Here is a 60,948-nt window from a genome sequence, read left to right as displayed (position 1 = left end):
CCAGGCAACCTTGGGCCACTCTCAGCCCTCTGAAGCAGGCAATGGCAAATCATTTCTGAAAATCTTATTAAGAAAAACTGCAGGGACCAATCCAGGCAGTCACCAAGGGTCAACACAAGCCTGAAGGCTACTTCCCTCTAATAATCTGCAATGAATTGAATCCCCTTGAGTTTGTACCTGCTGTGTCACCCAACAGATAGAACCTGGGTTGTGCATATCTAAATATAATCTATTGAAGTTAGTGGGTATCAGTACAATGCGCTATCTTGACTATGATCTGATTCTGCAAGGGACTGGCTTGTTGATATGGGTAGAAGTAGGGAATGTATTTATCAGTTACGGTAAGCTTTTTTTTAAAAAATCATTTCAGACTTGAATAAGTGTTGGTTATCACTTTAAAACTTGGGATCTGGGTGCTTGAAAGCTACCTTTCTCCTATTGAAATTTCTCCTATTGAAATTTCTCCTGTCTTTTCCAGAGAAGATAATAGAGGAACTGTTCTTCACTGTGATACACTGACTAATATTTTTTTTATCCCCGTGGAGGGGTTGCCATTGCAACTTTACACAAAGGGTGTTTTATTCTCTCAGGAATTTAAAATTCTGATTCCATTGGTTTTATTTGTAGTTAAATTTTAGGACCACTATTTCTATTTTATTTCTGTAGTTCTGATTGGTTATAGGTATTAGAATATTATTTAAAATATTATTTTTGTACAGCTGGTCCTTGACTTATCACCATAACTGAGCCCGGACTTACACTGGAAACTAGAAAAAATGTCTCAAGTTGTGGTTATATGATTGGGACACTGCAAACATCTGAAGTGGTGAGATGGTTGCCAAGCACCCAAAATGCAATCACATGACTGTGTATGGGTTGTTAATTTTGAAAATGGGCAGTAAGTAGGTTTTTTTTGGAGGAGGGAATGCATCATAAATTGAGGGCTACCTGTAGTGAAACATGACCAATGAAGCACTTTTTGTGAAACTCTATTTTGCTGTTGTTGAAGATCATTGTTATAATCATCCTGATTTTTGTGGCAGCTGAAAAACTGCTTAAAGCTTACAGGAGGAAAATGGTCTTGCTTTAAAATGTTAAAAATGCCAGCAGAACATTTTAATAGCTTAATTTAATGATTAACCATAACATATGGAACACAGATCACGGTCACATAACTATTTTGTTACATAAACATGCGAGACAAAAGTGCATCAAAATTTGATAAGTTTTTAGTATTTTACTATTTACATTCTAGAATGAATAAAGATGATATTGCATTTTTTTTTCCTTTTGTAATTCCAGTTGTATTGGTCAAAATACATCATGATACAGTTAGACATAGGATTGAATAATGTGGACTGAGTGTGGTAACATTCTTGTATACATATTCAGAAGAATGTAAAACTATGTAAACTATTGAAACAAAATTAAATGTTGTACGCCATCTTTCAAAGTGTCATTTAATGACTTAGGAAATAATGGGTTCATCTATTCTTGCATTTTTTTGAAAGACTGAAAGCATGAAAAATACATAGAAACCTACAATGCATCGAGTTTAGATCAACATTTTTTTAATCCTGTGCCTATCAGATGTTTAGAACTACAAACCCCTCCTCAAACCAGTAGTGAAAAGGCCAGATACTTTTTTCCAAGGTCTATCGCAGACGAATTAAACTGAATGCATGAACAACAGTGAATACTGATTAAGATAATGAATTAGCTAATGATAATTTCAACAGTGAGATGCAGTTGCATGCACTTATTTTAAGCTAACCCCTGGAACTATCACAAGATTTTTCTGAAAATGTAAACTTCTAATTTACCTGTAGTTCTCCTTGAATATTTACTTTGCCAATGTTCTACCAGAAAAAAACAAATACTTACTAGCAGAGTAAGTGATCAGAGCTTCAAGTGTGGCTGTACAACTTCTAGAATTCCTTACTCCTGGGTATCACTAGTAAATTTTTTGGAGTTAGTGTTCGACTTAGAGAGCTACAAGTCTACCACCTCTTGTTATTTTCAATATTCTCCATTTATTGATTTGTGAATGAAGAACACCACATATAGTTGTACAGTAGCTTCAAATACTGAACTATTTGATTTCTTAATTCTAGGTGAGCATAACCATGACCTGAAACTATTTAATCTGAGATAAAATGTATTCTTAACATCAAGTTATTTAGCATTTACTTTAGGATTATTCCATATATTGTTAAAAGGAAGGAAGCTTTCTCTTCTACCTCCTCCCTCCCCCAATCAAGTTATGCTTTGATAGCTTTCTCAATGTGAAATAGTACATCATTTTAGAAAAAAAAGCAGGTTCAGAGATCTAGGGAACCACAACATCCAGAGATTGACAGAGACTGCCTTGTTCATTTCCTTAACAGGAAAAGTTTAAAACTCACAAGATGTAAAGGTTAGTGGGGAAAACTTTTTATAAAACATTAAGTATTCATTTCAGTCATCACTGATAAATTGATGAAGAAAAATGACTAAGATTCCATGAGAGCACCAGTTCATATATGGAATGCTGAAAACAGCATTAAACCTTGACAAGTGCATTTCCTAAATCATATTAAACACATACATATTGCACATAAATATATCCGCCTTTGGCATCTTCTCTTCACTATAATTAAATAATAAATGCACTGAAACATGTAACAGCAGACATTCAGATTTTTTACTTTATGAAACCTGCATAATAAAATCAATATAAATATTCAATACCATGCAGACACAAAGACGACATGTACAAAACAAGTGGAAGCTAATGTCATTTAAGAAAAAAAGCAGAATTTTGTTACCATCCATCAATTTATAAATATAGAATAAGCATATTTATTTGGCTTTCATTCAGAACACAAGAGAGTTACTTAAACCCGCTTTAGCAAAAGCTTAGCTTTTGTATTTGCTTTGTTCTCTACGTACAACTGTGGTCAGTCATTAAGCAGTGTGACATCTGTGCTAACATACCAGCAACAGAGAAGATTCGCTGAGCACTAGTATGATTGGTGATACTTTACTAATTTTAAAATACTCCCCAGGATCATGTCCAATTCCAACTAAGTGACTTTTCTAAGCACAATGTTTTATAGCTATATTTAAATAGATAATGCCACATACAAGTATAATAAACATCCAAACATCCAATTTCTAGGAGCTGTTGAAAAGTGTGACAGAAGGAAGTAAGTTGGTACTATCTAAAGCAGTGTCAGCATGTGTCACTTGTTTGTAGTTTAGTATCTCAAAATAGAGAAGGGATGACTGTCTCATTCTGCCCAATGCCAAAAGCAAGAACAAAAATGATAACGCTCTAACAAAAACTATCTTTGTGCTCTAACAAAAACTATTTTAAAACATTTCTGTTGCTTTATGGTTTTGAAAGCTCCAGTTAGCATTCTGACCGCACGTAATGATATTGTTTCTTACTATGAGCAAAATAGAGCCTCTGAGCCTGCCTAAGTTGAATAGATTTGAAAGCAAATTCTTTTCCCTCTTCATTCTACAGGCTGTAGTGTAAACTTACATTCACTTGCAGTGGAGAGCAGCATGTGATTACGAAAAAAAGCATTATTTTCCCTTTACAAAAACTTTTCAAATAGTATTATGTGGCTGCAACCAGCCCATATTGAAAGGTCTTCAAAATGACATTAGGACATCGTGTTCTTGCACACTGGTATAAAAAGGTTGACCAAAAAGAAACGAATGTAAACCAGGTTTGAGCTTTTCGGCAAAAGCCATTATTATGTTAAGATCGCCCTCTGCTGTTAAGTCCAGATCTATCTTCAAGTTACGAAGAGATTTAAAAGGCTTTTTTCCTTTTTGCCTGTAAGTTGAAGAATAAAGATGTGGTTAAGCAGAAAACTTTAAAACTATGTCAAGATGCAAACTAGCCAACCCCATTGTTTCCTTTGACTTTACAACTCACGTATCATCTTCGATGTATTTGATGAGAGTTAAGGCTTTTCTGTGAAGGACTAAGAGGAACTGTGCAAGGAACACACTCCTTAGAGACAATCCAGGTTTCAAATGAAAGACCTGTTAAGAATTGGCACATACACAAATTACATCCTGAAAAAATCTCCTTTAACTGGAGTGCTCTCCCATTTTCCTGCAAACACTACCTTTATTTATTTTTATTAAACTTATATGATTGCTGCAGACAATATTTTTTCAAAACTTATTTTGGACTACATCCCCAATAATTATGAAATTTTATTCCCAAATACCTGAAGAATTGCTCAGCCTTGCTTTATGTGCTCTAAATACATTACATATTTTCTAAAAAAAAATTAGTTTTCAAGAAAAACTATGCAAAATGAATATTTAATCATCAATGTGCCGTATTATTAGTTTTAAGTAAACTGAAACAGAGTTACCTGATCTAAGAAAGCTTTTACTAAAGTATCTTGGTGCTGAACATCTTGGAAAACATTCCTGCAGAAATACAGAGGAACAAAATAAAGCATAAAAAGAGAAAATCCTGGAACATTGGGGACTATTTTTAACTTGCAAAAAAAGGCAAACAAGAGAGGACACAATAAAAATGGTTTTAAAAAAACCATGCACAATATGGAGAAAGAGGGGAAGAAATAATAATCTCTCTCAAATTACCAGGACCAGGAAACAAAATGTAGGGAGATTTAGGACAGACAAGGAAAACTGTTGTTCACATAGCAGAGAATAAACAGTTGGAATCCATTACAAGAAAAAGTGACAGCTATTAATTTGGAAAGCTTTTTTTTTAAAGGATTAGATAAATTCACAGAGAACAGATCTATCAGGGATTATTAGTCTTGAGAATCAAATATTGTCTGAAAACTGGGGACAAGGTGTCTGCAGTTCCAGAGGAACATTAGTAGAAGAGGACTACGTCTCCATTTATTTCACAGGCATCTTGTAGCTCACTGTGAGAAGCAAGATATTGAACCCAGGTTTAGCTTGACCTGATCTAGCTATTAACATGCAGAAGGAAGACAGAAACTAGATTTACCCCACCCCTCACTTCACAAAATGATCCTGCCCTGCTATCTCATTGGGACAGGGAGGTTGTTCTTGGGAGGGATGAGTAAGAAGGTCAGAAGTGATTGCCACAAGTATATACGTCTAGCAGGCTCACCAAAGGCCTGAACGCAATCCCAGCTACCAACAGACAGAGGAAATATTGAAAGGTTTCTGGAAGTGAACAATCATCTTAGTGACACCGCAAAGCCACCTATCACACTGTGCAAGAGAAAGCAATGGGAAACCCCGTCTACATTTTACCCCAAACCCTGTGCACAAGGTACAGGGAGCCCTTGACTTACAGCAGTTCATTTCGTGACCATTCAAAGTTCCAAGGCCATTTTTCACACCTATGACCACTGCAGCATCCCCAATTGGTCATGTGATCAAAGTGGTCATGTGATCAAAATATGAGCCAGCTTGGCACCTGGTTCATATTTACGACAGTCGCGGTGTCTCAGGGCCATGTGATCCCCTTTTGTGACCTTCTGACATGCAAAGTCAACGGGGAAGCCAGATTTGTTTAACAACTGCATAACTAACTTAACAACTGCAGGGATTCACTTAAGAACTGCGGCACGAAAGGTTGTAAAATGGAGCAAAATTCATTTAACTGTCTCACTTAATAACAGAAAGTTTGGGCTCAATTGTGGTCGTAAGTCGAGGACTATCTGTATAGTGATTGAAACTATAGATTTAAATATAAAAAATGAATTATAACAAACACAGCAACCAGCATTAGAATTGAAATAAAGACAGCGAGATGATAGATAACTTCCTCCTTGATGATCAACTATTAACAGGATGGAGATAGGGAGGGAGAGAAGGAGGGAGACGGACAGACAGACCGACACAGGCATGTAAGCACACACACAAAAAGGATACAGATACTATATCTGAATGATGATGAACACCAACATAAAATGCACATCTATATTCAAATGTCTGCTCACTGTATTTACTCAAATGTATTAACTCACAACGGACAGTACCAAATAACATTTTGGTAAACTCCTCAAAAATACATACAAGTCAGGAGTAAAACTTTCATCCGTATAGATGATGGTATCTAGAGGCATTTCTTCATCCAAAGTAGCTCTCCAAAATGCTGTTAGTTCAGATCTCATGTACCGTCGTTGATTGTAAATATGTTCATGGCATGGAGGCATCTGTTTCACTGTGTTAACATCTACATCTATGTGCGTGGTAGGGTACGGGGCATACATCACTTGACGGAAAGGCAACACAAAGCTTCCAGTCACATCCTGCCACAATAAAATTTCAAAAATTAAAAATGCAAAATATCATTTTGAAACAATTGTCACTCTTTGTCAGTCTTAAAAGTAAGACTGTCCTTTAAAGTTTGACTTGTGTCCTGAAAATATTCAAGATTCTACTGTTTAAAATATGCATTGGTACTCAGAAATGAAATCTATTTCAATTCATTGGAATACGATTGCTAGTACTTGGTTTTAAATAGCTGTTTCCCTATACATTAGTGAACAAAAAACATGTGTCTTCTGAGTAAAGATTACAGTATTAAATATAGAAAAGTTGAGCCAACTGAACTTTGCTGTTATTAAACTCCACCGACAGTCCCTTAGAAACCTTAGCTATCCTTAAATGACTGAAAATGTATGTGTCAAACTGGAAGTGACTTCATAGAAACTCACAATGTATAGATCACAATGAAACGTTGGAATTTCTTTCCAAGGATACACAGATCATGACTCTCCAATTGAATTCTTTGTGTGTCTACCTCAATAATGTTGGGCAGCTTTTCAGTTACAACCATTACACAGTCCCTTGAGGCAATGATACAATCAGCCCTTCTTACCTCAGTCAGAAACATGGTTAGAATGGTAGTTTTACATTTCATTCATGCAATTATCTGGTTTATTCTGTTTATTTTTAATGTTACAACTTTTAGAAATGAAGCATAAGAGGTCAGAATCTAAAGTAAATGAATCTAAAGTAGCTTTGTTCTTTGTAAGATCAGGGTAATAATGTAAGTAAATAATTAAAAATAGAAATAATTCCATCAATAATATTCTAACCTGTAGAGAAAGTGTTCTGCATATGAGAAGGAAAGGCAAAGATGTCAATTTTTTCCCCTTTAATCAAACAAACTCTAATGTACATTAAACTAAGAAAGCAGCAGGCTTTACTAATTAAATAACTGAATAATTTATGTCATTGAAAACTACCTTTTCTTGACTTTAGAAATCTACTTAAAAGGAAAAAGCAAGATGGAAGAGATCATCTAGAAAATAGTGTAACTTACAGAATTGTTTTGATTAGAAAAGGCGATTTCTAATTGCTTGGTTTTTAACAATACACATAGGTTTTGATTAGTATGAGTGATTCAATACTCAATTTAAGTGTAGAATATAAACTGATACCAGGTCGCATTTAATGTGAGGGTAGCGCATACATGGTTGGGAATAGCACATGTATCCTTGCTTTTGGGGTTTTAGATGTTAATTGTTCCATGTGCAAAATGAAGAAAAGAAGGTTCAAGCTGAGGAAAGCTCAAAAAAGAAGAGGCTCATTTTGAAGAACTATACGAGAATATAGATGACCCTTTGATTATGAGTCTATTCTCCAGCTTTTCTCCTTTATTCACTTTATTTATTTTAAATATTTGTAAAATCTATCTAGAAGGCCTTGTGGCAGGTTATAATGAAGATTTAAAGAAAAAGACAACCAATCTGTCTCGGTTGATAAAAGTATTTTGACAACCCTTAAAGACATTTTGTCAGTGTAAGTTTACCTTTAGGAACGATATTTAGAATTTGGTTTTTTATTTTACTTTCTAAAACTATTCTGTGACTTCATTAAAATAAATTTAAATTGTAAGTATAGTTTTAATTTTTTATTATCATATTTAATTACCATATAAAATTTTACGTCTGGAAATTTTCATTACCCATATCGATCAAGCAGGAAACAATTAGCCTATTTTCCTCAGAAATATTGCCTCAGATAGTGTGAATTTGAATATTGCAACCATTTTGTGGGATTCATTATCCGCACTAATTGAGACCTTCCTGTATGCATGAAGAAAGAAAATATCTTACCTTCAGTAACCCTTGCACAAATAGACCTGACTCATACTTAAAAGATGTTTCATTTCTACAAAGGCGAGAACATTTTCGCTCTGCTGGCGTGAGAAAGAGGCACAGTGTCTGTACTATCTGTAAATAAATAAATATATATATGTATATATACTGAAATAATGTAGAAAAATTGTCAAGAGTGTTTGCAGCATGTACTATTAGGAGACAACCCAAGAGCAAAACACAGCACAGAGACTTAGACATTTAACAGTGGTTTAAATACAACATATACAGAAATATATGTGGTAATAATTACCTGATAAGTAATCAATCTTCTTAACTCTACACGGAGAACTTAACAATGGATACTGGACATAAGGAGAGAGATATACAAGGAGAGAGATACACACTCTCATGGACTCCTTTATATAGACAGCTTCTTAAAGTGGCAATAACCCGGCTTCTTAAGCGGCTATACCTCTGCTGACTGACTCATCCTCATTTCATCATTTTAGGTTACAGCCTTACATTGGCTGGTCAGCTTTAAATCATCATTACCTTGACAAAAATTTTGTAGATTGACAGTTCTGTTGTACTTTTTATATAGGGCAGAATTACAGAAGTACAGAAAACCCCTGGATTTCCTAGAAAATTCCCTGAGGGCTAAAACACGTTAGTTTTCTTGATCAAACTTTAAAGTGTGGTTATTATGGGATAAATGTTTGCCATATTGAGTTCTTGAATAAAAGCAAGATACAAATCAAACATATAAATAGTACTTGTATACAAATCTCATGCATGATTTTTCTGTATCCAGATCAGAAATTCTTGAATTTCAAACTTAAGACAAGATTTGGAAACGGCAGATGTTTATGGGTAAATTGAATAAATTGATATTAAAAATTTAGCTAAACAGATCTTTCCTTCACCCCCTAACTTCTTCCAAAGCACTAAATATTTCTGCAGACAAAATAAAATTATTGCTTCTATGATTTTAATTAAATCACCCTATTTGGGAAATAGTTTCCATCACTGTATAGAAGACACATACCTTATTAACTTTTTCTGCACTGCTTCCTATAACAACTGAGCAACCACAGGTTTGCAGATGTGAACTTATGGCCCTGAATATTAAGCAGAGGTTAAAAAAGTGATTTTTTAAAAAATTTACAAGTTGGAGCCAAGTTTACATATTTCAGAATCTTATTTTTTAAGTTTTTAAAAATAGTGCCCTTAATCTAAAATCTGAAAGTTCACACATGCCCTATTCATATGCAAAACAAAACTTGAAAATACAATTTCAAGAGTACATATAAAGGTAGTCCTTGACTTACAACCGTCATTTAGTGACCATTTGAAATTACAATGGCATTGAAAAAAATGACACGACTGTTTTTCACACTTACAAACATTGCAGCATTCCCATGGTCATGTGACCAAAATTCAGGTACTTGGCAACTGACTCATATTTATGATGGTCATGTGATCCCGTTTTGCAACCTCCTGACAAGCAAAGGCAATGGGGAAGCCAGACTCACTTAACAAACATGATAGTAACTTGACTATTGCAGTGATTCACTTAACAATTGTGTCAAGGAAGATTGTAAAATGGGTCAAAACTCACTTAACAAATGCTTCACTTAGTAGTAAAAATTTAAGTCAAGGACTATCTATATAGAGCAGTGGTTTCCAACGTGGGGTCCATGCCTACAGGGGGGCAATTTGATTTTTAATGGGGGCAATTTGAACCTTGTTTAAACCAAGTTAATGGCATTTTAAGCTTCCTTTTTGTGAGTAGAGTTCACTTTTTGAGTAAAGTAAGAATTATATGTCACGGGTTGGGGGGGAATCAGGATTTTAGAGATGCTTAGATGGGGCAGGGCCAAAAAAAAGGATGGGAACCATTGATATAGAGGAAAGTTTGGATAAGAAAAAGAATGGCTAGCCATATTTTTAAAGAAGACCCATATTTCATTGAATACACTTCAGGTTCATAATATCCATGATCAAATCTCATTTTTTTAAAAAAGAAATCCTTTCATAAAGTTATCAATTCCAACTATATTTTATAGTTATAATTTGAAGTAAGAATTCTAAAAACAAAAAGTATGAAAAATAAAATATCTTCTGAGCTCCTGCTTGAAGCTTTATCAGAAGTACATTAGAAGTTAACCTGAAGCTTTTCATTTCTGGGGAGTGGTGGGGGTTCCCCCAGAGAAAGCAAGTGTGAAAGAAGAAAACTGCAAACCCACTTTAGTTGTTATTCCTTCTCTTCACAAATGGCATTTAGTGTATCCCCTTTAAATTTCATCATACCTAAGTTTCCATGCATATAGTCCTCAACTTATGACTTATCACTTAGTGAAGTTCGAAGTTCTGACAGATCTACCTGGAGGTTACTTATATCCCAGATTCGAAAGTCTTATGGTCTTGCCCCATCCCCCTGGTCACAGGACTGCTCTTAGAAGCTTGGCAACAGGGTCACATGACATTTTGATATTTTTGACCAAAACCAACATTTACTTCTGTTTTTTGGCAAAATACACCCATAGCAATTTATTCACTCACTTACTGACTGTGGCAATTCACTTAATGACCTCCACAAAAAGGTTGTAAAAATGTCATGAGTTACAACCATAATAGGCAGGCTTCATTATGGTCATAACTCAAGAACTACCTGTATTTGTAAGGCTTTTGTGCTTTAAAAAATTATCAATTTTTAAACTGAAGTTTTCAAAAGAATTTAGGCTCTCTTTAAAAACCTGCTTTAACTTTCTGTAACAAAAACTAATCAATTTCTATCCCAACAAGTCCCCTATCTACGGGATCCACCATTAAATCTCCACTTTCAATGTGTTTCACAAAAGTGTAATAAAAACAGAACATACTTAAGTAGGAAACTTTCGTGACAACTGTCACCAATGTCATCATCACTAAGCACAGTATCACGTATCTGGAATACAATGAAAAGAAGAATAAGGTTCAGTTATTATGAAAATCAGAGATATGAACATATCAAAACTGATTTTTATTTTTGAAAAAGCAAAGTCAGAGTTATTGACAGTATGAAATTATTATCCTTCCATCTCCAACACTATCCAATACAACTGATGAGGCTTCCAAGATAGGAAGCAAAATGTCTTTTTCTTCTTAAAAAAAAAATTACTCCAGTTGCCTTTTCAAAAATAAAAACCACTTCTGATACAACCTAGATGCCTGAAAATATTCATAAACACCTATATAAAGATATTTGATACAATGAAAAATTTAAAGATCCCAACATCTTCCAAAAAATTCTCATAGCAATAGCAATAACATTTACACTTATCTATAGTGCTTTACAGCCCTCTCTAAATGATTTACAGAGTCAGCCTACTGCCCCCAACAATCTGTGTCATTTTACTGACCTCGGAAGGATGGAAGGCTGAGTCAGCCTTGAGCCAGTCAGGATTGAACTCCAGGCAGTGAGCAGAGTTAGCCTGCAATACTGCATTCTAACCAATGTGCCATCACGGCTCATAGAAAGTTAAAAAAATAATATACTGCAGTCAGCCTCAATAAGTATTTCTGCCAGCGTTAAGGAGCGTACAAATTTCTTATTCAAGGCAATTTTTAGTTTCTGTCTATCAAATGTGATGTTTTAACCCAGGTTGTCAAACTTGATTTCATTGAGCGCCATATCAGTGTTGTTTGACCTGGGGGGGGGGGGCAAGAGGACCAGGGACAGCTCAACGTCACTCATGTCAGGGGCATCTGTGGTGGCCAAGTGCTAAGGCAGGACTTCCCTCAGATCCTCCCTACCTCTCATTATAATATTTCCCTTCCTTCCCTTCTTTTTCTTCCCCTCTTCATTCTCCTTTCTTCTTCCTTCCCTTCTTTCTTCTTCCTTACTCTCTTCCTAGCTTTGTCTTTCCTTTTTCCCTTTCTCCTTTCCTGTCCTCCCTTTGATGCTCAAATGCAAAAGGGAAAACATTTCTCCTTTTGTTTTGTTTTTAGTTTGTTTGGCTAGCCCTCCGAAAGCAAAAACGGAGCTCAGGACAGCCACAATGGCCTTCTGCAGCTTTCTGCCAGAAAAAAAACGGATCTCCCCGAGCTCTGTTTTCACTGGCAGAGGGCTGCAGGAGGCCATTGCGGCCAAAAACGGGACCCCGGGGTTGCTGCACAAATGGCCTCCCCATTTTTGCTGGCAGAAGCACCACGGGCCAGCCCCGCATGCCAGGTCTAAGAACCCTGCAGGCTCCATCTGGCCCGTGGGCCTTGAATTTGACACCTCTGTTCTAACCCTTTCTCACCAACACATGATAAAACTGGACATCTGTGGTCAAATGTAGATTGATTGCCAGGAGGGAGGTGCTGCATTCCAGGAAACCAAGAAACAGCAAAGTTTAATTTGGTTGTGAGGAAGAGAATCAAGACAGCTTCTCTTTAGGAGTTCTTAAGAGTATATCTTTAATGATGCAGATAGCTTTAGTTTGGCTAGATTTCTCTCTACGGGTGTGGAATAACGAAAGAAACTGCTTAGAAGAAATTCAGGATGTTTTACTTAGTTTTTTGGAGTCTGACATGATATTCACATGTTCAAAGGCAGACTAAAAGTGGCAGCTACCGTGTTTCCCCGAAAATAAGACAGGGTCTTATTTTCTTTTGACCTCTAAAATAAGCGCTTGGCCTTATTTTTGGGGAGGTCTTATTATTTTTGAGGTGCAGAAGGCGGCGACCGTGGTTACCTCATAGCTGCTGCTGTGTTGCAATATTTTCAGGAAGGGTTTATTTTCGGGGAAACAGGGTAGTTATATTCAAAAAGACAAAAAACAAAGCGGTGGAGATTGCATCAATGCACTCTTCTTGGCAGAGTAAAGTGTCTGCTGTTGCCTTTTTTCAATGTTTTAAAATTTCCAATATAGTTAATATACTTGGAATTCTCAAGAGGTCCACCACCAAAGGATTAACCAGGTTTGACCTGGCCTAGTTTCAGAGATAGTCAGCCACCTGCTGGGACTTTAAAGTACATGCTTCGGCTTTACATCTGTACATCTTACATTTCTAAGCAGCCAAAGGAATAAATTGTTCACCACACATTAATATTTGCCTAAATGGAATTCAAAATACAGGTAGTTCTTGACTTACAACCGATCAGTTAACGACCATTCAAAGTTACAATGACACTGAAAAAGGTGACTTATGACTGTTTTTCACACTTACAACTTAGCCGCCCAGAGTCCCAATGGGAGTGAGCGGCATACAAATTTCATTAAACTAAACTAAACTAAACAACTGTTGCATCCCTGTGGTCATATGATCAAAATTCATATGCTTGGCAACTGGCATGTATTTTTGACAATTGCAGTGTCCTGGGATCAGGTGATTATCTTTTGTGACCTTCTGACAAGCAAAATTAATGGGGAAGACAAATTCATTTAACAACTGTTAATAATTGCAACGAACTGTGGCAAGAAAGGTTATAAAATGAGGCAAAATTCACTTAAGAAATGTTTTGCTTAATTGGGCTCAATTGTGGTCATTAGTCAAGGACTACCTGTAGTTAAAAAAAACCTAAGGAAGTCAGGTACTTCCTTTCATGCTCTGTGCACACGCATGTGTGTTGTCAAGTACATTTTTGACTCCTAGTGACTGCCTGGATTAGTTCCTGCAGGTTTTTTGGCTTTGCCTTCTTACCCTTGCCTTCTTCCTAGGTCTGAAAGGGAATGACTGGCACAAGGTGACCAAGATGGGACTAGAACTCACAGTCTCCTGATTTCTAGCTTCACGTCTTAACTGCTACATCAAATTGGCTCTCTTCCCTTCACATAAAGATTTACATCTATTTCTTCTGATTTCTGACTCTCTTTAGCACAGGAGAAGATAACAACATTACAACCACATTTTTTTTTATTCCCTTTACACTGTTTCCCTTTACACTTCTTCCCCACCACATTTCACAAGTTTTCTTTTCTTAGTTTTTAATGTTTTTTTTCTTTGTATGTTATACTTGGATAAGCCAATATAAAACATTTAAATTCAAAGACTTACATCTATTTCTTCTGGAACACTGTGTGATTTCATAGATGATAGGAGTTCCATCACAGGAATTACCTCCCCTGTCAGCATTGGAATGATACTCTGGCCCTGTACAGTAAATCAATTTTTTATTAAATAAAACAAAATTGTAACAAAATTGTAAGAAAAGACTATTTAACGACAAAAAGGTTTTTGAAGGAAAAAAAGAGAGAAATTAAAAGTAATTTTGAAAAAAATATTTTTTAGATTTATTCTAAAATCATCAAAGAAATAGGAAATCAAGAGTGAAAATGTGTACATTTTTAAATCAGGGGGTTAAAATTGAACTTATATAATGTAATCTGATCTAGGATGGAAGCAAGCTAAAAATGAAATGAATATAGAATTGTACTTTATAATTAAGAGATTACAAAAGGAAATCTTTTGTGCTTCATTTCTTATTCAATATAATGTAATAAATCTCAACTATGTATAACCTAACATTCATGCATATTGGCAATTCTTTTTCTGATAGATGAATGATGTAGGGAAATCTTTTGACAAATTGTTCTACTTTGTTAGGAAATGACCACTCTTAAAGAGACTCCCAATTCATCTTAACTGTTTTTGTGGAATAAAAATATTTAAATATTTAGATTTCCACTTTCTATGTGGTTTAACATAATTTAACTTCATATGGCTTTTCTGGAGCACATAACCAGACATGTCACTAAAGGCAAAATCATAGAACTGTGTCTCCCTAACTTTGGCTGTGCTATGGGAGGGAATTCATTGGAGAAAGGTAATCTTTGAGTTACCAACAGGTAATCTTTGAGTTACCAATGTAATGGAGTTACCAGTGTGTGTGTGTGTGTGTGTGTGTGTGTATGTATGCGTGTGTGCATATTTTATTCTCAGCATTTTGCTATATGTGTTTTTCTTACTTGATCTTCCACTCTTTCTGCACCTTCCATAATAGACTTCTGGAAATGTTGTCTTTCCTAAAATAGAAAACATTTATTTACAAACAATAAAGACTTTTGACTTTTTACGAACAAATTTTGACCTAAATGTGGTTCTATTTAAAAAATTAAACTTATCATTGTATTCAAACCCAATGACAATAAAATAAAATTATGCATGATAAACCAAACAGAGATATGTTTTTAGATTCTTGCACAGGCATAAAATTCAAGGGAAATTATGATCTATTCAGATTTTTTTCTCCAATCTATTCCTTTCTATCAAATTGTTAGCAATCAGAAACAGGATACTACCATTTATCCTATTGGAGCATAACAACAAAGTGCAAGAATGTTTCACTTTGCATAACATTTGAATTATATTTGAACACAGAATTATTAGAATCCAAAATCATCTCAGAATTATTTTGCGAACATTTCCCTTGAAGTACATTTTATTTTATTCATTTCATGAATACCGTGTTTCCCCGAAATTACGACATGTCCTCATAATACAGTCATGCCACATTTTTCGGGTGGGGAAAAAATATAACAACCCCCCCCCCCGCATATAAGCCCCCTGGACAACCCACCTCTGGCCAGATAGAGCACCGCTCACCAACCTAGCAGTATCTCGAAGGTGCAAAGCCGCGGGAACCTGGGGGGAGACAAAGGTGATCGTGTTGCTTGGTGCCTTCGAGATACCGCTAGGTTGGTGAGCAGCGCTGTGCCCAGCTGAAGAGTGGGGTTGCCGGGCGGCTGCTCGCTTGCAAGCAGGCTCCCAAAGAGCCAGGCACAGCCTCATGGGCAAATGGCTGTGTTGCGCCGTCGCAGCAGCGCAACACAACAGCCTTGAAGCGACTACGCTCATGAGCAGCCACCCGGCAAACCCCCTTTGCAGCCGCTAGGAGTATCGCCAAGCCACATGAGCACCTATTCGCCACCGCCCGGCGCCTGTGGCTTGGCACCTTCCAAATGCCAGTGAATGGTGCTCTGCACGGCTGGAGAGGGGGATTGCGCGAGCGGCTGTTCCGCTCTTGCTCACCCACCTCCCAACGCATGGCCCATCTCTCATTACAGAGCCAGGGCACCTCCGCTGCCGCCGCCATACCACCCTGACTTTTTCCACGGCTTCCAACTTGAGATTTCTGGCAGTGGCCGCTCTGGGCGCACACTCTATGGTTGTACGCTCTGCAGGCAGCTGGCCCACAACCATAGAGCATGCACCTGGAGCGGCGACTGGCGAAAGACTCGGGTTGGAAGCCGCAAAAAAAGCCAGGCTGGGATGGCGGCAGCGACGGAGGTGCCCTGGCTCCGTAATGAGAGCTGGGCCATGCATCCTGAGGCTGGGAGGGGGGTGAGGGAGAGCAGAACAGCCGCTCGTGCAACCCCCCCACTCCAGCCGTGCAGAGCATCATTCACTGGCATTTGGAAGGCGCCAAGCTGCAGGAGCCGGGTGGCGGTGAACAGGCGTTCACGTGGCTAGGCGATACCCCTAGGTCAGTGAATGGCGCTGTGCCTGGCTGCAAAGGGGGTTTGCCAGATGGCTGCTCGTGAGCATGGTCGCTTCATAGCCATTCGCCTATGAGGCTGTGCCCAGCTATTTGGGACCCCGCTCGCAAGACAGCAGCTGCCCGGCAACCCCAAAACAATAAACCCTCCCCCCATAATAAACCCCAAGCCATATTTTGTAGGTAAAAAGAAAATAAGACCCTGTCGTATTTTCAGGGAAACACGGTACTTTAAAAATAAATAATCTATGTTAAAATCAGGGACTACAAATGTTTTTCATAATTAACAATCTAATGAATCCTACATGAAAAAAGCCAGTGAGATTCTTTTAAAATTACTATACATTATTGGATAAATGGTTATGCCATATGATAAGTTAGGAAGAAAACACTGGATGACCTTCCAGATGTTCTGCGCCATTAACAACCTATTTTATTCATATCCCACCTTTCATTCAGAAATGAATGCTGCTATTTTTTCTAATGTCAAGCCAGTGAAGTAGGTGAAAAAGTAAATTTCTGTGGCTTGGAGTGATCCACAGCCTTAGTTTCCCTGCTGCTAGACCAACACATTAACTGCCATACTAATTTTCATGTTTAGTGGGTTTTAGAAAAGTTCTAATCCAAAATATCTGATCAGAACCAATTTAGCTCTTTTCTAACAGGAAGACATTTTTATTGGCTATTAGAAACTATATATATTTCTGAGCAAGTTTACATCACATGGTCCATATTAGGTAGTTGCATGTAATGAACTTCTATTACTTTTTTTCAGAATTACTATATATGTCATTTTTAATCAATTAATACCAATTGCAACTCTGGGCAGCCAATATAGCCTTATAATTAGTATAAAATCAAGTAAAATAAAGATAGAAATAATGAAAAATGAGACAATTAAGACTAGTCCATAATACTACAGAACAGTGAGCTATGAATTCTTAAATATGTCCTGAAGGTTTATTATTTCAGCTTCTGAAACCCTGAATTGGTTTCACATTAATCATTCTTGAATAAATCTATGTAAGTTAAAATTAGAATCTCTCTTAAATCAATCTAAGCTCCTAGTGGTTTCCTGAACATGGTTTATTAATGCATTTTTCCAGTATACCATTCAGTCCTGAAATTTCCTGCTTATCTTCCACTAACTCCTAAACAGATCTGAACTGGCTTACGTTTATGAGAACAGCCAAGGTCAGCTGAATGCTAATGAAATTGATTATGATAAACAAGTTTCACTGGTTTCACTCATTTTGCCAAAGTATGACTAAATCTGGACTCATAAACATAAAAATTATGTTTATTTTTAAAATGGAGGATATCAGAACACCAATGACAACATAAAAGCTTCAGTCTTGTCTTGTTTGCCATGTGTTAGAACTTGTGATATTTAACATTGAGAAGAGACAGATCTTCTGACCTAAATTGTTTAACAAGTAGAAATATTACTATGTATTAGAAGTAATTTCAATTAAAAAAAAACAACCTACCTTATGCATCCATATTCTTCCTTTCCTTATAATGTGTGTCAATCTGTCAACACAAACTCTGTGCAGGGGAAGGTAGAAACTAAGCTCACTCTGTGGAAGTATTATTGATAATCCGTATGTACTTCGGTCTCCATTCCAATTTCCATCAAAAATTAAGGACACAATAATGACTCCTTTCTCAGATAAAACAAAAAACTTCACATCTATTGCGCCACTCTCTGCATTTCGAAGTATTTCTCCATTGAGAGTATGATTTGCAAGGAATGTTATTTCTCCATCACTGAGAAGCTGTTGCTCTGTTTTTGGAGCCCAAATATGTCTGACTCTGGGACCAAGAATATTATCCCAATATGCAAATGTGGCAGCTAATAAAGGGGATTCTCCACTTAGTGCAATTTCTGTCTTGGCAACAGCAGGAGAAGGAGGAGGACAGAGAGCAGACATGATGATCTCAGCAGTCACATTATTGAAACCTAAAAAGCATATGCTGCAAAATAAGCAAAGCAAAAATGTTTATACAAAGCATTTTGATGCCCTAAATCTTGAAGTGCAATTTTTAGCAGAAATAATTGTGTAGATAGCAAAGTTCATAATAAACTACTACATGAGATCCTTACTCTACTTCTAGGCTTTACAAATGTCCAGTCTGCAGATTTCCAAAAAAAGCAAGTTTAATCCTTACTTAGTGACTGTCACGTTCAGCGACTATTTAGTTATGATGATTCTGAAAAAATACATTTATGAACAATATCTGCATTTATAATCTTTGCAGCATCCCCCAATCATGATCACCATTACAGTTAGTATATATTGTTCTGTTCCTGACTGTTTCCTGCTCCGTCCACTAGAGTGGAAAGTTTGGAGAGGAAGGGATTATAGGAAAGTAAGCAGGCACACAAATGGGAAATGCATATCAAAAGCAATGCTGTAGTGGTAACATCAACAGATGTAGCATGTTACACAAAATACTTGGTATAGTCCACATTCTATACCTGCTTATTCTCTTGTAATCCCTTTTTCTCCAATCTTTTCACTCGCAGGGAGTGGGGGGAATGGGTTAGGTACAAAAGAGACTATTTACAGAAATCACTTGATTTTTCCTCCCACCGCTGGAACTGAAAAAATGCTTAAACAACTGAGAGATTCTTAATATGCATAGGACTGCTTTGTCTCAAACAAAAATCAGTGGTGGTATAATAATAATTCATCTTATCAAACTATTGGAAAAAGTTTATTTAGAAACTCAATGTGAGGCAACTAATTAAAAAAAACATGAAGTTGAAAGAGAATTTCAATATTTCAATAGTAATTACATAACAATTGTAAAACGATCTTCTCCCATTTTGTTTCTATTTGTGGTAAAAGCAGAGCATTTCCACTAATTTCCTTCTATGGTGCAAGCCCAAGAAAACCTGACTAAGGAAGTTTCGTAAGAAAATAGAAGCCTGGCTTACTCAATATGTCTCGGTTCAAGGTTGCGTTTCACCTACTTAAGTAATCACATATTTGTAGAGAAATCTGGTATTCCATCTAAAATATGTCCCATCCAAAAATATTACTATTACATTGAAAGTAGTCTTTGGTGGCAAAGAGGGTTACCAGATCAGTAGGATGACAGAAATGTGATACAGACACAGAAAACTCTCTTAGCTGCATTTAGTGGCAGACAGAATTTTACAGTCCAAATTTGGTAACTCCAAGAAGTCACTGGAATTTGTTTATAACTTTAAAAAAAAAAATCGCAAGACAATATGTGTCTATGTCAACGAACATTGCAAAACAAGCTGAAGAGACAAGCTATCAACACGCTTTGAACTGGGGATTATAAAAATAATTACAATAATACAAACATTAAAATATACAGCAAACTCAAATAAATTATATTTAACACAATATGTCACTAGAGTCCTGCTAATAGAAACTGCATTTTTATTAATATAAAATATATTGTAAAATGCTATATGTCTTAAATATATATGTATATATAACCTCATGTGAACAGACAAATTCAGGGTACAGTATCAACTTTGAATCCTCACACAATTTGAGAGGGGCAGAAATATATATGTATGTATGTGTTTGTATGTATGTATGTATGTATGTATGTATATGTGTGTGTGTGTGTGTATATATATATATATATATATATATATATATATATATATATATATATAAAGTCATATATATATATTTATTTGTGCTGATAAAAATTATATATATATATATATATATATATATATATATATATATATATACACACATACATACATATATATGTATTTGAAAGCCTTGATTTCAATATATGTTATATGTGTGTGTATGTATGTATGTATGTGTGTGTGTATGTGTATATGTATATATATAAATATATATATATATACAATATACAATATATTCATATTCATACACATATACATACATTACATGCATACATACATACATACATATATATACACACACATACATGCATACATATAAATATGCCAGCCAATGTCCAAAGATGTCTCCGTGGTCATGTGGCCGGCATGACTCAATGCCAAAGGCGCATGGAACGCTGTTGCCTTCCCACCAAATGTGGTTCCTATTTTTCTACTCTCTCAATTTGTGCATTCAGCCTGTGATTTTGGACTAATGCCACAATGCAATTATCAATAATTATAATGGAAAAAATCTGTTGTACCTCTGATTCTTGTGTATATCTCCTTTCCACAAGTGCCATAATTATAAGCATCTAAATCTAATTTGACTTGGATATGGGAATAGATTTTTTACGTGCTTTCAAACTGCTAAGGTTGGCAGAAGCTGGGACAAATAATGGGAGCTCACTCCATTACGCGACGCTAGGGATTCCAACAGCCGAACTGATATTGTTTGACAAGCTCAGCATCTTATCCACTGAGCCACAGCGTCCTTCCATATATATGTATAAAACCAATTTCGTTGTATTTAAGTACAATGACAATAAAGATTATACTTATGTATATTAATGTTGGGTCCTCTAGACCTCTTTTCTCTTCCTCCCAAGAAACCCAAGTTTGCAATTAACTTCAGATCCAAAAAGAGACCAGCCAATTTTCTCAGACCAAATAGCTTTTTCATGGAAACCAGAAAGAAATCTTTGTGAGTTGGACTCCAGTTATCATCTCTGCCAGCTTTAGTTACCACTGCTGCATTTCCTTCCTATTATGTTGGAGATATTATATTTTCTCCCCTAATTTCCCATCCCATATTTACTTCTGAAGCACAGCAAGCCAGCAAAACCAGTCTGACACCGTCACTTTAAGAGTTATCTCTCCCCGCCCCCCATCTCTTTTAGTCATTTATTTGGTGCTCAGACAGATCATTCCTATAAGATGTTCAGTCGGTTCAATAAGTTGAAGGAAAGCCCCTCGAGCGCCAGTTATTACACTGGGAAACGACCACTCAATCTCAAAAGGAGACCCGAACTCGGCTTCTAGGGCAAAGCAGTCAGACGAAGGTGCGATACCCGCTCCCCATCATCATCATCATCATCATCATCGTCATCGTCGCCGTCACCTACTTACCTGGGTGCGTAACTGTCGGAAGCCCGCCAAGAAACCACGTTATCCCCCTCCTCCCTTTACTAGCCATTCCCGGTTATAAACACAACCAACCCATCGGCGCGCATGCGTCTTTCGGACGGCTCTGAACTTTCACGCCGACGAACTCCCATCCACTCCGAGGAAGAGGCGGGGGGGGAGGAGAGTTGAAGTGACGTAAGGGTCGAAGTCTTTTTTTTTTTAAGCACTGTAGTGAGAATTCAGCCTAGAGGTAAGAATGGCAGAGAGTGAATGTGTAGCCGTCTAACTACGGCTCTTTGTCGGCATAAGAAATGCAGCCCTGTAAAGTCAGCAAGTTAAAGAAAAGGTACCCGTGGCCCTCCGAGGTTGAAAGTCATACGGAAGCCAAGAGCTACAGGCATACGTATGTATGGCCTTTTGGGGACGCAACCGCCCCCTGCATTTATTTTTCTTATTTGCAGGTTCCTCCTACACCTTTAAAAGTGATATCACAGGATAGGAGGGTTCCCTACAGAAGGGTTCCAGTTAGAACGCATGGATCAGCTAGAAATCTTTTAACATGATAGTTATAATTTCGCTATTGAAAATATTTTTCTGGCTGGCTTATGGTAAGAATCAAAACTTTGCTTTAAAAAAAATGGAAAGATACGTGATTGTTAAAGAAAGCAAAAGCTTTCATTACTTTGACTCCTAAGTGTATATAGTGGAGGCGGTGACCCTTTGAGAGCTGTATGCAACCAAATTTCATTTTAATGTATGCTGATTAGCGTACCTTCAAAATGACAATAAAGCTATTATTCTATTCCATTCCATTCCATTCATGGAGACTCGGAGACTGTCATTTGAGAGCCTGAGCTCTTTATAGAAAACCTATACGTCTAACTCTTAGGTTAGGTCCACTTGGGATTCTGACGGCCGAGAGAAAGGAAGGAAAGCGCGCAGGCGCGTGACGGCGGCCAACATTTTTCTTTTCTCCTTGAAAAGAAATCTTCCCATCTGTTCATTCTGGAAATTCCCAGCTCGTCTGCTTGCGAGCATGTGGGGAAGGTCGCGTGATTGAATTTGCTGCTGTCGCTTGATTTACAGAAAACGTATTTAACATACAATGACCGTATTTTCTGCAGCGACCCTGTTTCCTTGGGGGAAAAAAATAAAGAACAAGTCTGAGAAAAGGGGAAATCTGAAAGAGGTTCATAAGGATTTTAGACACACACACACATACACACACTCACTCACTCACTATATATATTGCCAAAAGTATTCTCTCACAACTGACTCTGATTATGTGGGTGGGTAGTGAATACTTTTGGCAATATAGTGTACATACACAGACAGAGAGAGAGTTTATAATTTTGCTTTGGAAAGGAAAGTCTATTCAAATTATATGTAAATATTAAATATTATAATTCAGTTCATAATATAGACTTTATAACTATACAAAAATTATAAATACAAATTACATGTTGATAGCTCTGAAAAGGGTATCTCCTTGGACTCCTTGCTGCCTCACCAGCCATAAAGCTCACCGCATGTCACTGCCTTGGAAAGGCATTCCACAAATGAAACATCAAAACAAACAATTGCACCTGCCATACATGTAGTCTTCAACTTACGACTCTTTGCTTTGCGACAGTTAGAAGTTATGACCTACCTGAAAAAAAGGGACTTAGGAACCAGATCTGAAATACCAATGATTGGGCTCCCCATATGTTCATGTGACCGGAGCTTGACAATACAGCCGCCTTAATGGCAGTTTGCAGTATCTTAAGTCATGTGATCACATTGTATGACATTTTTGCCAAAATGATCACAAAAATCAGAAAATTGTTTTATAACAATAACAATCTATGACCATAAATGGCCAGGCTTATTTCAGTCATAACTCAAGGAGCATCTGCAATGTTCCAGATATGTCGATCTTCAGTCGATCTTCAGTTGCAATCTTCTAATTGGAAAAAAAAGAATTTATATTTAAGTAACTTGCTACCAAATTAAATATTTAAAGAAAACCGCTATGTACTTGGCTTGGAAGCATAGAGATGGTCAGGGCTGCTGTTTTTGACTAATATATTTGTACCTGTTAGAATTTTAGGTGCAACATTCTACAATTTATGATGTCTTTGCATTATATATCAAAGTGTTGAAAGAAATGTCCTTCTGGGTTCAGCTCCAAGTGGGGAAAAAGACACTGGAGACATGGAGGCTGCTTGGAAAGATGGTTTATTGTTGGACAGGGCCACATGGCTTGAGCCCTGAACAGAAAAGGTGATCACATGCTTCAATGTTGGTGGCGAAGAAGAGAAGGGCTGAAGGAGAGGCTTGCTAGGCTTTTTATACCCTGTTTAGTCCCACCTCTCTGTTTCCTGTTCCTGTGTAAAAAATGTATTCTGATTGGTTGTCAGACTCCCATGGGGCCATGCAGGGGCTACTCTCTAGGCTGTGTTTTGAATCCAGGTATGGATGAGTTCTCAGATGCCATGTGGAGAGTTGAGTAAAGTTCCTTAATCCCTTCCCCCTGCAGCTGCAGTGGAGAAGTCTTTATTATGTAAAAGTGGACTAGCTTGGTTAAGGTGACCAGACGTCCCGATTTCAGCGTGACAATCACACTTTATAACAATTTTTCCTGTTTCCCGCTGCGTTTTTAAAAAGTCCTGATTTTCTGGCTTCATGTTGAAAGCCCAGTGGATTTGCTTAAGAAATCCTAACCGGGGCAAGACAAAAGACACTCTGTCTAATCCCTCTCTCTGTCTCAGTACTTTCATTGAAGATATTAAAACGTTAAAGCAAAAAACCGGACCCCCTACACCCCTTTTTACTCACTTTTATAAGAAAAAATGACCAAGCACCATAGAGCTGCAGGAAACAGAACTGCCTAGAGTAGTAGCAACTGTTCCTTCCTGGATTTCCCGGATGGGAGGGGCACGGAGTTTGGAGGTCTGCTTGTGTGGGGGGGAAAAATGGTGTCTTCTATTTTTCTTTGAAAAATATTTCCCTGAGACTATTTCACCATTTTAATTTGCTCATTCTGGGTTGACTTGGAATGTCTGCCTGCTGGTAAGTGACCTGGCTTTTTTTTCTTTTATTTTTTTAATGTATTTTAAAATAATATTTTATTTATTGTGCATAGGTTTTATTAAAATAGTTTTATTCTGTGTGGATTTAAGTTAAGAACTCCCTGTTATTAAACTTTCCTCAATTAATCTCTGAGTAGATTCCCACCAACTTCAAGATCCCAAGGGCACATCTTGGAAGCTACACCTTTGCTTAGTTTATAGATGATGCCTTTCCTTAAATATGAAAATAAATACATTGTTCAAATTTGTACATCTCAATAGAAATGACTCTCAGGGATGTACAACAATCCACTAAAATAATAATATAAAACAGTAATTACAAAAACAGGAGCAACTGTTATGAAAATTATTATTAAAAAATAAAGAATAAAAATGGAGTTATTAAGTATATTAATTGCAGCAACCACAATACAATACCTCGGTCCGTCTTTTCATTAAACTAGACATACCCAATTCCAAGGAATTAAAAGACGCTTGCTCCTGGGGAGGAAAGCTATGGCAAATCTAGACAGCATCCTAAAAAGCAGAGACATAACCCTGCCAACAAAAGTGCATCTAGTCAAGGCTGTGGTTTCCCCATTTGCAATGGATGGCTGTGAAGGTTGGACCAGAAGGAAGGCTGAGTACCAAAGAATGTGAAAATGGTCATCAGTCACTTTTTTCAATGCCATTGTAACTTTGGTCACTATACCACCTTTCTTGCCACAGTTCTTAAGTGAATAACTGCAGCTGATAAGTTAGTAACATAAGTGAATCTGGTTTCCCCATTTGACTTTGTCAAAAGGCAATTATATGACCCCAGGACACTGAAACCATCATAAATACGAATCTGTTGCCAAACATCAAAATTTTGATCGTGTGACCATGAGGATGCTGCAATGGTCGCTAAGTGTGAAAATAGTCGCTAAGTATGAAAAATGGTCATCAGTCACTTTTTTCAATGCCATTGTAACTTTGGTCACTATACCACCTTTCTTGCCACAGTTCTTAAGTGAATAACTGCAGCTGGTATTTTGTATTTTGGATAGAATCTTTTTTTAAATTTAAAAAAAAGCAGGAGGTTGGACTAGATGGCCTCCAAGGTCCAAGATGAGTTGCTTTTTCTGCAGCATCACTCAAGGCTCCCTCCCTTCCTAGAGCTGCATCATAAAAGGGCACCATAACCAGGAAAGGTCACAGCCATCAGGAACCTAACTGCCTGCACAGAGCACCAGCTTGTCTCTCCACCAACAGAAGCTGAGGTGAAGGACAGGAGCTCTCTCTGCCACACAGATCTAGGGCTCAAACCCACGAGAGCTGAGACTGTCTCCAAAATCATTAAGCCACTGAGCCACCTCACTTCCTACAATTCAAATGATCCAAACATATATGAGTTAACAATGTCCAAAGTAGGATTAAAATATGCAAATAACAATTAATAGCTGAAGAAATGGGGAGGGAGGGAGGGAGGGAAAAAAGAAGAATTGCTTCTTGAATACACTTTTTATAAAATTCCACCCTTTTTTGGTTTTTAATTTTTTAAATGACATTATTTAAGGATGTACATGCAATTCTTTTTTATTTTTATTTTGCTTTCATATCTTAGCCAATAATAGATCCCCCCCCCCAAAAAAATCAACAGATGTTGGATTAGATCTTTTTCTTTGATTTTTAGAGAAAGAAAACAGAGTCAAAAAGATTTACTGTTCAGGACTAAAAATAGAAAAATATTACTCATACAATTGATTATTATAGATCAGCTATGGATGTCTGCAATGAATTATGGCTTCAACCTATTGAAATGTGCATGTCTACAAATGCGTATCTCATGTGTTATTCTTTCTTCTATTACTTTTTTCTCCCTTTTATAATTGTATTATTTTCTGTTGGGGTTTGTCTGTTTGTTTATTTATTTATTGCATTCAGTTTTTTAAAAAGCTGTTCAGGCTATCATTGGTCATCTAGATTTTCCTAATTTGGTATTGGCTGGGCATCATTTTTATTGTGAAGTCTCACCACAATGAGTGTGTTTTACATGCTCACAAACTAGCTAAGAAATACAAGCCTAGATTGTTGCATGAACCCAGCCTGTGTAATTAAGATTCAATGTGTGATATGAATTAAATAATGGCATCATTGTGACTCAGTTTATCATATGAGTACAGTTAGTAATAGCTAGTAATATGGAGTGTTTTCATGAAATGCATATTTGATATAAAATCTATGCTATATATTTATGAAGTGGGGAGAATAATCTATTGGTTCAACTTGAGCCGCCATCGATGGCAATGACATCATATTTCAAAAATGCCAAACTCCATATTCACCACGGTCTGATTGTACCACACATGCGGCAGCCACACCTCAATGACTGCCGGTTCCACAAGGCCGCACAAGCCATGACCGAAGGGCAACATCCAAGTGTAGAGGAAGTTTTGCTTCGCTTGGATGTCTTAACAAAGAATGAAAATTGAACCTTTGGAATGTTTTAGATTACAGCCTTTTCAATAACAAGTGATATTTTGAAATGATTTTATTTGTTATTAGAGATGCAGTGAAATTAACACTTAATTTTTTATTTTTTGACAAAGAAAATAAACGTAGAATCAAAAGATTTATTGTTCAGCACCAGAAATGATTCTTAAAAAAATGATTATTAAATTGAATAATTTAAAAAGTTCAGGCTATCGTTGGTCATCCACATTTCTCTAATTTGGTGTGGATTGGACAGCATTTTTATTGTGAGGTCTCACCACAATGTATTGCGTTTGTCCCACAAACTAGCTAATAAACACAAGTCTAGATTGTTGCACCCTCTGTATTTAAGATTCAGTATGTTTTATGGATTAAATGACATCATCATGACTCAGCTTATCATAGGAATACTTTCAATTTAAATATTCAATACACAGATGCTCTCTAAAGGTAATAGATTTTCTGTCACTTATTCTCATCATCCAAAAGGTTCTGCTGTGGACAGAAAAACAGGAAGAAAACTACACCGTTTCACAGTAAATAATGGCCAAGCAACACATTGCACTTTGTATATCACCAGATCAGGCAGAAAATAAAGGGCTGTTGCTGAATTCAGTTTGAATACTGTGTTTGTCTTGAAGGTGCCCCCCCCCCCCCGGAGTAAAAGGCAAGTACAGTATGGTGGAGCAAGTGCCGTACTGTAGTTTACTCTGTTAAGCACAGGAATCTCTCCAATTCTCTCCTCTACACCATTGCCCACTCTAAATTGTGCATATTTCTCCATAGATCTCCCTGCTTTCTTCAGTGGCACTAATTTTTCTATGGCATTTTTCTTGTTAGCTAATCCTCTGATCCCACCAAACTCATCAATGGGATTTTGTACTGACATTGTTACCAATATTGAAAACCAAATAAAACTCTTGATTAGTCTTCATTCAGACCATCACTTTATTTGGCTTTTCCTTTGTGAGGTGATGCTTCATGATGGTACTGAGAGGTAGATGTGCTCACAAAGGGGAAGTAAATAAAATCTCTGGGTGGGCTGAGTGAAAGTTGCTCACTGACGAGTTTTACTCTGTGTGTGGGTTGACTAGTTGTAGCTTAGATCAGATTTTGGCTTTCTTTAACTTTTCAGTCTTTATTTGCTTGCTTATTTGCTTACATATCTTATTTAATCTACTTGTTTACTTATATTACTTTACACACAATATTTATTTATTTACTTATTTCCTTATCTATTTATTATACTTATTTATTATATTTACTTATTTATTATATTTACTTATTTATTTTATTCATTTATTTTATTCATTTATATTTATTACGTTTAATATTTTTAGTTTAGGATTAGTTTAGTTAAGTTCCTGGCATTAGGGATAGAAACGTTCCTTTACTACGCCGGAAGTCTTGCCTTTGAAGTGAGAGATCCTCCATTTTGTTCATTTCTTTACTTGCCAACTTGAATGTGTAACTCTAGGATTAGTTCAGGATTCAAAATTCTATCTACTTCTTTGGCAATTTCTTTAGGGAAATTGTTGAAAAAGTGATGGGCCTCTTGGGCAGAAGCAGCATTGGTTGCCGCTGGTGGGTGACGGGCTCAGGACTGGTCGGGGAAGTGCCCCTTTCTTGGGTCTTTTAAATTTCTAGGGGCTTCAGTATTATTCACCAAAACATCCTGGATGCTCACCAGGGTAGGAAGTTGAGAGCAACTTGTAAAGATTCTGCTGCTTCCTGAGTGGGTGATTATTAGGTCATCCCTCAGTTTTGGATGTAGGATCACTGAGGCAAACCAAGTGCCCTGGGATGTGCCAGGAATATGGTGACAGTCCTGACGGAGGATTTGGGGCTGTTAGGCTCGAAATGAAGAAGCTGAGATTGAATCTAATGTAGTTTGTCAATTTAACTTCACTATACACAACAGTGGAACCAGAACAGTTCATGTAACAATGTCTTCTCTGATAAATGTATAGGAGGAAAGATGGATAGAAGCTGGCTCAGGCTGACTGACTTAATAGCACTTTTATACTGCTGGTTCCATAGGAAGTCTTGACAATTTACAAACAGCTGCATAACATCCATACAAATAGAAATTACAAGGCCCAGAATCACCTTATGCTAAATTAGAGATGGGAGAATCCCAGCTTCAGACCATGTTGTCATCAACATTATTTTAGAGGCCCTGTCAATTGTTTGTACAGCAAGGTTTATCTTGGAAGAAGAGTGCCATTAAAACATCACTTTGACAGCAGAGCAACTAAAGGCAGCTTCAGGTGTCCCTGCAGTTGGCTAGAGGTGAAATTTAGGTGATGTCATGTGGGTTGTTGGTTAACAATGGTTAGTGAGGGTATTCATGCTATAGTTAGAGGGACATGTGGATGAACTAGCTGAACTGATTCACTCCAGCTCTCTAAATAAGATTAGCATATAGGATCCAATGGAACTTTTGTTCCTGTTAATCTAATTTCCATAATTGGGAAATTTTACCATATGTATATTTTTAAAAAATCAAGTGGCTTTTTGTGTCCAGAATATATTTTTTTTCAAATTTTACTTGACTTGCTGTGACCTCAACAGCAAAAGACCATCTGAAGAAAATTTCCCAGAATTATTATTTTCCTCAGATTAGGAAAAAAAATCTGAAATATGACATTTGCCAACCATTGATTTGCGCTTCCACAAAAATTAGTGAAAACATGGATATAGTCACTAGGGGGGTCTCACTCTCTCTATCTCTCCTCATCTCCACTAACTAGGGCAGTGTATCCCATCCACGACCATTTGTGTGGATTTCAACTCCCCGAATTTTCTCACCAGCATGAATTCTAGGAATTGAAGCCCATACATCTTCAGGTGGGCAAGCTTGAGAAACACTGAGCTAGTGAGCTAAATTTGGCTCTAATTATGAGACAGGGTTTTATAAGAAAAAGAAAGATTATGAGGAAATGCTTGGTTTTCTGCCCTAGAAATGTTGCACAATCTTATTGGGCAGAACAGAGGTTGCCTTTCTCCATCTATATTATTGGCCATCTTAGACCAAGCCAAGTCCAAAAACATGAGAGAATTCCTGGAAGCCTGGCACTCTGACAAACTGGCCATCAAGAGGCACATGAACATAACATATACACATTGTGCAAAAAAGACAATCAACAAGCAATTGCACCCAGTGTGACTGTATCCACACTATGATTTATAATACTCAGTAAATTTGCCTCCTCCAGTTGGTTTGTCCTCAAGGTGTTGAAAATGTCTTCTTTTGGCAGGTCTGTTTGCAGAAATACCAAAAATACCAAAGAGACCAAAGTAAGTAACCAACTATTTTGTTTGTGTGAGAACCTGTAGCAGGAGTGGGGATACAATGCAATCCTCCCTCTGCATCATACCTGACCCTTCCTATTTAATGGCCATTCTTGAATCTCAGTGTTCTTGGTGGACTGATATGTCATGTCTTTTGTGAATATTGTTTAATAGCACAAGTGTTTTTCCATTAAAATGCAGAAAAGAAACAGAGAGAAGAACTCTTGTTGAGGTATGAAAGGGAGCTGGAGGAACAAGATCTTCTAATACAAGCTGTAAGTCATTCATTTCCCTTACAATGTTGTTTCAAGCTCCTCTTTTTGTTCATGTATTTATATTGTATTACTGATATTTGCTTCTTATAATTTCCGCATCTTAGTTGGAAGATGAGAACAACTATCTGGGGACAAAAATGACACTGTATATAAAACTAAACAAAGAGCTGGAGAGAAAAATAAAACAAAATCTAGAAAGTAAGTATCATTTTTACTTGACATTTTAATTATTTTTTTTATGTTCTGAGGCATCAATAACTGAGGAGGCAGCAATGCAAGTAAACGTCTATTAACAGGAACCACTATAGACAGAACAGAGAGACAAACCCCGTCTGACAGCTATTTATACTCGTAGCTGTCAGACGGGGAACCAATGGGGGATCTGCTTTTCTCCCTCTGGCCACAGACGTGTCTGGACCAATCAGAGGCATTTCACACAGCGCCATCTGCTGGCCGCATCTGGTGGAACACAACACCCCTTTCCCCTGAAATGAACATGAGCGTAGTCGCAGAGATATCTGGGGCGTCTGCACACGTGCTGTGATCTTCTTTCCAAAGGTGTCGCCGTCGCCGAAGGAGGAGGAGTGCCGGAACCATCGTGCTGCCGTATTGGCAACGAGAGCTGCGCTGGAGGCCCAACCCCGAACATGGCGCCAGATTCCAAAGGTAAGGCAACCGATGAGAATGAAACGGGTGGCACGGACTCGGAGCTAGAATTTCTTGGAGTGTCTGGCTGGCAGGAAGCGTTGGTCCCTGCGCGGCTGGGTGGTTCTTGGGCCTCTCCGAGTTCCGCCGACAGAGTTGGTTTACATCGCCAATGTCTCCCATCGCCGAGGAGGACCCTGTAAGAACAGGGCCCCGTTATCTCAGCAATGTGACCGGGCAACCATTTTGCGTCGCCCGCAAAATTTTGGGCGAAAACCCCCTCCCCCACCAGAAAGGCCCTAGGGGGCTCAGGGGAGTGAAAGGTGCCGGCAGGTCAGATACTCGAGGTTCAGAAAGGGTAGAAAGGCAAATGGAGATCAAATGGCCTTTCTTGCCGCATTTACAGCAGGCAGCGGAGCGGAACCTGCAGGAAGAATGGAGATGCCGGCCTCTGCAGCTGAGGCAAACGCGACCGTTTTTGTGAAACAGGCATTGCAGGCAATCGATGGCCAGGTCCAACTCTGACTTACAAAGGTCAGAGTCTTGCTGGTGATTTACAGCAGAGGCAGGAAATTGCAGGGTCGTAGGCTGAGGAAAATGGCGGAGGTCAGGCGTGGACTGGTCTGCCATCTTGGATGCGCAGGCTTCATCCACGGCAATCTTGAGGGTCAGCACACAGAGCTGACGGCTCTGAGGATGCAGCTGTGGAGGTTGAGATCTCTGAGGCCGTAGATGAACTGCTCGAGCAGGGCCTCATCGAGATCTGTGAATTTGCAGTTTATGGCAGCAGCCCTGAGCGCAGCCACATAGTGGCTGATGGATTGTCCCTCAGCTTGGATACAGCGGCGGAAAAAAGTGGGACGGAGCTGGCTTGTAGTGGGTTTTAAGTTTAGCTAAGAGGAGATCCCACAGCATAGTGTGGACCGGAGTAGGCAAAGACAGCGCCCTAGCAGTAGCAAATATCTCGGGACCACAGTAATTCAAAAAAATGCCCCATTTCCTGTCAAGAGATAGGCTGGTGAGATCATGGGCTAAAAGAAAGCATTCGAAGCGTTCAAGGAACGCGTCCCATGATTCAGCCTCAGGGCGGAAAGGAGAGAAAATTGTAGCAGTAGCCATAGGTGGCACTTGGTGGGGATCCATTTCGCCAGTCCTCATCGCCAGTTTTATGTTTTGAGGCATCAATAACTGAGGAGGCAGCAATGCAAGTAAACAGGAACCACTATAGACAGAACAGAGAGACAAACCCCGTCTTATAGCTATTTATACTTGTAGCTGTCAGACGGGGAACAAATGGGAGATTTGTTTTTTTCCCGCCGGCCGGTAGGCGCATCTGGACCAATCAGAGGCATTTCACACAGCGCCATCAGCTAGCCGCATCTGGTGGAACACAACAATTTTCATTTGAAAAAGAAAAGAGATTTCTAGTTAAGTTTGACTGTAGATGTTCTAGTTTCTTTGTTATCTTTTTGCCAGAAGATGCTGACAGAGAGGAGGACCTAAGAGACCAACTGGAGAAATTCCAGAAATCCATAAGAAGAATGAAGACTGTAAGTATTGTACATGATAATAAGAAATTAGAACAATCTCTTTAAGCGAGATTTTATAATGCATTAAAAGTTGATTTTGATTGTATTTCATCCATTTTTTTTACAGAAGATCTCAAAAGAGGCAGCCATTAATCGGCAACTGGCAAGGGCTCGTGATCAGGCCATTGACACCATCTGTACTGATCTCGTAGCCCTAAGCATCAGGGGAAGACCCAGACTGTGAGATTTGTCCTTCGGTTCTTTGTAGAGAAATAGATGTGTTTCAATTGATGATTCTCTACTTTGTTCTAAAATGTTTGTTTCACCTTTTTCAGGCTATGCCTGAGAAGATGGCACAGAATTTGACAGCTTCCTATAAAAGGACTATCTGTCAAACGGGCCAGCGCTAAATTTGTAAATAGTTGCTAATAAAGAGTTGTTGTTGTCACTAAAACCTGAGTCTGTCTCATCCATTCACTCACTCTAACATTATCTGCAATGGCTTAATCTAAACAGGGATAACCAGGACTGGCTGGATTGTTGTGGCTAAGAAATGCATGTGGCATCCCATTTTGCACCTCTTCATTTAACCACAACAGCAGAAAAAAACATCTGCTTCTGCCTCCCAGCATCCATCCGGTATTCATCTGGCTAGTGTCCATGCAGCAAACAGAAAACAGCCTGGTCAGTTTCAACACATTATCGCAGCCCCAACACATGGCTCATCGGGGCTCTGCTCCGTCTGCCAGTGAAAATGGTGTTTGTGAGGGCCGTGGGCAGCCCTCCTGAACTTTGCTTTCATTGGCAGAGGGTTGCAGGAGGCTGTCGCAGCTGAAAGGTGTTTTTGAAACATTTCAAATCCAAACGTTCAGGACACATCTCCCTTTGTGCACAAAACAGGTGTTTCTGGGGGTTGAAAGCATTTTAGAAGCGTTCTGAGCTCCAAACGCCGCTCTTCCAGCTGGGCTGAATACACTTTGTTTCGAACTTCAGATATGGGCAGGGCAGGTCGAATGGATTTATTTTACTGACCTGACTGAAAAGGATTGCGATGCAGGTAGTCCTCGACTTACGGCCACAAATGAGCCCAAATTTCTGTTTCTAAGTCAAACCGTTAAGTGAATTTTGTCCAATTTTTATGACGTATCTTGCCACAGTTGCTAAGTGCATCACTGTGGTTGTTAAATTAGTAACACGGTTGTTAAGTGAATCTGACTTTCCCATGGATTTTGTTTGTCAGGAGGTTGCAAAAGGGGATCACATGATATTACAACCGTCATAAATATGAACCAGTGGCCAAGAATCTGAATTTTGATCACATGACCATAGGGATGCTGCAGAAGATCAACTCTCCTTATATTGAGCATGAAGTAAAATATATTTTAAAATAAAATATATTATTTCATTCTTATTGAAGAAATATATTCAAGCAGCTATCTTTTGAAAGAGCAGGAAAGGTAACCTAATCCTGGATTCACTTTAATTCATCGCACTGCAAAAGAGGCCACAAAAGAAAGTCCCAACACAGGGGAAGTTGTTTCATTAGTAATAACAACAATTCTAATTCTAATTCTTCTTATTATTATTAGCATATGGTGTTGTTATGGTGGCCAGGAGACCAGAATGCTATTGCAAAGTAGTAGTTTGGCTTGTTGTAGTAGTTTGACACTAAGCTTGTCAATCAGAAAGTTCAGCAGTTCAGTGGTTCGAATCCCTAGTACAGGTCTCCTGCATGAGCAGGGGGTTGAATTAGATGACTTCCAAGGTCCCTTCCAACTCTGTTACTTTTTACTGTTAAGGCGAGCAGGCTACACACCAGAGAAAAAGATGTGTTGCTTTCTGCAGCATCACCCATGGCTCCCTCCCTTCTTGGATCTGCATCATAAAAGGGCACCGCAACCAGGAAAGGTCACAGCCATCAGGAACCTAACTGCCTGCACAGAGCACCAGCTTGTCTCTCCACCAAAGTGGTACCTATTCATCTGCTCCCATAGAACATGCTTTTTAACTATTCTGTAGATAGATGCTGAGGCGAGGGACAGGAGGCGCTGTCCCTCACCTCAGCTTCTTTCCACAGAACAGTTAAACCGCCAGAACTGAGACCATCTCCAAAATCGACCTGAAACCGAATCTAGTCTAATATTTTTACAACTACACCATAGTGACTTTATGCCATTCAGTGAGGGACATATATGCAAATCAGCCCTATTTGACTCTTTGCTGAATATGTTGATGCTCTTCAGTTAACTTACTGGCAATTGCAATAAATACATTTTGAAAATTATTTCCAAAACTACAGAAACATTTTAAAATGATTGAAATATATGGACATGAACAAAATTCTGATACCCAATATTCTTATCCACTTGCTGGTTGAAAGGGTTCTTCTCTGTGGTATTCACATTGAACCTTCAGGATCTTTCCTAAGCGTGGTATCATAGTTACAAGCCATACTAGGCAGAATGTAGCAGGAGGAGCAAGATACAGTTCCAAGCCACCAAAAATAAAAATGGAGGAAGCCCAGAGTAAGCTATGCTACAGATTTGGCATTTCGGCAGCTGATGAAGGAGGTTAGGTATCAGCGTATCCATGGTGATAGAGTTTTCATAAAAACAAGACAACCCTTAATGCTACAGAGGGTTATGTCTGGACCAGTGGTGGGTTTCAAATTTTTTTAGAACCTCTTCTGTAGGTGTGGCCTGCTTTGTGGGAGTGGCTTGCCGGCCATATGACTGGGTGGGAGTGGCTTGGCAGCCATGTGACTGGGTGGGAGTGGCCAACTTGTAAAATGTGGTGAAACTCACTTAACAACGCTCTTGCTTAGCAACCAAAATGTTGGCTCAGAAACTCTGGCATTTGAAGTATGCAAGTCTTAAAGCTGTCAAGTTAAAAGACCCTTGCACCCCTAACCCTTTAGAAAAAAAACCCCAGGGGTGTTCAAACTTGACAGCTTTAAGACTTGTGGACTTCAACTCCCAGAATTCCTCCTCTCACTCTTCATCTTGATGATGTGTGGATGTGCGGGGGGAGGGAGCTGGAACCGGTTTTAAATGGCACTGTAGATTTGTGGAACCTCTTCTATAGAAGAGGTTAGAACTGGCAGGAACCCACCCCTGGTCTCGACTAAACAATACCTAAGTAATGTTTTATTTAGAATGACTAAAAGGTAATTTAAGAGGGGTTTTTTTTTCAATCAGAGAAATGTCTCCCCAAACATGTCTACCATTTAAATGTCATTTCATCAAACAACTCATCTATCTATGCCTCAGGAAACAGAAAAACATTTTTTTACAAGAACACTTGACAAATAAAAGCTAATTATCATGTTTCCTAGCACAGGAAAATAAAAATAAGACAGTTACCATGTGGTAGTATTGCTGCAGCTTGTATCTGTATTTGTTTTTCCTGATATTTTGGGGGATAAAATATGCAATTTCTCTCTCCTTCTGTACATAATATTTATGTTAATTGCTTACAATAGGATACAGCTATTTCCATATTTTAAATCATAAACATTACCCCGTGTCTTTAATCAGAATTTAAAATATATTTAAAGGCCTTGCAGTCACAACAGTGAGAATTATTATAATGAAAGGGTTTTCCTTTCTTATAAAAATTTCTTCGTTTTGGAAAAGTCAGAGGTGAACTTTGTGAAACTAGAAGAACCGAGATAGTAGTGTTAGCTTCACATGTTCTGTATTTCAATACATATTTTTAGTGACAAAGGATCTCTTGTAGCAGAACAAGCATGTTTTAACTATGTGAGACTAAACTTTATCAAACTCTTTGGTAATACCTGAGACTGCATCCCTTGTTCTTCTTTTGATCCTTCCCTGAAATAAGTTTACAAAGTGGAGTAGTCAGGTACAAACTCTTGACATAGACCACTGCCTGAGTCTCATTGCCAAGGACCCAGTGATGATGTCATGTTATTTAGAAAAGAAGGACAATCTTGGCCTTGGAGGTTGAATTCTCTGTTATTATCTGAAATCAGGAGACATTCCTGGTTCCTAATTCTAAGTGATTATCATGTATACCTGGATTTCCGGTCTGTGTGGATCTTTAATGCACTCAGAGAAAAACAGAGAGAGACATGTTGAAGGTTTTCTCATATGGAGCTCTTGCAGAAAGTTAAAAATCTAACTGTGTTAGTTATAAGTAACCAATACACCACTGTTAAGAGTTATGTTGCCTTTTGGAAACTGCAAAGTAGGGAGGCAAACAAAAACTTAATGGGCTTTAGGTCCAAAAGGGTGAAAGATATGCATTTTTCTCCAATTACCTCTGCCCCTTCCCTTTTGTCTGAATTTAGATGCTCTTTCTCCTCCCATCCCAGCAATTACAGGTAGTCCTCCCTTAACAATGCTAATTAGGACCAGCAACTCCATCTTTAATAACACAAATCTAGGTAAGAACATAGAACATGGAATAATAGGGTTGAAATGGATCTTGGAGGTCTTTTAGCCCAACTTCCTGCCCATAACAAGAGACCCTATACTATTCCGGACTTTCTTTGGGCTTGATAGGATGGATACACATGTCCGTGCCTCTTAGTGATGGCAATTCTGGCAGTCCAGGTTGCCATCATTAAGCAAGGATCATGCAGGTTGTTAAGCGACAAATTTACGTGACCAACTTGCAACTTCCTGCCTGCCTCTCCATCAACCTGGTTTGTGGGAAAGGGTAAGGAAGGTTACAAATTGCTATCTCGTGGCCGCAAGGATGCTGCACCAGCTGTAAGTACAAAATCCCGTTATGACTGCTTCTCGTTCATTTTAATTATAACTTCTTACTTCATTGTAAGTCACTGAATGTGTCGATGTTAAATGAGGACAACCTGAAAGGTGCAAAAAATGGACGGCTGGCTTTTACCATTGTTAGAATGCAATATTGCAGGCTAATTCTGCTGACTGCCAGAAGGTTGACTCAGCCTTTCTAGAATGGTAAAATGAAGACCCAGATTGTTGGGGGCGATATGATGACTCTGTAAACTGCTTAGAGACAGTTGTAAAGCACTGTGGGGCAGTGTATAAATCTAAGTACTATTGCTACCAGAATCTCAATGATTTACGTAGAAGGAGTTTTGAAACTAGGCTAAACTCTATATAAATTAGATGGATGGGTTGCTTATGAGACTACCACTTATTGACCCCTGCTATAAACCAGAATAGAATTTGGGGGATTGTGGCATTAAAAAAAAATGTATGTAATTCTCCCTAGAAAATAGAATGCAACTGTTTGAGGGAAGGGATCATCATCATTATACTCCTTCACACTGATTAACTCCATGACATTCACAATTAACATGGCATGTTTACTTATGTTTCTCCAATATTTATTCTCTTTTATACAAAAAGGTTCTGGCGATTTCCTTTTACTTTCGCAAAGCACATTTTCCAGCTCCTTTTCCATTAAAAGAACAATGGGGAATAATAATGTTCTCCCTCCCTCCCTCCCTCCCTCTCTCTCTCTCTCTCTCTCTCTTCTTACTTGTTGCTAAAGATAAAGTGATTCCTCCTCCCCTTTCTGCATTCCATTCTTACTTAAGATTTAGGAAGCACTTACATCTATTTCTCCTCATTGTTACAGTTTTAATTAAGCATTGCCTTTAAACACATACACAAACAAAAACCCGTGAAGTACCAGTTACTTAGTAGTGAGCTCAATGACGAAGATGCTATAATAGGGAGTAGAGGAGAAAAGCTTTTGTTTTCTTGAAAAATGGGGGGGGGGACATTGTGGAAGGGAGCGTTTGTGATGAAATGTATTCATCTGAGTTCAAAGGATTGCTCAGATCAATCTGACCACTTCTATTTCCTTTGAAGGTCCAGAAGGTCCTGTTTTTACTAGTTTCCCTGCATATGTCTGCATCTTTCTGGGTGATTTCTTTACATCCATTGTCTCTCCCCAGAGCATAGAGGCAACTGTCACTTCTTGTTTTTCAGTAAAGCTGAAGAGAAGCTTACTGCACCTATCTGCCTGAAGGGATCCCCTTTAATAATAATAAAAAAGCAGAAATGCTGCAGAATCTGTCTTTTGTCTTAAAAAGAGTTTCTGTTTATCACCACTCCATTGGAAATGTTAATACCTTTTTCTGGCTATCATTACTCTAGTTGTGACATCATTCACTTCTCACCTCTCCTTGACTTTATTCAGGATAATTTTTCTTCTTTTCTTATTTTCTTCTGCATTTACTTCTTTTGTTCATGTTTATGTTCATACCTATACTAGTTATCTTGCACATGTTTGACAAACAAACAAACAAACAAATAAACAAATAAATGTGCTGACTCGGTAAATTGCTTAGACAGAGCTGTAAAGCACTATGAAGTGGTGTAGAAGTCCAAGTGCTATCGCTACTGCCTGAGGCAGATAGCCAGATTTGGCTAATGGCAGAGTCACCTTCAGTTTCCAGTAATATTCTATCTGTCTGACACAGATAGAATCACAAAATATGTGCTCTTTGCAGTACTGCCTACCGTATATACTCGAGTATAAGCCGACCCGAATATAAGCCGAGGCACCTAATTTTACCCCAAAAAGCTGGAAAAGTTATTGACTCGAGTATAAGCCTAGGGTGGGAAATGCAGCAGCTACGGTAACTTTCAAAAATAAAAAATCAGTGTTATTTGAAACTCAAAGTTATGTTTATTCAAGGGACCCGCTTAATTAAAGTGTTCTATAATATCAGTATGACTTATAATACTGCAAGTCTGCAATATTAAAATACTTGTATAGGGGATCCCCGGGATCCCCCGAAGAGATCAAATCACAACCAGTATGCCACCTTCTTGGTATATTGTTTTTATTTTCACTGAGTTTTTAAAAATGAGCATTATTTCATCCTTTTTTTCTTTATGTTTGATTGGTATCTGCAATTTGTGTTAATTCTGTTCATACATATAATATAAATGAAAAACCCAGCTCTCTTAAAAAATATTTTAAGTTCTTTCTGGTGCTCCCTTTTAGAATTGGCCAACTAATATTTCTGTTCGCCCAACTAATGTCAGGCAGAGTTAACTGAAAAAGTAATTTTTCATGAAAGGACATTTTCCTAGGATTTTAATTGTTCTTACTGTCAGATTTCTCGTTATTTCCAGCTTGAGTCTCCTTCTGACAAGTTTCCATTGCTTCTTGTCCTGTCCTCAGGTGCTATTGCTGCCGCCGCCTCCTCCTCCTCCAACAGCACCAGCACATTTGCTGCCCAGCGCTACGGCTGAGGTGAAGCCGCCAAAGCTCCCGCTGGCGCCCCCGCAGCGTTGGGCGGATATCCGGCAGTGCTGTTGGAGGAGGAGGAGGCGAACCAGCCTGCCATCGCCGGCCACCGCTAGCCCCGCCGCTCTTCCCACCCCCTTCCAAGCCCCACAGTCCAGCGGATGAAGCAGCGAAGCCCCGGGGGTCTGTAGAGATTGTCAGTCATCCAGGTCACGGTTGTCCTAAAGGTGCTTTTTCAGGCAACAACTGGGCTTTCTTGGGTTTTTTTGGGAAGACGTTTCATCCAAGAAGCTTCTTCAGCTCTGCCACTATCCTACTTCCCCACTATCCTGTCAGAGCTGAATGGTGAGAAACGAAACGTCTCCAAAGAAAAAAACAATAAAGTCCAGTTGCCTCCTGAAAAAGCACCCTTGGGTTGATCAGTGATATTGAGAGACACGCTGCATTTACCTTTAATTGTCTTTCTTCTAGCCTTCTGAAGCGGGCAAACAACTCAAGAGAAACTTTTGCAAATTCATACAAGTCCGAATTTACATCATAAAGCATTGTTCTTCCACGTCGATGAAGTTTAACTCTGGCAATTGCCTTATAATATATTACTTTCTCCGGTCTTATTGTTTTTGCTGGGGGGGACGGGGGACGAGTGTTTAACAACGCCACCCGATAATCATTTTTTATTGTGCCCCACCCCTCCCCTACAAAGCGAGTCTGCGCGGCCGGTGGAGACAGCCGACCTCCTTCCTAATCAGGAAAAGTCAGGCGCGTCGAAACTTCGGTAGCTCTCCGCGCTTCCTGCCATGCTCCGAGCCGCGGCTCCTCTCTTCGCGGCCTCCGACGCACCGAGAGCGGGAGCCCTCCAGCCGCCCAGGCCCAGCCCCTGAGGCGGTCGCCCGCTGCGATAGCGAACAAGTGCAACCTCTTCCTTCGGCCGGACTGGGCTGAAGCCGCCGCCGCCGCCGTCGCGCGCTGCTGCTCTTCCTGCCTCCGCGCTTGCAGCGGTAACGGGCGGCGGGGTTGGTGGAAAAGGCGGAGGCGGCGGCGGAGGCGAAGGGAGGGAGGCGGGGAGAAAAGAATGGCAGCAGCCGAGGAACCCGGAGCGGCACCAGCAACAGGGAGCAGCAAGGCCGGCGAAGGGGAGCCGGCGTCGTCTTTCCAGAGCCGCCTGTGGAGGAGCCTGCAGCTGGGGGGCAAAGGCAAAGGCAGCAGCAAAGCGGGAGCCGAACGCCGCAGTGCGGACACCTCGTCGTCGCTTCCGCGGAGTCGCGCCGCGGAGCAGCCGGCCAAGGCGGACTTGTTAGCAGGGGCCGTCGTCGTCGGTTCCAGGTGGGGCGGCTTGAGGCGTCGAAAACACGTGCTGGACCGCGTCTTCTCGTCCTCTCAGCCCAACTTGTGCTGCTCCTCGGCAGAGCCCCTGGAGGGCGTGAGCGCCGAGGCCGGCTCTGCTCTGCGCCGCCTACGCGAGCATCTCCTTCACCACCCTCAGGGCAAAGGGGGACAGCAGCAACAGCAGCACGGCCGGGGGGCTGACGACCCGCCCGCCTCTCCTTCCTCGACCTCTTTGGCGGCTGCCCCCGAAAAGGAACGGGTAGTAGGCGGAGATGGAGCCCTCAAAGCCGAGGCGCGGGAGAAGCCTCCGCAGCCGCCCCGACTCGGAGCTCACCTGTCCCATCAGAAGAGCTCTTCTCTGCCCGGCAACTGGAATCCCCTCTCCAAGGGATCCCCGTGCAGAAAATGCGGGGAGCAGCAGCGAAGCCCCGGGGCTTCGCTGCTCCATCCGCTGGACTGTGGGGCTTGGAAGGGGTCGGGAAGAGCGGCGGGGCTAGCGGTGGCCGGCGATGGCAGGCTGGTTCGCCTCCTCCTCCTCCAACAGGCAACAGCACTGCCGGATCCAGTTGTAGACTCGAGTATAAGCCGAGGCGGCTTTTTTCAGCCCAAAAAGTGGGCTGAAAAACTCGGCTTATACTCGAGTATATACGGTAATCTTACTTGATAGGCACTGGAACACTTTGGGTAAAAAAAAGTTTCCTCCCCAAGATAATTTGCCCCTTTCTTACCTTCGCCTTAAACCTGAAGTCCTACAAAAGCCTGAACCAAGAGGTCCTTGTTGTGGGGGCTCTCTGAGCTCAGAAGGCACCAAAGACCACTCATTCCCCTTTATTAGACCCTTAATCAAGCTCTGCTGAAGGAAGGTGGGGTGTCTCACTCATGCCTTTTTCCCATCCCCTGCAACTGTTTCCTTCCCAGTTTCATGTTAGTATTTCATATATCTTTTTCCTCGTTCTTAGTGTTGGATGTTCGCTTTTGTTTTTCCATTTTGTATTTTATTCTTGTTGATAAATTCATTAAAAAATTCCAATCAATTTGGAATTATTTATAGAATGGAAGCAGTCATGAAGTAAGAGCTGTGGTAAGAACCCTTCGCTCAGATAACACAAGAACTCTCATAACTGCCTTCTAATTATATCAGAGATGGGTTCCTACCAGTTTGCACCTATTCGGTAGAACCAGTTCGTCAGTTAGAAGAGGTTCCACCAGTGGACCCAGAAAGCAGCCCACACCTACAGAAGAGGTTCCAAAATTTTTTGAAACCACCACTGGTGGGTGTGTAATGTCCCACAGTTATCTACGCATTAATAATGATCTAGTAATATTTCCTTATACATTTTAGGAATCTTTCCTTACATAATTGGTGTTTTCTTTCATACTTTTGGATTTCTAATTTCTGTTTCCATTAATTGGCAATTGCTAAAACCAATCCCATGTGAAAAAGTATTCAAAGCCTTCTTGATTTTAATTGTCAATTTATTTATTCCTGCACATTGTAATATTTATTCATTTACATATCTCTGTTTTTCCACTGTTGTGCAAACACAATTCCAGCAGCTGCTAACATGTGTAAAATTAAATATATATTATACTCTCTTTCAAATAGCCAACACAATATTTCTGGTTTTAATTCCATATCTTGCTTTACGATTGCTTCTAATCACTAACTTCTGAATAGCTACTTGGACCGATCTAAGTACTAATTCATAATTTCATATCTGGTCACATGGGTGGTAAGCCACTCCCATCCAGTCACATGGGCAGCAAGCCACTCCCATCTGGTCACATGGGTGGCAAGCCACTTCCACAAAGGAGGCCACACTCACAGAGTAGGTTCCAACAATTTTTGAAACCCACCACTAAATTATATGTGAAAGAAAGCCCATTGCTTGAATTGAGTTGATTCACCTTGCGTAAATACAGAAATGTCAAACTCTCTGTGTTCCCTGCATGCACATGTGTGTTCTCCACATGTGCATGTGCGTTCCACACATGCGCAGGTGCATTCCCTGCGTGTGCATGTGTGCATGTGTGCATGTGTCCCCCGCATGTGTGTGCACATGTGTGTCCCCTGCATGTGCCCTGCGCCCTGCCCCCACACTTGCAGCTGAGACCCAAAGACCATCTGTCCGGTGGGACGTGCATGTGCATGTGCAGTAGAGCTGGGCTGGGGTGACAACTGTGGTGCCTGCAGAGAGGGCTCTGCATGCCACCTGTGGCATGCTTGCCATAGATTAGCCATCACTGCTCTATGGGTACTGCTGTTTCCTTGCAGGGCAGCAGTCCCCAAACTTTCTGGTTCTGCAGACCAGTGGGGAGGAGAGGGGATGGTTGCGCCCATGCCGCTTGTATGAATGCAGCTTCGCACGAGTGCTTGCCCATTGGTTGTGCGGCCTCATTCCCAGTGGATCATAGCCTGGCACCAGGATGTGGACCAGAAGTGGGGACCCCTACGGTATGGAATGGATGTCTTTTAGCAAGAGATAAAATTGAGAGATGGAGGCAAGCAGTGGTGGGATTCAAATAATTTAACAACCGGTTCTCTGCCCTAATGACCAGCAGGGTAGGTGGTGTTTGGTGGTCATGTTACTGGGTGGGCATGGCCAACTCAACATCACTCACGTTGATGGGTGCTTCACCTTAGCTGTTACAATGCTACAAATATTCCCCTCTATCAGTTTTAGTAGTATAGCGAATTTTCCACATTCCCATTACTTGAGGAATACCAGAATCCATTTCCCGCAAGCCAGAGATCTGGATGGCACCTGAGGATGGCTTTAAAATTAAAAGGCATAGTTTTCAGATAAATGTGCTTTATGCTTCAGAGATTTTCATTTAAGAAATTGAGTATCTGTATTGTGTTATTACTTGTGACATGCATTCTTTGCTGATTGAAGATAAATTATTTAAAGGACAGGCTGACCTTCCAAGAAACATTTCACAGGTCATCTACAAAGCATAAAATAACAACGAAGTTAATCCTTGGTTTATTTTGTAGATAAAATACTGTTTTATGATATTAGTTGAATTATAAATAGCTGTGTTTAATTTATTTGCCTTTTTAGGAAATTAGCACCCACCCCTCTCCTAGAAGAATGAAATACCCTAGGAAATATTAAAAAGGCAGAATATTATATTTCCCTGGATGAGAAATGGAGAAATATGTTTTTAGGCAGGAAACAGACTCTCTCTTAATAGCCTCCCCAACCTTTGTCAATGGACCATTAGGGCCTGAACCAGTATATTCTAAAAAACAAAGATTTACCCCATTTCATTGCCCTTCATTGCATCATCCATCAAGTTTCAACCAAATGTAGCACACAGACAACTATGACCTCTGACAGCAACCAAGCAGGATACTCTTCCTGTGCCCAGGAAGTTCAAAGCTCAGAGAGGGCATAAAACCCAGGGACTCCCAGCATCTCTTCCCTTTATTCACCCAAGAGCTCCAAGGCATGTGATCCCCATTTCACCCAGGACCACAACCATGTGGTCCAGTCCACCATTAAAACCATCTTTCTAAGCAGCCACCATGTTTCCAGTGTCCTTCCCCCCACATGGAACTCACTTGGAACTGAACCCTAAAGGACATTTCTTCTAACACCTTAGCACATGCTGAAGCCATGTTTGTAAGAAAAAGTAAAGATGAGAATACAGACTTTAAAAACATGCATTTGATTCCTGGGACAGGAATTTTGATGATCAGGGAAGTATATGAAATGTCATATGTCAAATGTCTCCTGGTTATCTTTGCAGAAAACCTACTGTATATGGTCATTTCTCCGCCATACCTAGTTTAGGTTTGGGCTTTTCCTCAGAAATTTAGTTTTTTCTATCCCAAATTAGAATTTATTCAGGATATTTGGATGAAGCACACAATTTGCCTATGGCTGCCAGGTACTCAAGAAATATACAGCCAGTCCCACCAAGGTCTATTGCCTTGGGCAGATAGCCAGGTCTATCAGAGTTAGCTTCGATTTCCAGGAACACTCTATCTATCTGACCCAGATGAAACAGCCTTTTGAAAATTTTGGATTTTTTTGTAATATGTTTCAAAATATATGCTGTACCAGGCACTGAATTCTCTATTTATGTCCTGATTACAGAGGTGGGTTCCTACCGGTTCGGACCAGTTTGGCCGAGTAGGTAATAACTCGTCCTGCCACTCCCCCAAACTAATTCTATCAGTTTGTACCAATATCTACCAGTTCTATCCATCTTGTTTTTTGCGGTTCACCGACAAAAGCGTGCCCGACAAAAGCACACCCGACGAAACCGTGGCAAGAAAACCACGAGTTCTAAACTGTGCTGACAAATGAGCGCAGAAGCGCACCAAGAACAGCGCGCTGACAGAAGCACACTCTAAACCTAACCCTAAACCTAACCCTGAACCTAACCCGAACCCTAAACCTAACCCTGAATCTAACCCGAACCCTAAACCTAACCCTAAACCTAACCCTGAACCTAACCCTTACCTTAACTTAATTCGTGCTTCTGTCGGTGTGCTGTTGTCGGCACGTTGATGACATCGCAGTTTCGCACCACGGTTTTGTCGGCGCGCTTTTGTTGGGTCATGGTTTTTTGCTTCTGTGCATGTGCAGAATGTTTTCAGTATTGCACATGCATGTGTAGTGTGCATCAAGCACATAGGTGCATGAGGTATGCATGCGGGCAGGGTGTATCCCTGAGCGAACCAGCAGTGACAGCAGCCAGAAACCACCTCTGCCTGATTAGTTCTTCATTTAAAGCTGGAATGGGGCTTGTTGCAAGCATGGCTGAATTTCGACTTCCAGCAACTCTTGTCATTGGTCCCACTAACTGGAATTGCTGGGTTGGAGATCATCAATCCCTAGAAGATCAGAGGTTCCTCTCTTTGATTTATGGCTTTGTTTTAGGGAAGCAAGCAATAGCAATAGCAATAGCAGTAGACTTATATACCGCTTCATAGGGCTTTCAGCCCTCTCTAAGCAGTTTACAGAGAGTCAGCATATTGCCCCCAACAATCTGGCTCCTCATTTTACCCACCTCGGAAGGATGGAAGGCTGAGTCAACCCTGAGCCGGTGAGATTTGAACCGCTGAACTGCTGATCTAGCAGTAGCCTGCAGTGCTGCATTTAACCACTGCGCCACCTTGGCTCCTAAGCAAGCCATCATGAAAGAAATGTTGACTTTTATTAATGTTCTTTAAAGTATCTGGAGATGTAGTATTGAAAGGATTGTTCATCTTCTTGTGAAAGGTGTGAAGATTTCTGGTTATTTCCTTCTCAGTAAGTCTCATGTTCATCTGAGAAGGAAAAGTAAGGCTAATTTTTTAGCATATACCATTAATCTAGAAACTGTTGAGAGTCCAGATAATGGAGGGGGGAGAAAGAGAGAAAGAGAGAAAAGAGAGAGAGGGCAGAGGGAGGGGGGAGAGAGAGAGAAAGGAGAGAGGGAGAAAGAGGGAGCATAGAGGGAGAGAGAGAGAGAGAGACAGAGAAAGAGAAAGAGAGAGATATGGTGGAGAATTCGTTGATAATCTAATTATCAGGGGAGGTTGACACTCTTGGCCAGGATAAGTACAATGGGACTAATATCCTTCCTGCCATCAAATTCACTGGCCAGAAGGAAAGAAACTACTTTATCTGCTTTCCACCAGTTAATGGCGTATAGGCCCATGAGGAAACATCCCTGCATGTTTCTCCGTCAGCCACGTTATCATAAGGTGACCAGACGTCCCGCTTTCAGCGTGACAAGCACGCTTTTCTACAATTTGTCCCGGGTCCCGGGCAGTTTTCAAAAAGTCCTGCTTTTATAGCTTGCTCGCTCCCCCTCCCATCTGCTGTTGCTCCTCCCCCGCCCATCCACACTAAGTCTAAGGCAACCCAGCCTGCCGCTCACTGATTGGGTCTGGACTCCAGCCAATCAGTGAGTGGGCTGGGTGGAAAAGTTTAAGCACGTTGCTGACTCGAGTCTCCATTTCGCCTTTGCCTATGTCTCACGTGGCTGATAACCTGGTCTCTACAGAAGAGGTAATTTTAAAAACTTCGGAGCGAATCCAGAAAGAGGGGAGAAAGAGGCTGCAGGAGTGTTTCCACAGGAGGGGAAATTTTTAAAGGCCCAGTGAATCCAGAGGAGGAGTGTGTGTGTGTGTGTGTGTGTGTGTGTGAGAGAGAGAGAGAGAGGCTGGAGTGTTTGCACAGGAGGTAGAATTTATAAAGGCCCAATGAATCCAGAGGAGTGTGTGTGTGTGTGTGTGTGTGTGTGTGTGTGAGAGAGAGAGAGAGAGAGAGAGAGGCTGGAGTGTTTGCACAGGAGGTGGAATTTATAAAGGCCCAGTGAATCCAGAGGAGGAGTGTGTGTGTGTGTGTGTGTGTGTGTGAGAGAGAGAGAGAGAGAGAGAGAGAGACTATCATCAAGTGTTGTAGCTTCTGATTCTTGATGAATGTATTCTATTTTATTTTTCTTTATGTACACTGGGAGCATATTCACCAAAGACAAATTCCTTGTGTGTCAATCACACTTGGCTAATAAACTATTCTATTCTATTCTATTCTATTCTATTCTACTCTACTCTACTCTGCTCTACTCTACTCTATTCATTTCTATTTCAATTCTAATAAGTTTAGCTTCTCTCTCTTGAAAATGTAAACTAGCATAAGGCATTATAATGCAAGCTAGCTTTAGCCTTCAAACAGTTCATTTAGTGACCGAAGTTACTGATGACAATTTTTCACACTTAGCAACCATTTTTCACACTTAGCAACCATTTTTCACACTTAGCGACCATTGCAGAATCCTCATGGTCACGTGATCAAAATTTTGATGTTTGGCAACAGATTCATATTTATGATGGTTTCAGTGTCCTGGGGTCATATAATCACCTTTTGCCAAAGTCAAATGGGGAAACCAGATTCACTTATGTTACTAAGTTATCATTCACTTAAGAACTGTGGCAAGAAAGCTGGTATAATGGGCTTAGTGACCAAAGTTACAATGGCATTGAAAAAAGTAACTGATGACCATTTTCACACTTAGCGACCGTTGCAGCATCCTCATGGTCACGTGATCAAAATTTTGATGTTTGGCAACAGTTACAATTTATATTTGTAAATTGTAGTTATGTTGAAATAAAAAAAAATATTACAATACTATTTTTGCGTTATATGAAAATTTTTGTTGCTTCGTATAAAATTTTTAATCAAGGACCCCCCCCCCCCCGGTCAAAGGTGTCCCTCTTTACCAATCTGAAAATCTGGTCACCTTAAGCTTGGTCCATTAACAGTGGGGATGGGCAGGAAGCTTCAGGCAACTATTCTGTCTTTTAAAACATGTTTCTTTCTCCTCACATCCAGATAAATATTCTGCCTTTTCAATATTTCCTAGGATATTTCATTTTTTCTGGGAGAGGGCTGGATGATAACTTCCCACAAAAGAAAGAGAGGAGAAAAATAGAATAAGTGATATTCTTTTTTTACAAGCTGATACTTTTATATCTCATTATGAAAGCAAGTATAAAAAACATAAGCAGAAAAAATGACAACTCACTTATTTAGCAGTAAAACTAAAATCTGTATCAGAAAATGTAGAATAATGAGAACAGTCCTGAAAAAAACATCTGTTGGAAAAGGAACTTAAAACTTTTAGTCCTGTATTGACTTTGGATAAAAATAGATGCGTTGATTATGATGAATCCCTACATCCTCTTCAGCTTAAGAGAAGTAGAATTCAATAGTGGAAGTAGTATGCAAGATGAAACTAGCAAACCATAGCTTGTTTTGAGACCATTAGTAAAATATTGGATGTAATTTACACTTAACAGAGAATTCAGTTACCATTACCAAGGTTTTAACTAAAACTAAAATGAGGAAGATGTCAGCATGTTTGGAGAAAATCCAAAATGCCATCGTTTCCATTTTTTTAAAAAGAGAAATTGTAAGAAAAACCCTTCCTTTTTAAGTTTCCGATATCCCAAATTTTATGAGCAAGTACATTAAAAAAAATAATATTCAGAGTGACAGTTGAAACATGGTAGTATGTGTGGAATATGCTTGGAAGGAATGCTTCAGAACATTTGAAACATATACTACAACTTTCTTTTGTAGGATCCAGGTGTTAACGTGCATTTTAAACAAATATTTCAATTCCTATGTGTCTATTTCTTTTTCTGGAGGGAAGCTTCTGTTATTAAATTATTCAGTGCCATTGAGATCTGTTTCCACACATTCATAAAATTCGTCACATTCATTTAGAGTATCACATACTCTGACATTAATGAAAAATCTATGTGATACTACTAAATTAGAATATGATTTAGGAGATTAATCTAGAGCAGGGGCCAGCAACCTTAAACGCTTAAAGAGCCACAAAAGTCCTAACCGGAAGCCCACTATTCACTTCTGGAGCTCACCGGAAATCCGGTTCCCTCACCATAGAGTCTCCTCCTAGCATGGCGTCCTTTTTCCTCTACCTATCCTAACCGAAAACTCTACCAATTGTCGAGCCGACCGGCGACAGGGAGCAACAGTAGAGGGATGAAAGAGCCACATGCAGCTCCAGAGCTGCGGGTTGCCAACCCTCGTCTAGAGGATACTTGCTGAAAAATTATTTATGTTTTAAAGTATGTATACCCCAATCATTATTTGGAAAGATTCCAAAAAGCAAATTAGGTAAATTTAAATTAAAGAAACAGGATTATGATCCAGAACAGCGTAACTGGAAGCTTCAATTGGTTCAAAATGCAGTAGCCCACATGGTTTTGTGCAGGCCTCAGTGTGCATATGTGTCATCTCAGTGTGCATATGTGTGGGGCTATATTGGTGCTAGTTTGTTTCCAGATCCAATTCAAAGTGCTGGTTGCTACCTTTAAGCCTACATGGCTTGGTTCCAGGTTATTTGAAGAGACTTTCTTTTTGTGATCACATCTACCCAACCCACCAGAGAGTGGGGAGACATGGAATGCTACAAGTTCCCTCTCCTAAGCAGGTCTTCCTGGCAGGGCTAAAAAGAAGGAAGGGCCTTCTCTGTGGTTGCTTCCTCCCTGTGGAACGTAATCCCTATGGAGATAACATTAACCACCACTTTGACACTTTTTCAATGGCCTTGAAGGCCTTTTGCCAGTGGGCCTGGGGACCGACTGAGGCTTCACTGAGTGAAGATGGAGTGGGATGGAAGCCCGGTGGATTGATTGATTGATTGATTGATTGATGCCAGGGTGTTAGGAGAATTTTTTTATTGTTTTTATATTGGTTTTTTTTATCTTTCATAAGCCACCAGGAGTCACTGAGAGTGAGTTGGGCAGCCTTACAAATAAATAAACAGAGTTTTTAAAAGGTGAGGAAGAGAAAACAAAAAAGAACCAAACTGAAGCTTCAATTCACTAATTTATAAAATGTTTCTCTTGATTAGGTTGGATGGAGACAATGGAAGATTTAAAAAACATACTTTGTTGAATTCTGAAGACCCAGGAATCCCTTCTTCCTGTAGTAATTTGGTATATTGGTGTTCTGACCTAGGCTTCCCAAGAGCATGAAGAAAACTACTGGTCCCGACAAAAACCTCTTTTATTAATTTACTGTGAATTCTGCTCATTTACATACAGCAAAGTCTTTCAAGGGAAGATTTACAGTCACAGAGCTTATCTGACGTAGAGCGCTGCCAGGCCTATATCTGCAAAACCTGGCAAGGAGTCTCAGAGAGTCACAAACCAATTAAGCGAACTAATTGTCTCCTGCAAACTCCCTTCCCCTTTCGCTCCTCTTTTATTCCAGCTGTTCGTCTGTCTCACTGCTGTCTGACTCTGAAGGCAGCTGATAACTGGCATACAGCTCTGGCTCCCTCTCTGCCTCCGACACAGAGCCCCCACCAGAGCCTTCCCCAGACTCCAGGACTGGCCCATGTTCCTCCCCAACCTCCTCACTGTCCGAATCTGCTGCCAGCTCCGCTGGCCGCTAGTGGGCCACAACAGTTGGTATCTAGAAGATGATATTGCAACATACTGTACTCTTCAAATGCAGAAATAGTAATCCTGAATTCTTTTACTATTTTGCTATTTCTGAAATTGTTCATCACCACAAGAGTCCTGTGGTAAATTCCAACCACGGCTTTAGTCATACTTTCTGAAGCCTTAAATTTTATTAAAGTGAAAATTGAAACCAAACTATCCCCATGAAACCCATGCTACGTCAAAAAGAAAACCATCACAAACAAGGAAGATTGGCAGTGTAATTTGAAAATAATGAGAAGTGACTTTAGAAAACTGACTTTTAGACCAACACCTGAGTGATATAGGATGAATGTGAAACAAATAAAAGGACAAAAGTACAACTGTGCCTTTGTGATTCATGTTTCTCCATTTTCTACGGTGGGTTAAGTTTTCAGAGAGAGCAAGTTCTATACCAGTTGCTATCCAAGTAAAATTTGCTGCTGTCTTTTAAAGATAAAGGTTCCCCACACACATATGTGCTAGTTGTTTCCGACTCTAGGGGGCAGTGCTCATCACCATTTCAAAGCCAAAGAGCCAGTGCTGTCCAAAGATGTCTCCTTGGTCATGTGGCCAGCATGTCTAAACGTCAGAGGCGCACAGAACGTTGTTACATTCCAGTGGTGGGTTTCAAATTTTTTGGGAACCTACTCTGTGGGTGTGGCCTCCTTTGTGGGAGTGGCTTACCAGCCATGTGTTTTCTCTCTCTCTCTCTCTCTCTCTCTCTCTCTCTTTCCTTCCTTTTGTCTCTCTGTCCCTTTTTTCTTTTTTTCTTTCATCTCTCTCTCACTCTTTTTCTTTCTTTTTTCTTTATTTATTTCTTCCTTCCTTTCTCTTTCTCTCTCTCTCTGCGTCAGTGTGTCCGTGTGTGTGTGTGTGTGTGTGTGTGTGTGTGTGTGTGTGTGTGGCAGTGGTAGGTTTCAAAAAATTTTGGAACCTCTTCTGTTGGTGTGGCCTGCTTTCCGGGTCCACTGGTGGAACCTAACCGGTTTGGTAGATTTGATGAACTGGTTCTACCGAATAGGTGCGAACTGGTAGGAACCCACCTATGTTACATTCCCACGAAAGGTGGTTCCTATTTTTCTACTTGCATTTTTACATGCTTTCGAAATGTTAGGTTGGCAGAAGCTGGGACAAGTAACGGGAGCTCACTCCATTATACGGCGCTAGGGATTTGAACCACTGAACTGCCAATTTTTCTGATCAGCAAGCTCAGTGTCTTAGCCACTGAGCCACCACTTCCTTCTTTTTGGACTCTGTCTTTTAGGACAATGTAATTGTATTGTAATTTACATTAATCTAAGTAATGATGATTAATAAGGAAAGAAATACAAAATATGGAATATTTTGAACAGTTGTAATGATAATAGTTTGCAAAACGTCTTCCCCAAAACTTTTTATACTGGCCAAATAACCCACATATGCAGTAATGTATTAGCCATAACCATGATCTCTTCGACATGTTGATGAGCCAGAAGACAGTGTTCAGTGTAGTTTGTTTCTGTGCTCTGGCTTTAATGATGTTTCTCAGAGCTGATGTTTTTGTTGGCTGTTGTTTTCGGAGTCCTTCCCTTTGAAGGCAGATAAATGTCATCAACACATTTTTTTAGGCTCCCTTCCACATGAATTCAGCATCTGCTAACTAACCATACAATTCTGAAATTAAATCCCTAGATAACTTCTGTAGAGCCATGCAAAATTATTAATATTAAATGTGACTGATAGACGGAAATAATGCAACTGAAAAGAGTCATTGAGTGATGGCGGTGTGAACACCGAAGATGCATGCAATAAGTTTGCAGACCTACTGCTATTTCTTACCCATTTTTGAAAAAGTATGGACAGTAAGAAATTCAACACAATTTGTGCATTCAGCCTGTAATTTTGGACTAATGCTACAATGCAATTATCAATAATTATAATGGAAAAAAACTGTTGTACCTCTGATTCTTGTGTATATCTCCTTTTCACAAGTGCCATAATTATAAGCATCTAAATCTAATTTGACTTGGATATGGGAATAGATTTCTTTTCCAATTTCCCCAGTTCTAAAAACAAAGTAATTTATTATTTCAATAAGAATCTATTATATGCATTTCCTACTGTATCCCTTTGGGATATTGATTTCATAGAGCACTCCATTTAACCTTGTCCAAAGTCTCTTAAATTTTTTTCCCCCCCCCCCCCCCAATCATTCTAGGGCTTATTCAAGTCAAATGGAATTTCTTTATTGGGTACAAAACGGAACATGGAAACAAATGAGACAGTTTCCACCAGCTGTAAAAACAAAAACCCAGAAATAAACAAACAAAATGATTTATTTGGCTTAAGTGGTTTTAATGCAATTTGCATTAAATTGCAAATCCTGACATAAGTGGAACTAGAACTGGGTGGTAACAGTATATTGAAAAAACTATAGCAAAAGTAGCCCAAATGAAGAGTTTGCAAAGCTTGGGTGTATAAAGAGGAGATGGTAGGCAGCCTGCAAGGCAAGTAAACAAACATGATATGGAGTGGAAAAGCTATCTCAGGCATTCAGCAACAACCAAATAGAGATAATGATGTCAGGCACCACAGCCACAACAAGATAGGGTGAAGATGGCAGGACTGTCGTTCACAGTATAGTTTCTAAGAATTGCACTTGAGTTATTCAAGATCAAACTGGGAAGGGAGGAAGCAAACAAAAGACAGTGTAAGAGCTTTTGGTTATCCAACTTCTGTTTTTAATACATTATTACAAGCTGTCCTCGACTTACAACAGTTCATTTAGTGACTGTTCGAAATTACAACAGCACTGAAAAATGTGACTTATGGCTGTTTTTTCACCTGTATGACCATTGCAGCATCCCCTTGGTCATGTGATAAAAAGTCAGACGCTTGGCAACTGATTCATATTTATGACAGTTGCCGTGTCTCTTTAGCAACCTTTAGCAAAGCCAGTGGGGAATCCAGACTCATTTAACAACCATGTTGTTAAGTTAACAACTGCAGTGATTCACTTAACAACTTTGGGAAGAAAAGTTGTAAAATGGGGCCAAACTCAGTTAACACATGTTTCACTTAGCAACAGAAATTTTGGGCTCACTTGTGGTTGTAAGTTGAGGACTACCTGCATTAGGGTTGGTTGTACAGTCAGGCAGATGTTTAAGCTGGGTTTGGCATTTTTACCCACCTACTGAGCCCTTCCCAAGGACCTGGGATAGCCAGATTTCTTTTGATAGTGTTAAAGGTATTGTTGCAGGATATAAGCTCAAGTAAAGCTGCCTTTTGCAATTGACGGGCCTGGTGATTTTGTCAATGCCGATGGTGTTCAAGTGGTGCTCCAGATGTTTTGGGATTATACTCAAGGCTATTAATAACAAATCACTATTTCTTTGTTTTCAGTCTTTGTACATTTGTGACAGGTAAGCACCTTTTTCCTGCAGTAGTCCTGTAGTTGCTGCCCCTGGTTGTTCAGCCAACATTCCTGAGCCCTGTAGCACATTTGTCACCAGATGTCCAGGAATTCCAATACCTAGCATGGTCCTTGTTGACCCTGGTGATGACTGATCCAATATGGGTTTCTATAACTCATGTCTCATGAGTTGTTGTTTATGGGAGAGACATTCTTCATCTGTCTCCTCTAATGAGATCTGCCCAGTATGATGAACTTTGACATAACTCTTATCCTCCTTAGAGCACATAAGCCCCACAATCTCACTAGGGCGCAAGCTCCATCACTACTTTAAGAATAGTGTCCATCTTCATCACCATCATCATATTTGGAGGAGCAATTTGTCTAAGTGACCCATAGAAGACAAGTTGGACACGTAAGACGTTTTAAATATTTTCTGCAACATAGACTTAATAAAACTCATACATCAGCATTTTGTTGTATTGTCTTTGGCTCATCAGGGTGTAAATAGACTCCAAGGTAATTTTTAATCTATATGGAAATTAGATGCTATTACTGAGCCACCATGCAAATCAGTCAACATGGGAAAGGGAAGGAAGCATAATTTGTTGAACAGTCACCTGCAGATGGAGATGAATTGGATTTATTTTAGGATTGCTTTTGATGAATCTGTTAACACAGGGATTCAGCTTTCACTTATACATTTGTCTCCCAGTGTGGAAATGGCAGCTGTTATTTATGATTTTTTCATGGTATGTTCATTATATCCTTTCAATTGATGCAGTTTAGGATTAGACTCCCTATAGCCATGATGGTAAACCTATGGCATGAGTGCCACAGGTTGCACGTGGAGCCATTTGTTAGGGCATGCGAGGCGTTGCCCTGTCAGCTTCAGCACACATGCGCATGCTGACCAGCTGACCTTCTTTTAAGGTTGTTTTTCACCCTCCGGAAGCTTCCTTGAAGTCTCTGGCATGGGAAAAACCGGCCCTATGGTCAAACCGGAAGTTTGGAATGGACTTCCAGTTTGCTCATAGGGACATTTTTCGCTCTCTGGAGCCTTGAGGAGGCTTCCCTGAAGGCTTCAGAGGGTGAAAAATGGCCCTATGGCCAAACTGGAAGTGACTTCAGAGTGGGGAGGCTGTTTTTGCCCTCCCCAGGCTCCTAGAAAGCCTCTGGAGCCTGGGGAGGGCAAAAAATGGGTTAATCACGGGCCGAAAGCGGGTGGGGGGAGGGCAGGGGTCACATGTGTGTGCATGTGTGGGTCGTGTACATAGCATTATAGGTGTGGGCACGCCCGTGCACGACTCCCCTGCACTCCCCCTGCTTTTGGCACGTGATGGGAAAAAGGTTAGCCATCACTGCCCTACAGAATAAGAATAGTAACACAATGACTTTATTTCCCCATTTCCCCATGAGATTTGAGAAAAGCTGCTGGAATGACCAGAAGAGATAAAATCAGAAATGAGACCATAAAGGAAAGAGTTGGCATAGAACCAATCTTAAAAAAAGTGATTTCCTCATCTGGAGAGGATGTTTTGGGATTCCATACAGTATAAGGCCTAGATAAAAAGAGAAGAAGTTCAAAGAACATGAGGCAGAGCCAGAAGAAGATGGAGAGACAACATCAAAGGCACACTATAACAACGTCATTTAACAATGGTTAAGACCACCAGAAGAAAAAAAACCAGAAAGTTCTGTCTCCCACAGTACCCAAACAGGTAGAGGAGGAGGAGGAGAAGGAGGAGGAGGAGGAGGAAGAGATGAAGAAGGAGAAGGAGAGATTTCAATGTATTGATTAGAAAATCAGTAGAAAAGATGTTGAGACTCTAGAAAGAGTACAGAGAAGAGCAACAAAGATGATTAGGGGACTGGAGACTAAAACATATGAAGAACGGTTGCAGGAACTGGGTATGTCTAGTTTAATGAAAAGAAGGACTATGGGAGACATGATAGCAGTCTTCCAATATCTCAGGGGTTGCCATAAAGATGAGGGAGTCAAACTATTCTCCAAGGCACCTGAGGGTAGAACAAGAAGCAATGGGTGAAAACTAATCAAGGAGAGAAGCAACTTAGAACTGAGGAGAAATTTCCTGACAGTTAGAACAATTAATCAGTGGAACAGCTTACCTCCAGAAGTTGTGAATGCCCCAACATCAGATGTCTTTAAGAAGATGTTGGATAGCCATTTATCTGAAACGGTATAGGGTTTCCTGCCTAGGCAGGGGGTTGGACTAGAAGATCTCCAAGGTCCCTTCCAACTCCGCTATTGTATTGTATTGATTACCCAAAGTGTATTCTGAAAATGTTAGTCAAAACTAAGACAAGTAACACCTGCATTCTAACATTTTATGGAAATGTACTTTGTATCCTAGCAACTGCAAAGAATATAACTCTTTCTTGTATCAAAGTCACAGGGAAGCCATTTCAGAGTAAAATTTATCCTGCCATTGTGTGCTATTTATCAGGAAACCCCACAAAGAATGGGGTTCTACATGCAGGCATATAGTTTTACAATTTACTGCAGAATTCATGCCTTAACACTGCCTGCCGAAAATGTGTCATAATGTTAAACACAGGACTGTAATATTTATGTCTTATTAGACCAAGAAAATCACCCTAACACTTCATACAGGAACTTCTAATGTGCATTGTTATTTTAGATCATCTGAAATTCATAGAAGAATTGTTGTTTTTAAGGCATGTGCTTCAAACTGTCCTTGATACCGTTGAGCTACCAGTAAATTATAATAATCGGTGCATAAAGCCTGGTGGGAATTCATCTGAAATAATCAGATTTTTTTCTATTCTTTTCTGTTCCAAGAATTACATACCAGCAATATGTTAGCCGCCTCCTTCATAGAATATAGATATAGACTTCAATCTTTCCTCATGTTATCTTCTATCCCATATTCATTTTCCCCACTGACTGCTTTCGTAATAGATCTTTAGGGAAACTGCAGCTTCTATTTACTGCTGGGTACAAAGTGCTATCATAACATGAGATACTGCTAGAGAGTGTTCAGAAGCAAAGGAATAATTCAACCCATGTAACACTCACAGACAGAAAATTGGAACCAAAATGAGAACTCACAGCAGTGATTGTAGCTTCTAATTGTAATAGTACTGCTTCCCTTTCTGGTAGAACATCTATAATTACAAGGTACCTGCTCACATTGCAAACAAGGAAGTCATTGTATCATACTGGTAGCAGAACTAAATTTGAAAAACTATCTTCATTACAGAAACTCACATTTGGAAGACATCTCTGCAGGTCTCCTGATCATCACATTTTTGGCGTTTGGCAACTGGCTTGCATTTAGGATTGTTTGCTGCATCCCGCCATCATATGACTGCAATTTTTGGCACTTTTTTTTGCCAGAAACTGATGTTTATTTCCACTTTCTGGCAAAAAAAATGCACTGACTAAAATGGGTTTGCTTAATGACTGTTGCATTTGCTTATTGACTGTGGTGGTGTTTGCTTAACAACCACCACAAAAAAGAGTTGTAAAATCAGGAGTGGTGATATGGTGATCTGCTTAATGACCACTACAACTTACAACCTCAGTCCAGGCTCAATTATGGTTGTAAATTATGGACCACCTATATTGGGCTTATACATTGTAATTTTCTTATGAACCTCTTTCTTCTTCTTCTTCTTCTTCTTCTTCTTCTTCTTCTTCTTCTTCTTCTTCTTCTTCTTCTTCTTCTTCTTCTTCTTCTCCTCCTCCTCCTCCTCCTCCTCCTCCTCCTCCTCCTCCTCCTCTTCCTCCTCCCGTCCTCCTCTTCTCCTCCCTCTCTTCCTCCTCCTTTTCCTTCTCCTCCTCCTCCTCCTCCTTCTCCTTCTTCTTGCACCTTCAAATCAGTGTTGATGTAGAAGAAGAGCAGACTGAACTCGAAAGTAGTGTTAAATATGTTATCAGTGTGGAGTCATTGCGTTGCCACAAGATATCCAAGTTCAGCTCCCTGTGAATTCCTTTGACACTTATTTGGTGACAACTTAGCTTTGAATGTTAGCTGATTAGATTCTTGCATAGAGGAAGCAATAATAAGCTCCTCTGTGCTTTGAACTCAATGAATGCTCCTTGTTATTTGCGCTTGATGTTGACAGACAACAAATGGCTCCCTGCAGTTTTCTTGGCAAGATTTAGGAAGTAGTTTGCCCTTGCTTCCTTTCTGGGGCTTAGGGAGAATGACTGGCAGCCCTCTCTAAGTGGTTTACAGAGTCAGCATATTACCTCCAACAATCTGGGTCCTCCTTTTACCTATCTCTGAAGAATGGAAATGGTTACACTTCAGCACAACTTGTATCATATTTCATATGCAATCTCTTAAGTCATACACCCACTTTGCTACAAAGAACCAGTGCCAGTCAGAGATGCAATACCAGTTTGGGAAAAAATATTCTAATTTGCTCAAAAGCTGCCGTATTAATATCCTCCAAGGAATTCTGTCTTTATGTAACTATGTTTACTTTGTTTTTCCTGATTTTTTCATTTCATATTTGTCAGTATTTTATGAAGCAATGTTTAATGAGAAAGATAATTTAGTCAACATTTTGACATTGAGATTAAAGTCAATATAGCAAAAGTAAAACTCAAAATGATAAAAGGTTTTCCATTATAAAGTAGTTTATCATTTAAGAATGTCAGACTGGTAAATGGCTTTGCATTATATATATACATTATATATACACACACACTTATTTAGTGAGAGTGTAAATGATTTAAAATGGACAGCATTGCATAGTTTTTAAGAAAAAAAAATCTTATAAAGGACTATCCTAATATTTTATATTAATATCAATTATACTAATTCCATTAATATTTTGTTTAATGCACTTTAGCATATATTTTCTTTGTCATAATGTACCTGTTGAATATCCTCCAGTAACAATCTCCTGATGAGAAATTGTAGAACACAAACCTTTGTGTCATTTGAGTTTTTTTTTTAAAGAAACCTGCCTGTAAGAATATGGAATAGGAAAAAAGGTCTAAACTTTATATCAGCATGTATTATTGATTATATATCACATAATTTAATGTCCTGTTTCTGATGCATGTTTTGATATAATGCGTGTACTTTTTGCTTGTTATGTGCTAGTCGTTCCCGACTCTAGGATTTGGTGCTCATCTCTGTTTCAAAGCCTGAAGAGCCAGCACTGTGCAAAGATGTCTCTGTGGTCATGTGGCTGGCATGACTAAACGCCAAAGGTGCATGGAACACTGTTACCTTCCCACCAAAGGTGGTTCCTATTTTTCTACTTGCATTTTTATGTGCTTTCAAACTGCTAGGTTGGCAGAAGCTGGCACAAGTAACAGGCACTCACTCTGTTATGTGGCACTAGGGATTCGGATAGTTGAACTGCTGACCTTTCTGACTGACAAGCTCAGCGTCTTAACTACTGAGCCATCTCATTCCTAGACAAGGAGTAGAAGTATGCCAAAATAGATAAGAGATTAAAAGTAGCCTGTGTTCAGGATTATGGGATAGGATCAACAATTCAGTTTCGTTATGTATCCCAATGTTTAATAAAAGCATTGGGTTGGCATAGAATGAGAAAGCTGGATTGCAACTGAACAAAAACTAAAGCAGAACAAAAAACAAATCTAAAAGTACAATTCTGCATCAGGATAATTCAAATTCTGTCATGACTCTTATGGACATTGCCATCAATATTCAGCAAGTTCTCTGGCTGTCAATCCTGCCTCAGCTCATCCTCTAAGCAATAATAGTTGTTGACTCCATTTGTTGATAAAGGTTCAGTTTACTAAAGGTCAAGTGAAATACAGTAATTGAACCCAGAAGTGAGGTTTCTCTGCGAAATTTTCCCTATTAATTTCCCCCATGCCTTAATCATGGGGGATTCAATTTTTTTTAACTACTGGTTCTGTGGGCATGACTTGGTGAGCGTAGTGTGGCTTGGTGGGCATGGCAGGGGAAGGATACTGTAAAATCTCCATACCCTCCCGATCAGCTGGGACTTAGGAGGCAGAGAATAGATTGGTGTGGGGCCAGTCAGAGGTGGTATTTACTGGTTCTCCAAACTACTCAAAATTTTCACTACCGGTTCTCCAGAACTGGTCAGAACCTGCTGAATATCACCTCTGATCCCTTTCCATTGCTAGTCTCTCATTGTTCAATCAAGTTTAAAAGAGATGTTTTGGAAACAGTCACTCTTCTTGTTGACATTCTTCTTCCAGGAAAATGA

The 60,948-nt window shown here is 39.6% G+C and overlaps 1 protein-coding gene across 1 annotated transcript; it reads right to left on the bottom strand.

Moving 5' to 3' along the window:
* Positions 1-1,222: 1,222 nt before the first annotated feature.
* C9orf72 (C9orf72-SMCR8 complex subunit) lies at positions 1,223-21,732 on the bottom strand. Its single transcript, XM_032213698.1, has 11 exons — positions 21,572-21,732; positions 18,027-18,513; positions 15,008-15,064; positions 14,097-14,192; positions 10,955-11,019; positions 9,118-9,190; positions 8,088-8,204; positions 6,037-6,272; positions 4,383-4,440; positions 3,932-4,041; positions 1,223-3,829 (listed from the first exon to the last, which is right to left on the bottom strand). Exons 2-11 carry the CDS (start codon positions 18,468-18,470, stop codon positions 3,643-3,645), a joined length of 1,443 nt encoding a protein of 480 aa, XP_032069589.1. The 5' UTR covers positions 18,471-18,513; positions 21,572-21,732; the 3' UTR covers positions 1,223-3,642.
* Between the last annotated feature and the right edge of the window lie 39,216 nt (positions 21,733-60,948).

The sequence above is a fragment of the Thamnophis elegans genome, chromosome 3 (genome assembly GCF_009769535.1).
Source record: "Thamnophis elegans isolate rThaEle1 chromosome 3, rThaEle1.pri, whole genome shotgun sequence".
NCBI lineage: Eukaryota > Metazoa > Chordata > Lepidosauria > Squamata > Colubridae > Thamnophis > Thamnophis elegans.
This window is presented reverse-complemented; position numbering and strand designations above follow the sequence as displayed.

What these genes read in the sequence shown, in the direction of transcription:
- C9orf72 (XM_032213698.1), bottom strand. Translation starts at nt 18,470, where the DNA reads ATGTCTGCTCTCTGTCCTCCTCCTTCTCCTGCTGTTGCCAAGACAGAA. An exon ending in GTGCAGAAAAAGTTAATAAG is followed by an intron (nt 8,205 to 9,117) that starts GTATGTGTCTTC and finishes ATTTATTTACAG; the next exon opens with ATAGTACAGACACTGTGCCT. An exon ending in TTGTGCAAGGGTTACTGAAG is followed by an intron (nt 6,273 to 8,087) that starts GTAAGATATTTT and finishes TTATTGTGGCAG; the next exon opens with GATGTGACTGGAAGCTTTGT.